Source organism: Pongo pygmaeus, chromosome 15 (genome assembly GCF_028885625.2).
Source record: "Pongo pygmaeus isolate AG05252 chromosome 15, NHGRI_mPonPyg2-v2.0_pri, whole genome shotgun sequence".
NCBI classification, from domain to species: Eukaryota; Metazoa; Chordata; class Mammalia; order Primates; family Hominidae; genus Pongo; species Pongo pygmaeus.
The window spans coordinates 98763075-98833426 of NC_072388.2; the positions used below are offsets into that span (position 1 = coordinate 98763075).

The window sequence follows — 70352 nt, forward strand, 5'->3', positions numbered from 1 at the left end:
AGTGGGTTTCAAGCTTGAGAAGAATCAAGTTCTACAGGGCTGCTTAAAACACAGGTTGCTGGGTCCTGTCTCTCAGAGTTTTTGACTCAGTCTTGGTTGAGAATTTTCAGTTCTAGAAGCTCCTGGGTAATGCTAATGCTCCTGTTCTAGGGGCCATAGTCATTGTCCATACTGGTGCTATCCAATAGAAACATAACGTGAGCCAAATAGGTAATTTAAAATCTGCTTGTAGCCATGTTAAAAGTAAAACAGGTAAAATTAATTTTAATATTTTATTTAACCCAACATATTCAAAATATTCTCATTTTAACAGGTGCCTATATATAAATATCAATGATTTTTTTTTTTTGGAGACAGGGTCTGGCTGTCACCCAGGCTGGAGTGCAATGGTCCCATCACTGTTCACTGCAGCCTCAAACTCCCAGGCTTAAGTGATCCCTCCACCTCAGCCTCCTGAGTAGCTGAGACCACAGGCATATGCCACCATGCCTGGCCAGTTTGTTTTTGTTTTTGTTTTTTTCATTTTTTGTAGACAAGCGGTCTGCCTATGTTGCCCAGGCTGGTCTTGAACTACTGTTCTCAAAAGATCTATTGCCTCCACCTCCCAAAGTGCTGGGATTACAATTGTGAGCCACTGTGCCTGGTGAGCTTTTTTTCCATTCTTTTTTTTTGGTATTAATCTATGAAATCTGGTATGTATCTTACACATAGCACATCTCAATTGGACTAGCCACATGTCAAGTATCGGAAAGCCACATGTGGCCAATGGCTGCCACATTGGATAGCTTACTCCAGACCCTCCAGTGAAGGAGCAGGTGGTTGGCCACGTGCTTCCAGGTAGCGCCTTCTGCTGGTGGCTGGCAGGGCTGCCCACCCAGGAAAAGGGCCTTCAGCCCTGGGACCTGGAGCCTTGGTGTGCAGCCTGTGTTCCCTTACCTGATCACAGGATAGCTGGGAGCATCAAATGAGGTGGTGACGGGACAGCTGTGGGCTTGTTGCCTAGGGAGAGGGGAGACTGTTGGCTCACAGATGGGAACGGTAACTGCTCTGGAAGTGCTGCTCCTGGGGTAAGCCATGGTCATGTTGAGCCAGAGATCACTGGTGCTGCCCGATGTGTCAGAGAACACGTATGCCCACTCTTCTCCTTAGCCGTATTTGGAGAGGTTCACCCAGACCACTGCTCCCTGATGCTGCTCTACACCTGCTTTCTGTGGGGCTCCAGGCTGTGCCTGGAGCTCTTCAGGACCTGGCTCTTCCCTCAAGGAACTGTGACAATAGGTAGTCAGGCAGACATGAGCAGGGCAGGAGAGGGCTCTCCCCCAACGAGGAATGTTAAGTAGCCACAGGTGATGGTCAGGCAGTTGAAAAACTGCTTCTCTCAAATAATAATTGGTCGCAGCCAGTGCCAGGGAGAGGCAGTCTCCCAACAGAAACACCTGAAGCTGGTGATCAGCTTCCCGATAAGATCTCAGGAGCTGGGTGAGTGGGCTCAAGCATGCACACTAAAAGGCAAAATGGCAGCGATTAACTGGTAGATGACCTTCCTCTAGGAACACCGGTAAGGGAAAAACACCTCAAATGAGTGCGCACATAACTTCAGTAAACACAGTTGTGCATTCAGCCCCTCCCAGGTGCTGACAGGCCACCGCGCACGCAGACAGCCCGCCCCAAAGGAAGAATCGGGGGAGAAGAGAGATGCAACCCCCCGGGAGCATGCCAACCTACAAAACCCCGAGTCAAAGGTCAAGCCACACACTTGCCTCTCTCAAGTCACCTGCTTGGCCCTCTTCTAAGTATACTTTACTTCCTTTCATTCCTACTCTAAAACTTTTAAATACATTTTCACTCCTGCTCTAAAACTTGCCTCTCACTCTGCCTTATGCCCCTCAGTCGAATTCTTTCTTCTGAGGAGGCAAGAACTGAGGCTGCTGCAGACCCATATGGATTCGCTGTTGCTAACAGTACCATTGTTCCAGGGGTCTGGAGAGACAAGGCAAGAGAAAGTCCCCTCCAGACAGTGCGATGCACTGTGTAATCTCAGGGAGCCGTTCTACAAACTGGATACTAAATGTGATGCGGTCACATTACTTTTCTAGCTAACCACCCTAACCCACCTTCCAGCGCGCAGGAATCCACACCGTCCTTCTTGCAGCCTCATCCTCCCTCCAAATTGCCCCCAAGCCCCGGAGATTTCACAGCCCATAGGGGACCTGGTGGCCCCGTTCCACAACTCACCCCAGCAGGGCCAGCCTGAGTTACCCTGTGCGCCTGCGGCTGCCCGTCGCCGCCGCCACACGGGGGCGCCGTGGCAAGCCAACGTCCCCGAGTCCAACTGGGAGGCCGGGCCAGGCGCCCGGGGGACGGACGCCCTGCTGCCCATCTGTCCAGGCTGCGGTGGCCCCGAGGGCAGAAATCCCGCCTCCTCCGTGCTGGGCACGGCTCTTAAGGCTTGGCCCTCTCCGTCGCCCCTCAGCCCACACCCCTAACAGCCATGTCCCATGTCCCTGGCTATACCTGGGAAGGCGGTACCAAGGTCCCCTTCGTTTTCCAACCCCCAACCTCTCCAGGACTGGCTTAAGCGTGGGGCAGGGGCATTGCCTCTTCTCAGAAACCCAGCAGCATCTACACTCCCTGGGCCCCTCCCTCCAGCCCGGGGGACCTTTACCTGGGCTAGGAGTGGGCACACCTGGCCGTCCCCTGCCACGGCTTTCACGCTGGGTGGTCCCTTGGTATAGGAATTGGGAACTTAAACGCCCAGAGTTGGCCTCATCTTCATACGGGATGGGCAAGGAGACGCGGGTTACGACAGAGGGGGAAGCCCTGGTCATTATTTCGAAAATACCTTCTCCTCCGCTACCCCCGCCTCCCCGGCACATTTCTCGCTTTCCCTGGAGGGCGGACCCAGATTTTCATCCCTCCAACTCCAACTCCTTCGGGCCTGAGCCAGCGCCTCAGATGGGGCTTCGCCTGGTCTGGGAGGGTCCGCAGGCGCCCGAGTCTCTGGGAGAGCAGCCTCCGGCCACGCCGTGCGCTCTCGGTCGCAGACACAGGCGTCCCTGGGTCCCCAGGATCCTGCCACCAGCCCGTGGGCCCCGCTGGCGGACCACGGGTGCTAGACGTGGACTGTCCGGGCGGAGGAGGCGCCCAGGGACAACTGGAGAACAACTTTGGGGGGCTGGGGTTCCAAGGAGAAGTTTGGGAACAGTCGGCGTCATGAGGACTTTTGCAGGCTGGGATGGGGCTTCCGGGCAGGTTTTGGGGAAAAAGGAAGGGGCCTAAGACCGCGCGCGGAAAGATGCCGTTATTTGGAGGCGCCGAAGCGGGCGGAGCCAGCCAGCAGGACTTCGCGCCGCCGCCGGGCCAGAGCGCTGTAGATCGGCGTTGCCAGGGACAACGCGTTCTGGGCGGAGCTGCTGCTGGGGCGGACCTGGGTCTGAGGAGGTGGGGGCGGAGCCTGGGGGGCTGAGCCAGAAGCTGAGTTGTGATTGGTGAAGACTACATGCTCGGGGCGGGGCCTGGGCTGGGACGGTGTGGAGGTTGGGGAGGAGCTTTGGGGGGCGGGGCAGGGCGGGGGAGGGCCCCGAGCGCCGGAGCCGGAGGCGGAGACGTGGTTGGCGGGGACTGTGCGCCTTGGGAGGGGTCGGAGTCGGCGGGGGCGGAGCCGAGCGGGCGGGGAGGGTGCTGGGTCGCGCCGGGCCTGGGGCCGAGGCGGCGCGCGGCGCTGACAGCTGAGTCGGCTCGCGGCCTCCCGGCCCCCTCGGCGCCCGGCCCGACCCTGGCCTGGCCTGCCCCGGAGCCATGAGCCCCGGGCTGCTGCTGCTCGGCAGCGCCGTCCTGCTCGCCTTCGGCCTCTGCTGCACCTTCGTGCACCGCGCTCGCAGCCGCTACGAGCACATCCCCGGGCCGCCGCGGCCCAGGTGAGCGGGGCTGGGGGCGGGGCCTGGCCGGGGCTCTGGAACTGGGGGCCGGGGGACAGCGTCTAAGCCGGCGCCCAGGCCGGGGGTCCGGCCTCGCCTAGTGCGCGCGGCCGCTGGGAGTCGGCGGCCCGGAGAGGGGCGCTAACTATTCTTAGTAACAAATTACAGCCGCAGCAGCTGCTGGGCGCCCACCGCGCACAGCTGGGCCCCACAAACGTGATGGCAGCGACAGCCCTTTCAGGTAGGCGCTATTGTTACCCCATCGTTCAGACGAGGAGACTGAGGCGCGCAAAGGCGAAGTCACCTGCCCAAGGTCACACGGTTGGTAAGCCTAGATTTAAGCCCAGGTCAGCCTGCCTCCAAAGTGGGCGCTGTTAACTTTGGGACTTGGACAGGGTCAGCCTGGATTGGAGCACGCTGAACTTCAGTCATGTTTCCTTTTGCTTGTATTTCTGTTCTGGGACACCCCATTTGTCTTCTCCTTAGTACTTACAATTGCATTCTTGGTCCCCACCCCCACGCAACTTACACCCCCCGCAACTTGCCACCCCCCTCCCCTCAAGCTTAGCTTTGTGAAGCTTAAATTAAATGTGTCATTTCGCTTCCCATCAAGGGCTTCCCATCACTTGACAACTAAATGCAGTTCTAAATTAAGTCGGCTGCATGGCCCGCGAGGCCCCTGCCGAGCACTCAGAACCCACTCTGCACCTTGCTCTTCCCTCTTGCTTTTTCACTGCTGCCCCCAGCCTTTCTTCTCCCAACCTCCCCCATGCCCCCCCGCCCCGCAGCTTCCCTCCCCCAGGGTCCTTTTCTCAAGCCTGGGCCTGGCGGGCTTCTTCCTCTGCTCGTCTCAAACAGGCCTTGCCCAGCACCTTGTGTAAAGACCACCCAGCCCCAGACTTCTCGGGGGCCATCACCTCTGAAGTTACCTTCTTTCCACCTGTTGACTGTCTGTTCACCTGTTGACTGTCTGTCTCCCCCTCTAGAATGTGAGCCCCGGGAGGACAGGGACACTCTGTGTTCGCTTGTGTATCCCCAGTGCCTGGCATGTTGCAGATGCTCAATAAATATTTGTTGAATGAATGAATAAACAATGGTATTAGACACACTTTTTAAAATCTCAGGACATGAACATTCTGGAAGGCACCCATCTCCAGCACAAGCCAGATGTACTGGCGTTAGAAGCCTGAATCTCTGCTTGATGGGTTCAGGAAAGATCTGTGTGGCTGGTGACATAGGGAGGCACCTGTTCTCCCTACTGGCTCTCTGCCCTTCTGGTGCTCTCTCTTTCCTTGCTTAGCTCCTCTGCCTTCTACTTTACCTGGATGCTTCTTCCCCCAGCCTTCCAGGTTTGGCTTCAATGCTAACTCCTCAGGGAGGTTCCTCCTGCTCCCCCCAAAATATTATGTTCATTTTATAAACCCTGAAATCACTGTAATTTTCCTTTACAGCGTAATGTTAATTGGGTAATTATTTGTGCAAGTTTTTGTTAAGTGTCTGTCTTTTCCATGGGCCCCCTGTCTGTCTCAGTCACTGCTGCGTCCCCGACATGTAGCAGCACATGGTACATGCATAGTAGACACTCTTATCAATAGCGATTCAAGGTTGAATGGTGGAAATCTCCCGTAAGTTCTGTGATGGACACTATCACCCTCTCAAGTTTTCAGAGAAGCTATCAGCACTTAGAATTGAATGAGTTTGGTGCTTGTTCTGATAAGTTTCATCGTTACTTGATCTTCTCATAAACTCAAATGACCTGTTCTGGTCTCTGTGTCTTGAGAAAGCAGAATTTAAATCATCTTAAAAAAATTGAAATGTAACTTGCATTCCATCAAATTTATTCTTAAGTGTATGATTCAGTGGTTTTTAGTATATTTACAGCACTGTGCAGCCGTCGCCACCAATTTCAGAACTGTTTTGTCACCCCAGAAAGAAACCCCGTACCCATTAGCCATCACTCCCCATTTTCTCCCACCCCTCACAGCCCTGGCAACCATGAATCTGCTTTCTGTCTCTGTGAATTTGCGTATTCTGGACATTTCATATAAATGGAGTCATACAATATGTGGCCTTTTGTGTCTGGCTTCTTTCACTTAGTATAATGTTTCAAAAGTTCATTCATGTAGTAGCATGTATCCTTATTGCTTTCCTTTTTATGGCTAAATTCTTCCCAAATCTTATACCACAGAGTCTACATGTGACCTGAGTGTGTGGGGTGCGGAGGGAGGAGCGGGAGGAAGATGAATATAATTATGATTGGGCTATTTATTCTAAGGAGGTGAACTGAACAATGCATATATAAAAAGATTTTGGAATAGAAATTGGTTAGTGGTCAAATATAAAACTGCACTAAATGAAAGTTCTGGAACCTCTTCTAGCAGAAACCCGATGCCTTGGCATTAAAAGCCTGGATCTTTAGACTATGATTGGCGACACTGTGGTTGATGAGAGATCTGTGTGTTGAGTCTCCAGTAGTGGCATTTGCCCCCGGACCCCAGGGCTTTGCCAGCTGGTGGGCAAGGAACCCTCTCACTGCAAAAGGCAACTCTTCATCTTCCTCATTCTGCAGGAGGCCCTCCCTGAGTGCCCCTCCTCTGTGCTTTTCTTACCACATCCTACTGCACCGATCCGTGTAACAGCTGAAAACTCAGACCCCCCCCACTCAGATCCCACACAAACACCTGTAGCTTCTTTATTTCTCTGTCACTGTTCTAACTTTCCTCATTAGCCCCTACTCTCCTGGTAATGTGGGAGTGGATGTAAATTTGACAATGAAAGGTCTCTCTCTCCCAATTTTTATTTATTTGGGGATAAATTGACTCCTCCTGGACAGTGCTGGTTCCACTCCAACTTGCCCAGTTGCTGGGGTGGGGCTGTTCAACAAGGAGCAGGGTGGCCAGCCATGGGGGAGCCCCACAGCTGGCTCTGGCGGGTGGTGCATCTGATGAGCTTTGGGTGCCCAGCTGAGCACTCACCACCCTGCCCCTCTGGCATGAGCCACAATCATGGCCCCTCACCCTCACGCTTACCCCTAGTGGGTAGCCCGCTCCTCCACTACTGGAGCGTTCCCTTCATCCCTCTGGGTGATTTCACCATGGGCTGTCCAGATGGCCTCTGCTCTGTTCACTGGCCAAGGTTTTCTCTGCCCACAGGAGAGCTTGGGTCCCCAATCAGCCAGTCGTGATGTTGCAGGAAACTGGATGTGCTGGAGAGGTGTGGGGGGGCGGGCGGTGGGGGGTTGCCTCTCTTCTCTCCCAGGGCTGCTCTGCCATGTCCAGTCTATCACCAGGGACATGCCAAGTGGGCTTCTGCCTGCCGGGGCGCTGAGCAACAAGTCCCCATGTCTGGCCAAGGTGTCAGCCTTACCTGCTTGTTTCTAACACCTGGGTCTTCCTGCTCTGTTGTCGCCTCCCCAGCGCCCCCTGCAGGTGCCAGAAGGAATGGGTTTTTGTCCCCTTTCTTGCTGGGCTGTGGGGACCCCACCCCCTCTCTGTGCCCTCTGTCTTCCTGAGATGGCACTCACATTCCTTCCCATGTGGCAGGGAACCCCAGGGGTTAGGGTGGAAGCTCTGGGCTCAGACTCTGTCCTCACTTAAGTGACTCAAAACTGAGAACATTCCCCCAAAATGTGAGCTTTGGGAAGCGACAGTGAGGACATTAGATTACTCTGGAAATACATCCAGGCATGTGTGATGATCATAGCCCATCTTTCTGCAAGTTCAAGGCCACTCACCTGGCGTGGGCCTCCACTGCAGGCAGGCGGCCACCCTGTACTTCCTTCCCCAGGGCGTTTATTCGCCTACTCTCCCTTCCTCCTTCAGTCCCCATCACCTCCCCCTCCATCCGCACTCTCCGCTTTTATTCTTGCCTCCTACTTCCCTGAGCAAAGGGAGCAGCCGGTGAGAGTTTCCTTCCTGGGCTCCACTGAGCAGCTGCCCACCTCCCGCCCCAGGCCCACGCACACCTTCCAGCTGTTCCGGGAGGGCAGCCCAGGCCAACCTGCCCCCTCTACTCAGCAACCCTGTCCTAGGAGCACCCCCCTCCGAATCAGCACTTCTCCTCCTCTTCTGCATCATCCCCATTTTTATATAATATGCAATAATTCAAAGCTTGGAACAAAACCCTTCCCTTCACCCTCTCGTTCCCTGCAGCTGCCGCTCCCTGTGGTAACCCACCTGGCTGACTGCCTGTCTTTGGGCCGTCCTTTTCTCCCCTCTGGTTCTCTCTGCCCCATACCTCTCCACCAAACTTGCTGGGGGCTAGGTTCCCGGTGATCTCCATGTTGTCGAACCCAGCCGTCGGCCCTGGATCCTCGTCTGACCTGGCCCCCAGCCGCCTGGGCAGAGCCGATGCCCCCTCTGCCTTGTCCCGCATCCTCCTCTGGCTTCTCACCCACTCTTCTGGCTCTCCTCCCTCCTCCCCAGTGCTCCCGCTCAGTCCACTTGGCTGGCTGTCCCTATGCTCCCAACTTCTCAGTGATGGCTTAGTTCTTGGTCCTCTTCCCTGTCTGTATCCATTCCCTTGTGGCCTCATCCAATCACTGGGCTGGAAATACCACTTCTCTGCTGTGGGCTCTCAAATTTATGTCTCTAGCCTACAGCCCTTCCCTGGGCTCCAGATCTGAGTGTCTAACTTCCTGCTCAATAGTCCACCACAAACCTTACCGGTCCCAAGCCAAGCTCCTAATTTCATCTGCTTGTCTGAGATTGGTCCCCCAAAGCTGATCCTGAGAAAAGAAATGAAGTGTAAGTAGTTTAGGAGGTGGGGGATGATCCCAGGTTGAGCAGTAGGAGGAGGGGAGTGGATAAAGAAGGTAAGCAAACCAATAAAACCAGTTACCTCTTGGGGAAACAGGTGCAATTCCCTGGGAACCCTGGGGACTTGTGTAGAGCACATGCCCAGAGCTACCCCAGAAGTGGAGGGGCTGAGGTCATTGGTGGAGGGCTGCTCAAAGTAGGTTCATCTCCTGTGGGCAGAGCCAGAGACGGCCCTGGCAAATTGCAGGGGGTGGGCACAGTGGCTCTGCTGCCCCAACCAGCTCCTTCTCATCTTGGTAGATGGTCGCTCCATCCATTCTTCCAGCAGCCCAGGCCAAAAACAGAGTCATCCTCACACCCCCAAAGCCAAACGGCACGTTCCAGTACTCCGCCTCACAGTGCATTCAGAATCTGACCCCTTCTTATCATTGCCTCCACTGCCCTGCTCTGTTCTGAGCCCTCGTCACCTCTCCTAGTCCCTCCCTGTCACTAGTGTCCCTGCTTCCTCCCCTACCCTGGTTACTCTCTGCACTGCTGCAAAACAATCCATTCCAACCCAAGTCAGATCCCATCTCTGCTCTGCTCAAAACCTTCTAGTGGACCCCAGCTCACCAAAGTCAAGCAAAAATCTGGACCACAGCCCACAAGGCTCTACATGACCCACCCCCAGTCTTGGTGACCCCACCTTGTACTCTGTTTCCTTCAAGCACTCTGCCCAAGCCACACTGGTTTCCTCACTGTCCAAGCACACTCTGACCTCAGGACTTTGGCACCTGCTGTTCCCGTTGCCTGGAAGGCTCTTCCCCCGCTTCTTGCAGGTCTCACCTCACAAGCCACCCTCTTAGCGGGACACTCCTTGCCCTGCCTGTATTAACCCATTTATGCCTGAGGTTGCAATTTTTTGAATTTGAAAAAGCAGACCTTGGTGATGACCTTGAGCAGTAGGACATAAATAACTTCCACAAGCTTAGCGTTCCAATAATGGAACACTAGGCATAAATGGGTTTTACACGGACACCCACACACTCATCCCCAGCCCTTCCTCTTCCCCGTACTCTGTTCTTTTTTTCTCCTGTCACCCTCTGACATTGTCTTTACTTGTTTACTTGTTTATTTACTCGCCGCCTCTCCCTGGGAGAATGTGATTTTGTTGTCACCCATTGGGGATGCTGCATTGAACTTGGTAGGAATAAAGTCATACAGGAGACAGGAAGTCATGGGCCCCTTCGAATGAGCTTCAGGATGACACTGCACTGGCTTCTTTACAATTTGGTGAACACAGCAGATTTATGTGACCAAACCATCCCTTGCTGAGATGGGCTTTGGGGAGCCCTGGTACCAGCTGTACAATTGTGGGCAAATGACTTCACCCTTCCATCTTGGCTGTCCTATATAATATGGTTAATAACAGACTTATCAGCCATGTGGGGAGGTTGGAGGGGTGAAGCCTAGCATGGCGCCCCGTGTGGTCAGTATTGGGGAATATCTGAGGGTGATTCCACACAATGTTACTGAGTCCTTTCTATCTGCTGAGGGTGATTCCACACAATATTATTGAGTCCTTTCTATCTGCTGAGGGTGATTCCACACAATATTACTGAGTCCTTTCTATCTGCCAGCCCCCAACTTCTGTGCAGGCAGACAGTTATAAAAACTGTTTCTTCTCCAAGGGGGTCTTTGGAGCTGGTCAGACCTGGATTTGCATCCTGTCTTCATTCTTACTGCCTGGTGTCCCTGAGCCAGTGCTGTAACCTCCCCATGCCTCGGTCCTCCTGTCTGTGAAGTGGGCCTAGTAATAAGATCTGTGGGGAAGGGAGCGTTCTTTCCTGTTGACTGCTGGTAAGCCTAATGTTTCCTATTTCTTCTAGTTTCCTTCTAGGACACCTCCCCTGCTTTTGGAAAAAGGATGAGGTTGGTGGCCGTGTGCTCCAAGATGTGTTTTTGGATTGGTGGGTTCTCATTTGTCATTTGTTGCCCTTACTCCAGGTTCCCTTGGGGCAGCTCCCCCAACCCAATCCAGCACACAGACTCCCAGCCTCACCTTCCCCTAGCCCAGGTTACTCTCAGCCCCAGCAGTTCCTCCCCTGAGTGGAGGCAGGTGAGGCTGGCTTGGAAGCCATGCTCTGCCATTCACCCACTGCAGGACCTTAGACCAGCCATCAGAAGCTCTCTGAGCCTCAGTTTCCTTATCTGTAAACTGGGTGGGGGAGTGTGACTAGGTAACAGTCATTGTTTGGTGTGACACTTTTTTACATTTTTCAAAGCACTTTCAAAGATGCGAATCATTTGATTCCCAGGACAACATTTTGGGACAATCAAAGAAGGGGTGTTTCCAACCCTATTCCATGGCTGTGGAAACTGAGGCCTGGTGGCGGACATGACTCGGCAAGTGGGCAACAGGGCAGAGCCTTGCCCCCAGGGCTCCTGGGCCCCAGCACAGCACTCTTTTGGTAGCATGCATTGAGCATCTTCTGGGACGGGACACATAAGTTTCTCTGCTGGGCAGGGTTGGTGATCGTCATACCTCAGGTGGTTGACAGTTTCCTTCGGGTCACTTTGGTTTCCAGGGCTAAGAAGTATGGACCTGTTGTGCGGGTCAACGTCTTCCACAAAACCTCAGTCATCGTCACGAGTCCCGAGTCGGTTAAGGTAGGAGGAAGAGTGGTTTCCATGAGGGAGTTCCCTGCCTTTCCTTGGGTTGGGGGAGTGAAGCCTGGTCCCAGAGACTTTGGATGAATGTTCCAGAGCCAGGCGCATTTCGGCTGGTTTCCCAAAGATCCAGAAAGGAATGGCATCTTTCCCTCTAAGCACCCACTGCTTGGGGACTCTTGCAAGCATTGCTGTTTGATGTGGGGAGTAGATGGGGACCTTGCTGTCCCCATTTGGTTTGGAAGTTTTGCCCAACTGGTGCACACACATTTAGTTTGCCTCTCTTTGCCTCAGTTCCTTCATCTGTGAGATGGGAATTATAACCCTATCTCCAGGGCTATGATGAGAATTAAAAATTGATCAGTTTATTTAACATAATATGTCAAAACATCCTTAAATAGTGCTTACTATGTACTTTTCTATGCACTTCACAATTAGTGATGCATTTAATCCTCATAGGAGTAGGGACTCTTATTAGTCCCTTGGCCGATATGGTGAAACCTCATCTCTACTAAAAATACAAAAATTAGCTGGGCATGGTGGCAGGCACCTGTAATCCCAGCTACTCGGGAGGCTGAGGCAGGAGAATCACTTGAACCTGGGAGGTGGAGGTTGCAGTGAGCAGAGATCATGTCATGGCACTCCAGCCTGTGTGACAAGAGTGAAACTCCATCTCAAAAAAAGGGCCAGTCACAGTGGCTCATGCCTGTAATCCCATCACTTTGGGAGGCTGAGGCTGGTGGATCACCTGAGGTCAGGAGTTCGAGACCAGCCTGGCCAACATGGTGAAACCCCATCTCTACTAAAAATACAAAAATTAGCTGGGTGTGGTGGTGGGTGCCTATAATCCCAGCTACTTGGGGGGCTGAGGCAGGAGAATAGCTTGAACCCGGGAGGCAGAAGTTGCAGTGAGCTGAGATCATGCCACGGCACTCCAGCCTGGGTGACAGAGTGAGACTCCACTCCAAAAAAAAAAAAAAAAGAAGTGAGGAAACCAAGGCAGGTGGCATTGTCTGTCATGTCTGCCATGAAGGTTCTAAGAATGGATGTCTGCTATGGAGCTGGCAGAACTGGGCTCAACTCTGGGCTCTTCCACCAACTGGCTGTGGGACCTTGGACAAGTTGCTTCATCATTCTGGGCCTCCATTTCCTCATCTGAAATAGAGGTGGTGTCTCTGTTACAAGATGGTTGTAAGAATAGAACTAAAATAATATCAATGAGCCATCTAGCCCCTGCCTGGCACACAGCAATTGCTCAATAAACAATGTTGCATTTTTTTTCTTACCTTGGGTGCGCAGCAGATGTGTGGGGCAATTTTCTGCAATGGAGGGTGGCTGTGGTGACTCTGAGAGGGATAAAATACAACTTAGGGTCAAGATAAGGAGACAGGTTGAATGAATAACCAGGAATCTCTAGCAGAATGTTAAAAATAATTTTTCATTAAAAGTTTAATTTCAAACATAGACACAATTTAAGACTTGTAAAAGCATGCTACCAAAAACCATGCACAAAGACTTTCATGATGCTTAATGAGAAAAGAAGTTTAAAGATATATATTGATATAGTGAATTATACTGATTGATATTCAAATGTTAAACCAACCTTGCATTCCTGGTCATGATATATTATCTTTTAATTATTGTTAGATTCAATTTGCTAATATTTTGTTAAGAGTTTTTGTTTCTATATTTATTTGATTCTTGTAATGTCTTTGACTGGTTTTGACATCAGGTTAATACTGACCTCATAGAATAAGTTGGGAAGTGGTAACTTCCTCCTCTATTTTCTGTAAAAGTTTGTATGGGAGTGATGTTATTTCTTCTTTTAATATTTGATATAATTCACCAGTGAAGTCATGTGGGCCTGGAGTTTTATTTGAGGGAAATTTTTATTTTTTTTTAAGTTACAAATTTAATTTTTTTACATTGTATGTTTTAAATTTTAAATTGTGATAAAATGAACATAACATAAAATTTACCATTTTAACCATTTTTAGGTGTAGAGTTCAGCAGCATTAAAGACATTCACATTGTTGTACATCCATCACCACCATCCGTCTCCAGAACTTCTTCATCTTCCCTAACTGAAACTGTGTATCCATTAAGCAATAACTCCCCATTCCCCTCCCCTCAGACCCTGGAAACCACTATTCTACCTTCTGTCTCTGTGAATTGGACTACTCTATGTGCTTCATACAGGTGTAATCATATGGCATTTGTCCTTTTGCATCTGACTTATTTCACTTAGCATAATGTGTTCAAAGTGAATTAATCTTGTAGCATGTTTCAGCATTTTCTTCTCTAGTTGACATATGGTATTCAGATTTTCTGTTTTCTTGAGTTTGATAATTCACATATTTCAAGAGATCTGTTCACTTCACATAATTTGCTTAAATTATTGCCATAAAGTTGTTCATGAGATTTTCTTTTTTTCTTTTTTTTTAATGTCTGTAGGATCTGTGATATGTTCCTTCTCTCATTCCTGAGAGTAGTGATTTGGGTTTTCTTTTTTTTTCTTGATCAGTTCACCAAAAGGTTTATCAATTTTATTCATCTTTCCAAAGAAGTAGCTTTTAGTTTTATTGGTTTTCTTCATTGTTTGTCTTCTATTTCATTAATTTCTCCTCTTTTTTTTTTTTTTTTTTTTTTTTTTGAAATGGAGTCTTGCTCTGTCACCCAGGCTGGAGTGCAGTGGCGTGATCTCAGCTTACTGCAACCTCTGCCTCCCAGATTCAAGTGATTCTCCTGCCTCAGCCTCCCGACTAGCTGGGATTACAGGCGCCCACCACTGCACCCGGCTAATTTTTATTTTTTTAGTAGAGACAGGGTTTCACCATGTTGGCCAGGCTGATCTTGAACTCCTGACCTCAAGTGATTTGCCTGCCTCAGCCTCCCAAAATGCTGGGATTACAGGCGTGAGCCACCATCCCCAGCCAATTTCTCCTCTTTCTTATTTCCTTTTTATATTCACTTTGGGTTTAATTTTTTCTTGTTCTGATTTTTAGGATGGAGTTTAAACATTGATTTTAGACATTTTTTCTGTTCTAATGTAAGCATTTAGAGCTATACATTTCCTTCTAAGCACTGCTTTAGGACAAATTTACCACAAATTTTGATATGTTTTATTTTCATTTGGTTCAAAATATTTTCTAACTTCCCTTGTGATTTATTCTTTGAACCATGGATTATTTGGATGTATGTTATTCAATTTTTAAATATTAGGGGATATTCTAGATATCTTTCTGTTATTGATTTCTAATTTAATTCTGTAAAGTCAGAGAGAATACTCATCATCATGATTTCAGTCCTTTTAAATTAATTGAAATTTGTTTTATGGCCCAGCATATGGTTCATCAAAGTAAATGTTAATGAACCCTTAAAAAGAGTGTATATTGTGTTATTGTTGAATAAAGTGTTTTAGAAATGTCGATTAGGTCAATTTGGTCAATAGTGTTATTCAAATCTTTTAAATCCTTTCTAATTTTCTGTCTACTTGTTCTAGTGGTTGCAGGGCAAGGAATGTTGAACCCTTCATAATCATAGATTTATCTATTTCTACTTTCAGTTCCATTAGTTTTGCTTTCTGTATTTTGAAGTTCTGTTATCAGGTGTGTACACATTTAGGATGGATTTGTCTTTATGATGAATTGACTCTTTTATCCTTAGAAATGTTCATCTTTATTCTTAATAACATTCTTTACTCCAAGTATATTTTGTCTACTTTAAGCCATTCCAGCTTTATTATTATTATTATTATTATTTTGAGAAGCAGTTTCGCTCTTGTTGCCCAAGCTGGAGTGCAGTGGCGCTATCTCGGCTCACTGCAACCTCCACCTCCAGGGTTCAAGCGATTATCCTGCCTCAGCCTCCCAAGTAGCTGGGACTACAGGTGCCTGCCACCATACCCAGCTAATTTTTGTGTTTTTAGTAGAGATGGGGTTTCACCATGTTGGCCAGTCTGGTCTTGAGCTCCTGACCTCAAGTGATCTGCCCACCTCAGCCTTTCAAAGTGCTGGGATTACAGGCGTGAGCCACCATGCCCAGCCTCCATTCCAGCTTTCTTATGCTTAGTGTTGCATGTTATATCTTTTTCTATGATATTACTTTTAACCTATCTGCATTTTTATTTTTAAAGTGGGTTTCTTATAGATAGCACACAGTTGATTCTTGCTGTTTTATACAGTCTGACAATCTCTGCCTTTAATTAGAGTGCTTAGGTCGTTTACATTTACTGTAATTATTGATATGGCTGTGTTTAAATCTACCATGTTACTGTTTGTTTTCTATTTGTCCCATCTGTTGTTTGTTCCCTTTTCCTCCTTTCCTGCCTTCTTTTGGATTAGGTATGTTTTAGTATTCTGTTTCATCTCTACTATTGTCTGATTGATTGATTGATTGATCGATTGAGACAGGATCTCACTCTGTTCCCCAGGTTTCATAGCTCACCACAGCCTCAAACTCCTGGGCTCAAGCAATCCTCCCACCTCAGCCTCCTGAGTAGCTGAGACTACCACCATGCCCAGCTAACCACTATTATCTTATTGGTTCCTTTTCTCTCTTTCTTAGTGATTTTCTTAGGGTTTATAATTTCATCTTTAACTTATATAAATATGTCTTCAAATAATATTATACCACTTCATCTCTGTCTACTGTTAAGATTTTTCTCTTTATCACTGATGTCAGCAATTGATTATGATCTGCCTTGGTATACTTTATTTGCTGTACTTTTCTTTGTTAATTCTATTTGGGATCCTTTGAATTTCTTAGATATGTGGGTTCCATGATCATATTAGTAATAGATGTTTTATAGTTCTCGTCTGCTAGTTCTATTATTCCATTATCTGGGCCTAGGTATAGGTCATAATATCCTGCTTTGTGGCATGTCTAATGATTTTTTATTGGATACTGGACATTGTGAATTTTACATTTTTGGGCACTAGATTTTGTTATATTCCTTTAGAGATTCTTTGACTTCATTCTGAGATGATAAAGTTACCTGCAGATCAGTTTGATCCTTTCCAGGCTTGCTTTAAGGCTTTTATAAGTGGGGGTCTAGAGTAGACTTTTACTTGAGAGCTAGTTTAGCCCTACTGCTAAGGAGTGACCATTCTGGGGCCTCTACTGAAGGTCTTGTGTCTGAGGTTTGTCTATTCTGGGTAGTGGAAACTTGAATAATTATTGGCCCAGTGTAAGCTCTGAGAATTCTTCAGTCTGTAGTCACCCAGTGATTCTTCTTTCCCCAGAAGTTGTTTTGGCCAGTCTTCTGAAGTTCCACCCTACATTTGCATAGATTGGTATACATCCGAAGACCTAAGGGACCCCATGCAGATGCTGTGTAGGAGTTCTTTCCATGCATAGCTTCTCCCTGGTACTTTGTCCTGCTCTTTCTATGCATAGCTTCTCCCTGGCACTTTGTCCTGCTCTTTCTATGCATAGCTTCTCCCTGGTACTTTGTTCTGCTCTTTCTATGCATAGCTTCTCCTTGGTACTTTGTCCTGCTCTTTCCATGCATAGCTTCTCCCTGGTACTTTGTCCTACTAATTCTGGCCTCCTTTGGTCTGCCTAGCCTCTGATCTGTCTATTCAACTTGGCATGTCTGCTGGACTGCATTTAGGTCTTTTCTCTTTGTGCTGCTGTCCTGGAATTGCCTCTGGGTAGAAAGCTCGGTAATCCTAGGTCATAGGTCTCACATTTTTCCCCTCCTTCTCTTGAGGTTCACAATCCTGCACTGCCTGTTGTCCAGTGTCTGAAAGTAGACATTTCATACATTTCCCAGGTTTTCTGGTTGTTTATGGCACAAGGGCAAGTCCTTAGCAGTTTCTCCTTCCCAGGTGGAAGTGTGCCTTCAGTATATGTGTGACCAGAGGAAGCAGCAAGGCACTGCCTGACTGAGGCTACTCTGCCTTAATGGTAGGGATCTTCAGTTCAATCTAAGAATGGCTCACTTAGACCTCAGGTGACTCTACGGTATTTGAGAGGGGCCTGTAGAGTGGGCATTTACTGTCACAGTCTTCCTCTTGGTGGGACAGAACTTGGGTTACAAATGACAGTGTTTGGGTTACATTTGAGGTCCCTGGAATGTGGTTCCTGACACAAAGTGAGCCACTTCTGGGGCTTCTTTTCAGCTGAAAAATCGATATTAAATCCCCAGGAGCTAATCTCAGAGAAGCTAGCAGCACCCGGGTTAACTGATAGTTGAATCATCCTCTTACTGCTTCCCAGCACCCACAGGATAAAGCAGTAGCCCAGAGGGCAGGCCTCTGGGCTCTGGGCCCTGCAGCCCATTCCCACTCATGCACCTCTGCCTGAATGTACCAGGGGACCTGTGGTCCCTTGGTCTGGATCATAGCCGTCTCTCCCCTCTCTCCGCAGCAAATTGCCTGGATTCAAATCCTGTGTCTACCATTTACTATGTGTGTAACCTTGGGTCAGTTTTCAACCTCAGTTTCTCCATCTGTATGTAAGATGAGCATAAAAACAGCACCTGCAGCCAGGTGTGGTGGCTCACACCTGTAATCTCAGCAACTTGGGTTGACTGGGTATTGAGTGAACTGCAGGGCGCAGCTGTGCCCCTGGCATTTATTGAGCACCTGCTATGTGCCGGGCACCATTCTTAGCACTTCTTATGTAGAATTGACACTCTTCACAACAAACTTGCCAGGCAGGAACTCTTCTTATATCCAACTAAGATGAGGAAACTCAGGGGCAGAGGAGGTGAGTAACTCATCCAGGGTCCCAGAGTTAGCACGTGGTGCAGCAGGGATGCTGAGCCCAGATCCAAATTGAAGCTGGCTGTCTACACAGCCCACGCTGTTAACCACTGGGCAATCCTGCCTCAAGAGCCATTGGCTATTGTTACTATTGTTACCACCTAGCTCTTGGTGAGGTAAGTTGAGCTTTCCTCCGGGGAGTTTCACAATCCTGCACTGCCTGTTGTCCAGTGTCTGAAAGCAGACATTTCATACATTTCCCAGGTTTCCTGGTTGTTTATGGCACAAGGGCAAGTCCTTAGCAGTTTCTCCTTCCCCGGTGGAAGTGTGCCTTCACACTTCCTTGACTGCCTGGCTTGAGTGCATGCTAGCAATATTAAATGTGTGCCGAGTGCCCTTCCTGTGACCCAGAAGCCCTTCCTCTCCCAGAAGGGCTTCTCCCCTTCTCACTCTGGTTTCAGAGCAGCATTTGCCTTTTCCTGTTTTGCTGCTTTGGAAGGTGGCATGGTATGGGGTTCCGAGTGTGACACTGGAGTGAGCAAGCCCTCCCCACACTCTCTGACTGTACATCCACAGGAAAATCACTTCGCCCCTCTGTGCTGCAATTTCCCCATCCCCACACAGCTGATGTTACTTGAAGATAGGGATGATTGTGTGGGATCATGCATGGGAAGTGGGCACACTGCGGCTGAGACTCAGCCAATGGTGATTATTTGGGGCATGTCTCAGAAGAGCATTTGCAGCTACTCATGGGTGCATGAGCCTATGTTGGTTTTTTGGGGATATTTAGAAGTTCCTGATGTCAACCAAGTACAACAAGGACTCCAAGATGTACCGTGCGCTCCAGACTGTGTTTGGTGAGAGGTAAGGAGGTATGGTGGAAGGCCTGGGTGGGAGGCCAGGAGAGCCCTGCTGTGAGCGAGGGCCAGTGCGGTCCAGAATGTGGGGTGTAGAATTGAGGCCTGAGGCCCTGGCTGCCAGGCATGTGATGAGTGCCCCGTAAACAGTGGCCCCACTCTTGTCACGAGCAGTTTCCTCCTTCTCCCCCAACCTCCAGATGGCAGGGAATATAGAGGCCACTGAGGTTGGGTAACACGATCATCCTGTTCCTTTTTAAGTTATTTTTAAAATTCCGGTAAAACTGACATAACGTTCACCATTTTCCCCACCTTAGAGGGTACAGTCTAGTGGAATTCAGTACATTCACAATGTGGCGCAACCATCGCCACCGCCTAGCTCCAATACCCATTTCATCATCATCCCAAAATGTGACCCCAAGCCCATCAAGTAGTCACTCCCCACCCCCCACCCTCTTTCCTGCATCACGTGTGTGTCTCCTACAGACTCTTCGGCCAAGGCTTGGTGTCCGAATGCAACTATGAGCGTTGGCACAAGCAGCGGAGAGTCATAGACCTGGCCTTCAGCCGGAGGTGAGTGCGGCCGGAGGCTCCGTGGCTCCTGCCTGGCCAGAGGCAGTGGGGGCTGCCGAAGTGTAGGTGGGCCCTGGGGAGGGAAGTGTCCACCCAAGGGGGCCTCCCTCAGCTGAAGGGAGAGAGGAAAAAGGGGAAAGACAGGGTGTTAATAGTCAAAAGGGAGAGAGAGAGAGACAGGCTGGGCAAGTGGGGATGAGTGAGGCCCCCACGCAGTTTGGGAACATCAAACGCTGAGTGCCCACGATGGCCAGAAGCATGGGGGTTCCTGTCCTCCAAGAGCTCCCCACATCAGACCTCATCACTCCTTGTCAGGGCTTCTTCTTTTATTCATTTGAGTTTTTATGTTTTGGTGGTATAGTTGTGCTTTGTATAACGATGTTTCGGTCAACGACGGAATGCATATGTGACAGTGGTCCCGTAAGATTATAATGGAGCTGAAAATTGCTATTGCCTAGTGATGCTGTAACCATGGTAATGGCGAGTACAATATGTTACTCACATGTTTGTGGTGGTGCTGGTGTAAACAAACCTACTGCACTGCCAGTCATGCCAAAGTCTAGCAGATGCAATTATGGGCAGTACGTAATATTGATGATGATAATAACTATGTTACTGATTTATGTATTTACTATACTTTTAAACATTCTTTTAGAGTGGGTTCCTTCTACTTATAGATTTTTTAAAAGTTTACTGTACAACAGCCTCAGGCAGATCCTTTAGGAGGCATCCAGAAGAAGGCATTATTATCATAGGAGATGACAGCTCCATGCCTTTTATTGCCCCTGAAGACTTTCCAGTGAGATGGAGGTGGAAGGCAGTGATATTGATGATCCTGACCCTGTGTAGGCCTAGCTAATGTGTGTGTTTGTGTCTTAGTTTTTCACAAAAAAGTTTTAAAAGTAAAAAAGAATTAATAAAAAAGCTTATAGAATAAGGATACAAAGAAGATAATATTTTTGTACAATTGAACAGTGTTTGTGTTTTAAGCTAAGTGTTATTACAAGAGTCAAAAATATTTTAAAAAATGAGAAGTTTATAAAGTAAAAAGTTCTAGTAAGCGAAGGCTAATTTATTATTGAAGAAAAAAAATTTTTAACTCAGTGTAGCCTGTGTCTAGTTTTTATAAGTCTATAGTAGCGTGCAGTAATGTCCCAGGCCTTCACACTCACCACTCACTCATTGACTCACCCAGAGCAACTTCCAGTCCTGCAAGCTCCATTCACAGTAAGTGCCCTATCCAGGTGGACCATTTAAAAAAATCTTTTACACTGTATTTTTACTGTACCTTTTCTATGTTTAGATATACAAATACCATTGTGTTGCAGTAACCTGTTGCACAGGTGTATAGCCTAGGAGCAATAGTCTAGACCATATGGCCTAGGTGTGTAGTAGGCTATACTGTCTAGGTTTGTGTAAGTATACTCTATGCCATTCACACAATGAAGACATTCCCTAACGACACATTTCTCAGAATGTATCCTTGTCGTTAAGTAACACATGACTGTATTTTACTTTTTAAATAACTTTTATGGAGGTATAATTCACATGCCATACAGCTCACCCATTTAAAGTGTACGATTCAATGGCGTTAGTATATTCATAGGATTCTATAACCATCAACACAGTACATTTTAGAACATTTTCATCACCCTCAAAAGCAGTCATTCAGCCAGGCATGGTGGTTTGTGCCTGTAATCCCAGCACTTTGGGAGGCCGAGGCAGGCGGATGACCTGAGGTCAGGAGTTCATGACCAGCCTAGCCAACACAGAGAAACCATATCTTAACTAAAGATACAAAAATTAGCTGGGTGTGGTGGCACATACCTGTAATCCCAGCTACTCGGGAGGCTAAGGTAGGATAATCGCTTGAACCCGGGAGGTGGAGGTTGCAGTAAGCTGAGATCATGCCACTGCACTCCAGCCTGGGTGACGAGTGAGACTCCATCTCAAAAAAAAAAAAAAGCAGTCACTCCCCATTTCTTCCCAATTCCCCTATCTGCTGGCAACCACTAATTACTTTCTGTATCTATGGATTTTTGCATTCTAGACATTTTATATAAATAGAATCATGCAATACATGGTCCTTTATGCCTGGCTTCTTTCATTAGCATCTTGTTTCTAAGGCTTATCCATGGTGTCATCTATATTAATGCCTCATTCCTTTTTATTGTCAAATAATATTTCATTGTATGGATATACCATATATTGTTTATCCATTCATCAGTTAATGGACTTCTGGGTTGTTTCCCCTTTTGGGCTATTATGAAAAATGCTGCTATGAGCATTTTTGTACAAGTGTTTGTATGGATGTATGTTTTCATTTCTCTTGGGTATTTACCTAGTGGAATTTCTGAGCCATATGGTAACTCTATTTTAACATTGGAAAGAAGGTAATCTTTGATATAATTTTGAATTTATAGAAAAATTGCCAGAATAGTGTAAGGGACTCTTATATATCTTTTACCCAGATTCACTTATTGTTTATTATTTAAATCACCGTTTGCTTTATCATTTCTTCTCTTTATGAGTGTATATGTAAATATATTTATCATTGTGCGTATATACATATATTTATATTTTTTATACAGTACATATTTTAAAAAACCATTTAAGAGTAAGTTAGAGACATTGTGCTCCCCACCTTTAAATACTTCCATGAACAATGACTACAAACTATAGTTTATCAAAATGAGAAAATTAATAATATTAATCTAATACTGTTATCTAATTCACAATTCATATTCAAAATTTGTCATTTGTGCAGTTGTAGCTGTTTTCTTTGTCTAAAATCTAATCCATGTTCATGTGTTTCATTTAATTCCCCTGTCACTTTAGCCCCCTTTATTCTAGAACAGTTCTCAGCCTTTCTTTGGCTCTCTTTACCTTAACATTTTTGAAGATGACAGGACAGTTTTGTAGATGGTTCTTCAGTTTGAAGTTGTCAGCTGTCTCTCTGCACTGTTAGACTTAGGCTATCCCTCTTTGGTAGTAATGCTACAGAGTGATGCTGTGTCCTCCTTGGGGCATTGTATCAGGAGGCACATGCTACTGATGTGTCCCATTGCTGGCCACGTTAAGTTTGCACAGTGGTTGAGGTGGTGCCTACCAGGTTTCTCCACTGTGAAGCTATTCTTGACTATGTAATCTGTGGAGGACTGTATAAACATCCTTGCCGGAACTCTTGCTACAGCCTCCTCATTGGCCTACCCTCCTCCTGTCTCCCTCCTCCAATGTATCCACTCACCATCCTGAAGATATCTTGCTAAAACTCAGATCTGACCATGCCACTCCCCTGTTCTTGATAGCTTTCAATGGCTTCCTATCATCTGAGAGATGAAGATCAGACCCCGTTCACCCTCAGTCTGCCCCTAAACCCCTCCAACCTTTGCATCCCCTCTTCCCAGCCTTTCTGGAAACCACTGTGCTTTTTCTGGCATCTCTGCTGTTCCCACTGCCTCAATGTGAACCTGTGGGGAATTCCTGTTCCTCCTTTGATACCCAGCTAAGATGTCACCTACTGAGGCTGAGTTCATGCCTCCATCAAGGCACCTGTCACACCCAATGCAGTGCTTCCATTCATGTCCACCTCCCTCACTAGACCACGGATCCCCGAAGGCAGAAGACGCACCCTGTCCCTGACTCCTGCGCCCAGCACCAGGCACCCCACAAGCCCTCCAGGAATGCCCATAGAGTGAATGAATGCGTAAGTCAATCAATGAATTGGAATAGTCTCAGTCTTACTGGAAAGTTGTCAGAAGTGAAAATGGGAAGGAATAGACCGGAAAGAGACATTTGTTTAAGAAATACTTATTGTGCCAACAGCCAGGGTTACAAAGGCCAGCCAAGCAAACTTCAGGAAGCTTTGAGATTATGGGAAACATCAATTCTAACCGGATGATGGCCCACATGATCATGACATAACCATGTCATTGTCTTGAGGAAGCATCTCCAGCATATAGAACCTCATGTTTGAACAGTGCTTTATAGTTTATAAAGTGCTTTCACAGACATTTTTATTTTTTTAACTTTTTATACACACAGCATAAAGTTTGCCATCTTAACCATTTTTAGGTGTGCAGTTCAGTGGTATTAAATTCATTCTCATTATTACACAACCATCACCAGATATTTTTATTTTTTAATCTCACAATAAGGTATTGTCTTAGAGATGACTGTTCTATAGTAAATGCCAAATTTATAAGGCTTTATCAAAGAAACTTTAGAAAATGCCTATAAGTGTTTATGAAAGTATTATTGAGCCTTGGTGAATCCTAATTCACTAATGAAGAAAAAATAGGAACCACTGATGAGTTTCATCTCCAACCATTACCCACACAGAATATAATTTTGTACTGTTAATAAAACTGTGAGAGTAAATTGCTAGTTTCTACTTTTCTAGATTTTGGTTTTATGGGAAGACCTTGGTCTGAGTCCACCAAGGGAGTCAGGATTTTATTGTTCACCTAACACTGTAACCCAGTTTTGTTTCTACAATAGCTGCAAGAGATTCAGTGTTTGTACAATAACCGGCCACATACTATCTGGATAATCAACTTAAATGTGATTTTTTAAAAAAGGCAACTACAAATCATCTTGCAAATAAATATATACTTGCCAACCATGTAAGCATTATGAGAAAAAGTCAAGGGTGCTGTGGGAGCATATATTGCACCTACCTGGGGCTCAAGAGTTATTGCCTGAGGAAGTGGCCTTTGAGTGTCCATCTGGAGAAGGGAGACATTCAGGTAGTGATGATTGTGGGGGATAGAGGGTGAGTGCTCCAGGAGAGGGGATGTGTGTGCACCAGCCCCAAGGTGGAAAGGAGCATTGTATTTGGAGGAGCTAAAAGGCCCTTGGAACAGTAAGGCAACATTACAGGTGGAGGTCAGCGAGAAGCAGATTCCAGCTCTTAAGCTCAGGTGAAGATTTTCATCCCCCTCCTAAGAGCAACAGCATGCTTCAAAGTGTTTTATGTTGCAAAGGGACCAGATGAGAGTGGAGAGCCCCAGGCTCGCCTGCTGCCAGGCATGTGCATGGGCTAGATGGGCAATGAAAAGCTGGTTACTATTTTAGTTTTTCTTCTCCTATTCTCTCTCTCTTTTTTAGAGACAGGGTCTCACTCTTTCACCCAGACTGGAGTGCAGTGGTGTGACCATAGCTTACTCTAACCTTGACCTCCTGGGCTCAAGTGATCCTCCTGCCTCAGCCTTTCGAGTAGCTGGGGCTACAGGAGTGTGCCACCATGCCCAGCTAGTCTTTATTTTTATTTTTTGCAGAGATGGAGTCTTGCTGTGTTGTCCAGGCTGGTCTGGAACTCATGGCCACAAGCAATCCTCCTGCTCTCGCCTTCCAAAGTGTTGAGATTATAGGCATGAGCCCTGGCCCTGGCCCCATTTCTCTTTTTAAAAACTTTCTATTTGGAAATAATTTCAAATTTTCAGATGCATTTCAAGAATAAGAATCGGACAAAGAATACCCATGTACTCTTTACTCAGATTAATATTAAAAGATTAACATTTCTAGGGCCGGGTGCAGTGGCTCATGCCTGTAATCTCAGCACTTTGGGAGGCCAAGGTGGGTGGATCACGAGGTCAGGAGTTTGAGACCAGCCTGGCCAACATGGTGAAACCCTGTCTCTACCAAAGATACAAAAATTAGCCAGCCATGTTGACACGTGCCTGTAATCCCAGCTACTCGGGAGCCCGAGACAGGAGAATTGCTTGAACCCAGGAGGCAGAGGTTGCAGTGAGCCAAGATTGCACCACTGCACTCCAACCTGTGTGACAGAGCAAGACTCCGTCTAGGAAAAATAAATAAATAAAAATAACATTTCTTTTAATTATAAAAGCAGCATTTTCTGTTAGCAAAATTTCAGAAACATGTGATGTACAAAGTGGCAGTCCCCTCCTTCCAGCTCCCTTGGGGTTGCCATTTTTGTGAGTTTGGAGTGCATTCTTCCATATCTCTTTCTAAGCTCTGTGCCTGGGAGGGAGCCCTGTGGGTTGGGAGCTCTGGGGTGCAAATGGTATCTGAGGACTCATTTCCACATAGAGTTGGACACCATGATTGCTCAAGGACAGGCAGTGAAGTGGGAAAACAAAATGCTGCAGCTGGTGCCCAGGGCAGGGCAGGTAAGGAGAGCAGGCAATGGGAGTAGAGGGGCAGGAGGGGAACCGGGGTTGCCCTCTCAGGGACTCTAGGAGGCCCAAAGTTTCTACACTGTCACATCCCTTTGAGGTCAGGGCTGAGGGGCCACAGTGACCAACAGAGGACCTGTGGAACTGTCAGGACAAGAGCAACGGAACAGCATCCATCCCGAGTGGAGGAGAATGGTGAAACCCCAGGGTGTAGTTCAGTTAGTACAATTCCAACCTGCAATCTGGGTCTCAAGGGGAGGCCAGAAAGACTGGGAGGGACCACCCACCTTCACTCTGCACAGTGTCCTCTCTGTGGAGAGGGAGGGCACATGGCAGTCCACCATATTGGGCTGGCCAGTGGCCGTTGATGCCTGTGCTGTTTCTCCAGCTCCTTGGTTAGCTTAATGGAAACATTCAACGAGAAGGCTGAGCAGCTGGTGGAGATTCTAGAAGCCAAGGCAGATGGGCAGACCCCAGTGTCCATGCAGGACATGCTGACCTACACCGCCATGGACATCCTGGCCAAGGTGATGGGTGACAGTCGGGCATGGGGGCCAGGAGGGCCACATGGGGTAGAGGGGTCTCTTCTCTCCCTCTTCCCTTTCCTTCTCTCTTCCCCTCCCTCCTGCTCCTCTAACATACCAGCAATTCCTCTGTGCTTCATATATTCTGCATACATTCTGTCTCCTTGAATATTCAAAGCAACCTAGTGTGAGACTGGGGCTAGTAATTCATTCTTGAGCAAGGCACAGGTGCAGGGCCTGGCCTGTAGCTGGTCAATGGCAGAAGCAAGATTTGATCTCAGGTCTGCCCGACTCTCAGCCCAATGGCTGCCTTCCCTCTGCACTCCCTATAGGGTATGACTTGGCCCTTCACCCCAGTAGACTCAGCAGTGGCCCAGTAACCCCAAACCCCACTTTATGTGGGGGTGGGGGAGGTCAGGGAACTGCAGTGTGGGGACAGTGACTGGATTCCTCTTTAACACATCGCTATTCGTTTATCATCTTTGCTATTCATTCACTTCACTGTGAAGCTAGTATAGAATGAACACTTAAGGAAGGTTGCATTTCGGGGGAAATGCATCTTGTCAAGGAAGAAATCCAAGTTTATGGAGTAGCTACTATGAGCTACTTCGTCCTTATAGCATTCCATGGGGATCAAATTATCATGGGTCATCGTAAGCAGCTGATGATATGATGCATATAAACCCTTAGCCCAGAGTCCAGGTGTCTAGCAGAATGATGCCAGGCTTTGCCCTGGATCTGCTGCCCTTCTGTGCCCCAGGGATGACCTTGCCCTTCTCTCTCCCGCAGGCAGCTTTTGGGATGGAGACCAGTATGCTGCTGGGTGCCCAGAAGCCTCTGTCCCAGGCAGTGAAACTTATGTTGGAGGGAATCACTGCGTCCCGCAACACTCTGGCAAAGGTACTTGCCTCAGCAACCCCCCTGGTGACCAGCCACCAGAGCTGTTGTCTTCATTTGCTGAAGAACTTCCTTCAGTGATTTTTTTTTTTCAGAATGGGTTTTGAGTTCTGGTATGTCTGAAGTGACCTCTGAATCAGGATTTGCATGCATTGCCTAAAGTAAAGGCTTAAAATCAAATTGGCTTAAAGTAAATTAGGAGTTAATCTTTCTCTCATGTGAAATGATCCCCAAAGCAGGCAATGTAGGATGACTATGATGGCTCCACGGTGTCAGATTTTCCGGATCCTTCTCTCATCCTGTTCCACTGTCTCAGCACATCATCTCATTGTCATAAGATGGCTGCTGCCAAGGTGCACCCTGCCTGCCACTGCCCGTGCCCACATGGGGCCTGGGAACCAATCTGCCCCACCCGCTGCAGCCACCACCACCTGCATGCACTGTCCAGGGACCAGACATGCCCCATCCACTGCCAGCACCCATGTGCGTCATCTAGGGGCCTGAGGAATGGTCCACCACGACTGCGGCCACCAGCACCTGCCATTGAGAGGGCCTGAGGAGAGGCCTGCCCCACTTGCCCACACTGGCCCCCACATGTATCATCCAGAGGCCTGAGGACAAGCCTGCCCAGCCCACCACCCACTGTTGCCTGCACCCAAGCATGCCATCTGGAGGCCTGGGGATTGGCTTGCCCTGCCTAATTTAGGTAGTGCCTGTGTGCAATATTGGAGGACACCTGAGGATAGACCCATCCCTCCTGCTACTGCTGGCGCCCACATATGCCATCCAAGGGCCTGAGCACAGGCCCATCCTACCCACTGTTGCCACCAGTGATGCTCAAGGACTGGCCTGCCTGGCATCTCCATCTTCAGCAAAGCCTCAGGATGGCCTCCACCAACAATGACAGTCTAAGCCACTGAGAAACTCAGAGATACCACTGACACTGACTACAGCTGAAGAAATTAAACAGAAACTATGCTATTGTGCCAATCCATAATCAAGCCAAAGCACCCTACCCACCCAACACTATAGATGCACCTATAGAAAAGTCTTTCCCTATGAAAGCCAATCCATAAAATTGGAAGAAGTAACTACTACACCAGATGCACAAAAGGGCAAAAGAAATATGGAAAAAGCAAGGAAATACTATACCTTCAAAGAAACAATAACTCTCCAGCAACAGATTCCAAATAAAATAAAATTTATTATATGTCTGAAAAAGAATTCAAAATAATGATATTAAACTCTGTGAGATACAAGAGAACATAGATAAAAATGCAAAGAAATCAGGAAAACAATTCATGACCTGAATGAGAAATTCAACAGAGAGATAGATATCATAAAAGAAAAACAAACAGAAATCTTAAAACTGAGGAATTCAGTGAATAGAATAAAAATATAATTGAAAGCTTCAACAATAGACTAGATTAAGCAGAAGAAAGAATTTCTGAACTTCAAGACAGGTCTTTTTTGAAGTAACCCAATCAGACCAAAAAAAGAAAAGAAAAGATTGAAGAAAGCCCTTGTGACACATGAGACAGTAGTAAGTGACCAAATATTCCAGTTCCAGGAATTTCAGGAGAAGAGATGGGCAAAGGCATATGAAACCTATTTAATGAAATAATAGCTGAAAACTTCTCAAGTCTTGCAAAAGATATAGACATTCAGGTACAGGAGATATAGAGATCCAGGTATAGTCATGCTTTGTATAATGTTGGGAGCTCAAAAATCTCCAAGTAGATTTAACCCAAAAAGGTCTGCCTTCTCCAAGGCACATTATAGTCAAACTGTCGAAAGTCAAAGACACAGAGAGAATTTTAAAAACAGCAAGAGAGAAGCATGAATTCACATATAAAAGAATCAGACTAACAGTAGATTGCTCAGTGAAAATCTTACAAGCCAGGGGTGACTGGGATAATATATTCAAAGTGCTGGAAATTAAAAACTGTCAGTCAAGATTATAGTACCCAGTAATGCTATACTTCCAAACTGAAAGAGAAAGTCTGTCCCAGACAAGCAAAAACCCAGGTAAATCATCACTACTAGACTGGCCCTACAAGAAATGTTTAAGGGAGTTCTGTATCTGGAAGTGAAAGGACAATCTCTATCATCATGAAAACACATGAAAGTATAAAGCCCACTGATAGAGCAGATCAGCAAACGAGAAAGAGAAAGGAGTTGAACATTACTATTACAGAATGTTTACCAAACTGCAATGATAAACAGAGAGGAAGACAGGCACAAAATATATACAGAACAACCAGAAAACAATTAAATGACTAGAGTAAGTCCTTACCTATCAGTAATAACCTTGAATGTAACTAGATTAAATTCCCCCACTTAAAAGATATAGATTGACTGAATGGATAAAAAAAAAATACCCAACTATATGCTGCCTACAAGAAACTCACCTCACCTGTAAAGACACATATAGACTGAAAGTAAAGGAATGGAAAAAGATATTCCACACAAACACAAGCCAAAGCTGTCAGGAGTAGCTATAATTATATCAAATAAAACAGACTTTAAGTCAAAAACTGCAAAAAGAGACAAGGTCATTATATAATGATAAAGGGATCAATTCTGCAAGAAGATAAAATACTTCTAAATATATTTGCACCCAATACCAGAGCACCCAGAGATAGAAAGCAAATATCTAAAGGAAAAGATAGACTCTAATACAATAATAGCTGGGGACTTCAACACCACACTCTTAGCATTGGACAGATCATCTAGACAGAAAATCATCACAGAAACATTGGATTTAACTACACTTTAGACTGTATAGACCTAATAGACATTTACAGAACTTTTCATCTAATAGCTGCAGAATATACATTCTTCTCATCAGCACATGAAAGATTCTCCAGGATAGATCATATCTTAGGCCACAAAACAAATTTTAAGAAATGGAAATCATATTAAGTATCTTCTCAGACCACAATGGAATAAAACTAGAAATCAATAACAAGTGAAACTTTGGAAATTGTACAAATACATGGGAATTAAACAATATACTCCTGAATGACCATTGGGTCAATGAAGAAATTAAGAAGGAAATAAATTATTGAAACAAATGAAAAGGGGAACACAACATACCAAAACCTGTGGGATACAGCAAAAGCAGTGCTAAGAGGGATGTTTATAATAGTAAACACATCAGAAAAGTAGGAAGATTTCAAATAAACCGCCAAATGATATATCTCAAGGAATTAGAAAAGCAAGAACAAATCAAAGCCAAAATTAGTAGAAGGAAATAAATAAATATCAGGGCAGAATTAAAGGAAGTAAAGACTAAAAAAGTACAAAGATCAATGAAGTGAAAGGTTGATTTTTGGAAAAGATAAACAAAATCAATAAACAAATAGACTCGCCAAGAAAAAAAAGAAGACCCATATAAATAAAAGCAGAAACTAAAAAGGAGACATTACAGCTGATACCACAGAAATACAAAGGATCATTACAGATTTTTATGAACAACTATACACTAACGATTGGAAAACTTAGAAGAAATGGAATTCCTGGACACATACACCCTGCCAAGATGATTGAACAAGAAAGAAATAGAAAACCTGAACAGACCAATGGTGAGTAATGAGATTGAAATACTAATAAAAAGTCTTCCAACAAAGAAAAGCCGATGACCAGATGTCTTTACTGCTGAATTCTCCCAAACCTATGAAGAAGAACACCAATTCTTCTCAAACTATTCCAAAAAATTGAAGAAGAGGGAACTCTTCCTAACTTATTCTATGAGGCCAGCACTACCCTACCCTGATACCACAAACAGACAAGGATGCAATAAAAAAGAAAACTACATGCCAACATCCCTGATGAACATAGATGCAAAAATCTTCAACAAAATACTAGCAAACAAACCTAATCCAACAACACATCAAAAAGGTAATTCACCATGATTAACTGGGATTTATCCCAGGGATGCAATGGTGCTTCAACATATGCAAGTCAATAAATGTTATACATCATATTAACAGGATGAAGGACAAAAACCACATGATCATCTCAATAGATGCAGAAAAAGCACTTGATAAAATTTAACACCCCTTCATGATTAAAAACTCTCAATGAATTATGAATAGAAGGAACGTAGCTCAACTCAATGAAGGTCGCGTATAATATACCCACAGCTAACATCATACTTAGTGGGGAAAAACTAAAAGTCTTTCCTTTAAGAACTGGAACAAGATAACGATGCCCATTTCATCACTCTTATTCAACATAGTACTATTAATAGAAGTGCTAGCCAGAGCAGTCAGGCAAGAGAAAGAAATAAAAGACATCCAAATTGGAAAAGAAGAAGTCAAACTGTCCCTCTTTGCAGAAGACATGATCTTATATTTAGAAATTCCTAAAGACTCCACCAAAAAACTCTTAGAACTGATGAATGACTTCAGTAAAGTTGTGGGGTAAAAAAATCAGCATACAAAAATCAGTAGCAATTCTATACACCAATAATGAACTCATGGAAGAAGAAACCAATAAAGCAATCCCATTTACAATTGCTATGTAGAAAATAAAATACCCAGGAATAAATTTAACCAAGGAGGTGAAAGACTTATACAAGGAAAACTACAAAACACTGATGAAAGAAATTGAAGAAGACACAAACTAATGAAAAAACATCCCATGCTCATGGATTGAAAGAATTAATATTGTTAAAATGACCATACTACCCAAAGCAATCTATGGATTCAATGCAATCTCTATCAAAATACTAATGACATTCTTCACAGAAATAGAAAAAACAATCCTAAAATTTGCATGAAACCACAAAAGAGCCCAAATAGCCAAAGCAACTCTGAGCAAAAAGAACAAAGCTGGAGGCACCACAGTACCTGATTTCAAAATATACTATAAAGCTACAATAACCAAAACAACATGGTATTGGTTTAAAAAATAACAGACATAGACCAATGTAACAGAATAGAGAGCCTAGAAATATATTCATGTGTTTACAGGAAACAGACTTTCAACAAAGGCACCAAGAACATACACTGGGGAAAGGGCAGTGCTGGGAAAACTGGATATCTAAATGCAGAAGAATTAAAGCATACCCCTATCTCTCACCATATACAAAAATCACCTTAAAATGAATAGACTTGGCCAGGCATGGTGGCTCATGCCTGTAATACCAGCTCTTTGGGAGGCCAAGGTGGGCAGATCACAAGGTCAGGAGATGGAGACCATCCTGGCTAATACGGTGAAACCCTGTCTCTACTAAAAATACAAAAAATTAGCTGGGTGTGGTGGCACACACCTATAGTCCCAGCTACTTGGGAGGCTGAGGCAGGAGAATCACTTGAACCTGGGAGGCAGAAGTTGCAATGAGCTGATATCGTGCCACTGCACTCCAGCCTGGGCGACAGAGCGAGACTACAAGACTATGTCTCAAACAAAAGAAAAATTAGTAGACTTAAACATAAGACCTGCAACTATAAAAACACTAGAAGAAAACATAGGGGAAATGCTCCAGGACATTGGTGTAGGCAAACATTTTATAGCTAAGACTTCAAAAATACAGGCAACAACAACAAAAATAGACAAATGTGGCCAGGCATGGTGGCTCATGCCTGTAATCCCAGCATTTTGGGAGGCCAAGGCAGGCAGATCACATGAGGGCAGGAGTTTCAGGCCAGCCTGGTCAACATGGTGAAACCCTGTCTCTACTAAAAATACAAAAATTAGCCGGTCATGGTGGTTGGCACTTGTAGTCCCAGCTACTCGGGAGGCAGAGGCAGGAGAATCACTTGATCCCGGGAGGTGGAGGTTGCAGTGAGCCGAGATCACACCCCTGCACTCCAGCATGGCTGACAGAGTGAGACTCCATCTCAAAAAAAAAAAAAGGGACGTGTGACTATATTAAATGTGACTATATTAAACTAAAAAGGTTCTGCACAGCAAAGGAAACTGCACAGCAAAGGAAACAATCAACAGAATGAAGAGACAACTTGTTAAATGGGAGAAAGAATTTGCAAACCACTCATCTGACAAGGAACACAAACAACAGCAAAAAAAAAAAAAAAAAGCAAATAATTCCATTAAAAAGTTGGCAAAGGATCTTAATAGACATTTCTCAAAAGACAAATGGCCAAGAGGTATATGAAAAAATGTTCAATGTCACTAATCATCAGATAAATGCAAATCTGTGAGATATCATTTTACCCCAGTTAGAATGGCTATTATCAAAAAGACAAAAAATAACAGATGCTGGTGAGGATAGAGAGAAATGGAACTCTTATGCATTGTTGGCAGGAATGTAAATTTGTATAGCCATTATGGAAAACGGTATGGAGGTTTCTCAAACTAAAAAGAGAACAAACATATGATTCCGCAATCCCACTACTGGGTATTTATCCAAAGAAAAAGAAATCAGTATATCAAAGGGACACCTGCACAATAGCCAAGATATAGAATCAACCTAAGTGTCAATCAACAGATAAACGGATAAAGAAAATTTGGTGTAGCTGGCGCGGCAGTTCACGCCTGTAATCACAGCACTTTGGAAGGCCAAGGCAGGTGGATCACCTGAGGTCAGGACTTCAAGACTAGCCTTTCACATGGTGAAACCCCATCTCTACTAAAATTACAAAAAATTAGCTGGGCTTGGTGACGGGCACCTGTAATCCCAGCTACTCAGGAGGCTGAAGCAGGAGAATCGCCTGAACCCAGAAAACGGAGGTTGCAGTGAGCCAAGATCGTGCCATTGCACTCCAGCCTGGGCAACAAGAGTGAAACCCCATCTCAAAAAAAAAAAAAGGAAAAGAAAATTTGGTGTATATACACATGGAATGCTGTTTGCCCATAAGAAAGAATGAAATCCTGACATTTGGAGCAGCCTGGATGGAACTGGAGATCATTATGTTAAGTGAAACAAGGCAAGACCAGAAAGACAAATATCGCCTGTTCTCCCACATATGTGGGAGCTAAACAAGTTGATCTCATGGAGGTAAAGAGTAGAATGGTAGTTACTAGAGGCTGGGAAGGGTGAGTGAAGAGAAGTTGGTTAATGGGTACAAACATACAGTTATATAGAAGGAATAAGTTTTAGTGTCAGTAGCACAGTGGGTGACTATAGCTAACAGCAAGGTATTGTATATTTCAAAAATAGGGAGAAGATTTGAAATGTTTCCAACACAAATGATAAATGTTTGAGGTGATGAATATCGTAAATATGCTGATTTGACCATTGCACATTGTATTCGTGTATCAAAATATCACATGTACCCCATACGTGTGTATAATTATTATGTATCAAGTAAAATATATAGATTTTTAAAAAGATGGCTGCTGCTGCTCCACATATCACCTCCTTATTCCAGGCATGAAGAAGGAAGAAAGGGGAAAGGTGATACTGAGTTCATCTCAGGGCCCCCTCCCGTTCCCTGGGACTTCGGCCCCTGAGCTTGCAGCCCCCAATGCCGTCCCGTCTTTTTGGCAGTTGATCGCACTCTACTTCCCACTGCTTGGGATTTCTTCCTTCGATGCAAGCCTAGCTGCCTCCACCCATCAGGGGTCCCTTTTTACCTTGCAGGGCTACATGGATGTTTTAAGCCATCCCGTCCACCACTGCTAAGGATTTGGTGCAGGAAAGGGAGGCTGAGGCCTGGGCTCAGTCTGCTATCTTGATCCAGTCTCCCTGGCTGCTTCATCTTTTCTAGAATTTCTCACATTCTACTGACCTCCCAGCTTGCCAGTGCCACTAACGTCATTTCGGGGTGGTGGGGGAGAGGGGAGAGGGAACGTGCGTGTTCACTTGGCCATCTGGAGCTGAAACTCTTGTTTAGTTCCTGCCAGGGAAGAGGAAGCAGCTCCGGGAGGTCCGGGAGAGCATTCGCTTCCTGCGCCAGGTGGGCAGGGACTGGGTCCAGCGCCGCCGGGAGGCCCTGAAGAGGGGCGAGGAGGTTCCTGCCGACATCCTCACACAGATTCTCAAAGGTGCGAGGGCCCCCTCTGCGGACTGGGGAGGGCAGGGTGGGCCGGGACGTCCCCCAGGTGATTCATCGCCACTGACTCTGTTTGGCTTAAGAGGAGAAACACAGTTAGTTATTTTATGAGCCATGGGGAAAGGGAGCAAAGATTTGCTGGGAACTGAGACTCTCCTTGTCTTTCAGCTGAAGAGGGAGCCCAGGACGATGAGGGTCTGCTGGACAACTTCGTCACCTTCTTCATTGCTGGTTTGTAGCTTTAGTGGTGACCAAGGGCCCGGAGCTCTGCAGAAATGCTGTGGACCATGGATCCCTCAAACCCAACTCTTTGGGATTTTTTGGGCTATCTGAGCAGAGCTCACCGCAGGGCTAGGGGGCTGGGCTGAAGGGAGCAGAAGCCCCCTCTCCTAGCTGTCTTGGGGGCCTCTGACCTGGTAATGCAGCTGGCAATTGTGGGGATGTGTGAAGCTGGCCATTCAGCTCCAGAGAGCTTGGCTGTGTGAATGCAGGCATCCCCTCACTCAGAATTTGTGGGGAGGCCTGCATTAGACTGGCACAAAAAGATGCTAAGCAGCTTCATTCGTTTGCTCATCAGATATTTCCTGAACACGGCTCTTCACCTAGAAAACTCCTCTTCACCCGTCAGTGAGCCCTCACATGCCTCCTCCCCAGGCAAGCGCAGGCTGCCTCAGGCACTCAGCTAGAAGCTGGCCACAGGCCTGGAGCTCCTCCCCACCACCCATCTCATAGTGTTAAGCTGTTTATTTATTTGTGGTAATTGAGTGAGGTCTGTTCCCCACCAGACTTGACGAGCGAAGGGTCAGGTTGTTTTGCTCACCTCTGTTCTCCCAGGGCCCAGTGCGGTAGGTTCCCATGAACATTGAATGAAATACACGAACAAATGGTTGACACTAGGCACTGGGAAGATGGAGGTGAACAAGATGAGGGACAGTTTCTAGTCTATTGGCGGAGGTGGACAGACAGAGAGACAAATACTGATGGACGAAGAGGTCTGCAGGTGAACGGCATGGAGGAAGGCCCTTTAGGTGCGAGAAGCACTTGCAGATGCCCCAGGAGATTAGAAGTGGCCAGTGCTAAAGCAAGGCTGCAGGGCGCCATTCCCTGCAATGGATAGAAAGGACTTGTGGAACCAATGGCTGGTCCTCATTCCTGCAGCTGGGAACCCAGGTCCTGGATGAGGCTTCTGGACAGACCTAGCCTCAGGCTCCTCATCTGTAAAATGGGGGCCTTGAGGAGCTCTCCAGGCTTCTATCCAGCCTTCCAAAGAGGGTTTATTAGTCCCGTCTCGTCCCTCCAGTCTATCCCTGAGCCCTGCGTCCCGATGCTATTATGGGGGACTGGCCGAGGGCAGGGTGGGTTGTGTCTGTCTTTCCCTTTGCCTGTGAGGAAACTGAGGCCGAGGAGGGAAGTGGCCTCCTATAGTCACAGCCCGAGATGCAGAGCTGGGGCCAGGGCTGCTGTGTTCTCCCACCCTGCTCCCTGGCTGAGGGCTCTGCTGGCTGTGTGACTGGCCCACCTCCACACCCTAGGAGCTGGGCCCTGCTTCCCAGCTCTGACTTGCTGTAAGTTATAGGCCCTTCTCCTGCATTCAAGCGGGCCCCTCAAGCGCCTTGGCTCCTTTAGAGTAAACTCATGTCTGTTCCCTCCCAGGCCAGCTTGGAGGGGTTGACTCTATCACCTTGGCCAGACCCTGCCAGAACTCAAAATCAGCCTCCCGAAACGTCTGCCACCCCCTCATAGAACCTCAGGGTCATGGGGGGCTTTTGTATGCACCCTGCAGCCTGGGAAGGAGAGGCCTTGGGCTCACGGACTTTGAATTGTGTCCCTCCCCACTCTCCCTGCTGTGTGACCAAAGAGACCCATTCCTCTCCACCTCCACTTTTTCTTCTCCAAAATGGAGGTGAGCACCTCCCCGGGCCAAGTGAGACCCAGACGATGGTTCAAGGAAGGGGCTTTTAGAGCCAGATGCCTGGGGGCACATGCCATTTACATGCCGGCACTGGCTGGCGTAGAGGCAGACAAACTGTCTCCTTCATCCTGTGGCCCCACGTGGAGCAACCACCGTCCTCCCTTCCCACAGGTCACGAGACCTCTGCCAACCACTTGGCATTCACAGTGATGGAGCTGTCTCGCCAGCCGGAGATCGTGGCAAGGTATGGGAGCTGCTCTTGGGGCTGGCAAAGAGGTCTGTCTGATGTCTTGTTCCTGAGGGCCACCTGCCCCCACCTCCCACGGTTGAGTCCCCTCAACATGCCCTGCTTCCCCCGGGCCTTGGCACGTGCTGTTCCCTCTCTTGGAAACGCTCTCCCTGCTTTTCCCCTGGAGAACACACCTCCTCCTCCCACTCCTCTTCTAGAAAGGGCTTCTCAGATGCCTAAAGGAGCCACCCCATGTTTCCCCTCCGAGCCTCCTCCCAACTCATGAATGTGTTTCCCCTGAGACTGTTTCATCATGTCTATTTCAGCCATGAGACCGGAAGCTCCAGGAGGGCAGGGACCGTGGTTTTTTCCCTCCCCACAGCGTACCCAGTGCCTGGCCAGGGCCTGGCAGTGAGGATGGAGCAGAATCCCTGCTAAATTGCCAAGAGTGTGCTTGTCTTCTGATGGCAAGACAAAGGAGGGCGTCCCTGGGGAGGTGGTATTTGAGTCGGGCCATTGGTTTCCTTAAATACAAACAGGCTCCCTCCAGGACAGTTGCATGGAGTGGCTGAAGCAAGTGTCAAAGCTCTCTAAACACACCAACAGGCTGGATGGGAGCTCTGGGGAGGTGGGGTCAGGCCTTCAATTACAATTATTAGTCATCAGCAGCATATAAGGGCGGAAGTGAAAGATTGTGTGAAAATATACAATTTTTCTAGGGTTTAAAAATAAGTATGATTGTAATAAGCATTTCATATAAAAATTTTGGGAAAAGCGGAAAAGTTATAATAATAATAATAAACCCACCCATGGCACCCAACCCACCCAGAGGCACTTCACTGTTAACTGCTGAGTATCTGTTCAGCACCTTCTCACCTACGCATGAGCAGCTTTGCCGTGTTTTTTTGTCACCTGGTTGTACAGCTGGCTTTTATTCCCCATAAGCCTTATCACAGCATTGCCTACCTCATTGTAACCTCCTCCCAAATCCACTCTTTAAAAAATTGTGGTAAAATATACATAACATAAAATTTTACATTTTCCTTGTTTTTAAGCCCACAGTTTAGTGGCATTAAGGGCATTCACATTGTGAATGTCATCCCCCTCCACTATTATTTTTACTTTTTTGAGACAGAGTCTTGCTGTGTTGCCCAGGCTGGAGTGCGATCTCAGCTCACTGCAACCTCCACCTCCCCAGTTCAAACAATTCTCCTGCCTCAGCCTCCAGAGTAGCTGGGATTACAGGTGTGCACCACCACACCTGGCTAATTTTTTTGTGTGTGTGTATTTTTAGTAGAGATGGGGTTTTGCCATGTTGGCCAGGCTGGTCTCAAACTCCTGGCCTGAAGTGATCCACCTGTCTTGGCATCACAAAGTGCTGGGATTACAGGTGTGAGCCACTGCTCCTGGCCTCCGTCTCCAGACCTTTTTCATCTTCCCAAACTGAAAATCTGTCCATTCTCCCCTCCTCCATCCTTGGTAACTACCATTCTACTTTGTCTCTATGTGTTTGTCTATTCTAGGTGACTTATGTAAGTAGACTCATACAGTATTTGTCTTTTTTGTGACTGGGTCATTTCACTCAGATAATGTCCTCCAAGTTCATCCATGTTGCAGTATGTGTCAGAACTCCCTTCGTTTTTGTTCTTTTCTTTTTTTTTTTTTTTTTTTTTTTTTTTTTTTTAAGACAGAGTCTCGCTCTGTTGCCCAGGCTGCAGTGCAGTGGCACAATCTCAGCTCACTGCAAGCTCCACCTCCTGGGTTCATGCCATTCTCCTGCCTCAGGCTCCTGAGTAGCTGGGACTACAGGTGCACGCCACCATGCCTGGCTAATTTTTTTTGTATTTTTAGTAGAGACGGGGCTTCACGGGTTAGCCAGGATGGTCTTGATCTCCTGACCTCGTGATCCGCCCGCCTTGGCCTCCCAAAGTGCTGGGATTACAGGCATGAGCCACCGCGCCCGGCAGAACTCCCTTCCTTTTTAAGACTTACTAATGTTCCTTTGTAATCATCTATCCCATTTTGCATATTCATACATCTGTCCATGGATACCTGGGTTGCTTCTACCGTTTGTCTATTTTGAATAATGCTGCTATGAGGATGGGTATACAAATATCTTTTTAAGTCCCTGCTTTCAGTTGTTTTGGGTTTATACTCAGAGGTGGGATTGCTGGATCATATGGTGATTCTATTTTTAATTTTTTGAGGAATCACCATACCGTTTTCCATAACGGCTGAACCATTTTACATTCCCACCAGCAGTGTGCAAGTGTTCTTTCTGATTTGTCCACATCCTCTACGATACTTTTGTGTTTATTGAGATGAGAACCATCCTAATGAGTATGAAGTGGTCCAGATCCACTCTTTTTTTTTTTTTTTTTTTTTTTTGAGACGGAGTCTTGCTCTGTTGCTGGGCTGGAGTGCAGTAGCCCTACCTCTGCTCACTGCAAACTCCACCTCCCAGATTCAAGTGATTCTCATGCCTCAGCCTCCCAAGTAGCTGGGATTACAGGCACCCGCCACCACTCCTGGCTAATTTTTGTATTTTTAGTAGAAACGGAGTTTCACCATGTTGGCCAGGCTGGTTTCCTACAGCCAATCCCAAACATCAGACACAAAGGGTGGATGTTTTAGGGCCCCTGGAACATGGTTCCCAATGGTCTGGGCACTGTTTTGGATGTAGCCATCGCTGGATCTCTTTAACAGTCTTTGGGCTGGGCACAGTGGCTCACGCCTGTAATCCCAGTACTTTGGGAAGCTGAGGCGGGCAGATCACCTGGGGGTCAGGAGTTCAAGACCAGCCTGGCCAACATGGTGAAACCCTGTCTCTACTAAAAACACAAAAATTAGCTGAGCGTGGTGGTGGGCGCCTGTAATCCCAGCTACTTGGGAGGCTGAGGAGGGAGAATTGCTTGAATCCTGGGGGGAGGGCGGAGGTTGCAGTGAGCCAAGACTGCACCACTGCACTCCAGCCTGGGCGAAAGAGCAAGACTTTGTCTCAAAAAATAAAGATACAAGTAACAGTGTTTGTGAGTGGGGAGCCCCATGCGTCTCTCTTCACGCTTCCTTCCAATGCCCACTTCTTAAAGCTAAGTAAGTCGGGGAAAGCTCCCTTTGGAGACGAACTTGTCTTTGTCTTACCCCACAGGCTGCAGGCCGAGGTGGATGAGGTCATTGGTTCTAAGAGGTACCTGGATTTCGAGGATCTGGGGAGACTGCAATACCTGTCCCAGGTGTGGGAAGTAGGAGGGAAGTTTCTGGGTGGATGTGGGTGATCATGTCATCATGCCTGCTTCCTCCCTGGACCTTTTAGGACAGTGGTTCTCAAACTTTGCTGTATAGGATACTCCCCCAGAAGATTTAAAGTATCCTGAGGCCCAGGCTGCCCCAGACTAATGACATCAGAGTCAAAGAGCTCCCCAGGTCACCCCAGTATTCAACTTAGGTTGGAAACTGGCCCTTTAGTAAATGGTGCCGTATTTGTGCTTCCCAGCTAGGCTGGGGTTCCAGATCCTTAAGCTTCCCCTGGTGGAGTCAGGCTCAGCAGCGCCTCCCCATGCTGCCGCCGCACAGCAGGAGGCCTTGCAGGTTCTGCTGTGGCTCTCTGGAATGGTGGGACCCCTGATTCCTGGTCCCAGCTCTGCCATTGTGGCCTTGCACAACTCCCTTCTCCTTCTGGACCTCAGTTTCTCCATCTGTCACGTGACGGTGAGGCTGATGTCCCAGGGGCCTGGGACCCAGGTCAGGGTGAGGGTATGCATTCAGCCTGTGGGTGGGAAAGACAGGGGTCCCAGGCATGCCGCCGGCCGGCATGATCCGTGGCCTCTCCTGACACTGTTGTTATCTCTCCTTGTGGCTTCTCTAGGTCCTCAAAGAGTCGCTGAGGCTGTACCCACCAGCATGGGGCACCTTTCGCCTGCTGGAAGAGGAGACCTTGATTGATGGGGTCAGAGTCCCCGGAAACACCCCACTCTTGGTGGGTGGAGGCCCTGGGGGCCCTGGGGTGGGCTGGGCTGCTTGCCCCAATGGTGGTGAATTTGGGACTCACCAGGGGAGCCTGTGGCCCTGTTCCCATCATTGCAGCGGGCCTCACTGGCTGCCCTGTTCTTTCTCACAGAGTCTCACCGTAGCCCTGTGAGGGCTTTTTCCCCTCCTCACACTGTCCAGCAGAAGATTACAGCAGGTCATTCTGGAAGGGAGGTGCCCCATTTACAGCTGAGGACACTGAGGTTCAGAGAGGTTAGGTCACTTTCCTGGGGTCACACAGCTGGGGAACAGCAGATCTGGAAAGTGCCCAGTTTCACAGTTGACCCAAACTTGTCCTGGTTCCTTCTTTCCTCACATTTTATAGCCCTTTCTCTCTCAGCTTTCTCCCCAGACCTCCTTTACCTTGTGTCTCTTTGTTTGCTTACTTGTTCATTTATCCATTCATCTAGGCATTTATTCATGTATGATAGCCCCTAAACCCACCCCCAAACCAGGAAACTAGGATGTAGTCACTCCCTGCTCCCCTGACAAGAAATCACTAATCTGAATTGTGTGTTTCCCGTTCCCGTGTGTGTGTGTGTGTGTGTGTGTGTGTGTGTGTGCCTGTGTGCACTCACGCAGGAATATATTGTAGGACTTGCTTTTTGACTCAGTATAAAGTTGGTAAGATTTGTGTAGGTTTCTCCATGAGGCCATAGCACAACCACCATTGCTGATCAATTCTCAGGTGACAGGCATTTGAGAGGTGTCCAGTTTGTCCCTATCTTGAGCACCACAGCAACGATGCCATTTCTGTCCGCATGTCCAGGAACAGTGTGCAAGCAAGCTCCTTGGGCATTTACCCAGAAGTGAGAGGGCTGGGTTGTAGGACCTGTGACTGTTCAGCTTTACAAACTAATGCCACATTGTTTTCCAAAGTGGCTGCACCAACTTGGACGCCCAGTAGTGGTGAGGGAGAGCACCTGCTGTTCTTCATTGTCTCCAACACTTAGCATGGTCCAATTTTGTATCTGCTGCCATCCAAATATGTGTTTTTAAAAAAGTATTTCACCATGGTCTTGATTTGTGCTTTCTTGATTACTAACTAGTAAGAGTGAGCATCTGACCCTGCTTTCTCTGTCTCTGAGATGTGGCCTCGGTTTCCCTTTTTGGGTAGTGTTTTTTCATATTGCTACGTAGAGCATTATTTTATTTTATTATTTTTTACAGCATACATTTATTTACTATTATTTTCATTATTTTGTTTTTAGATAGAGTCTTGCTCTGTCCCTCAGGCTGGAGTGCAGCAGCACCATCTTGGCTCACTGCAACCTCTGCCTCCCAGGTTCAAGCAATTCTCGTGCCTTGGCCTCCCGAGTAGCTGGGACTACAGGCGCACAGCCCCACGCCTGGCTAATTTTTGTATTTTTAGTAGAGATGGGATTTCACCAGGTTGGCCACGCTGTTCTCAAACTCCTGACCTCAAGTGATCCACCTGCCTCGGCCTCCCAAAGTGCTGGGATTGCAGGTGTGAGCCAGCGCGCCCAGCCCTAGAGCTTTATTTTAAAAACTCATGTGTTAATCTTTTGTCTGGTATGTTTGTCATCTTTGTGGCTTGTCTTCTTTAATGTGTTTTTGATGATCTGTATGTCTTAATATTTTTAACAATTACTTCTTTTGCTTTGCCTTGTTTAAGAAATCCTTCTCTATCCTGAGTTCAGGACATTCACTTACATTGTCCTCAGTTTTACATTTTTCTTTTCAAAGTTGAGCTTGTAACTACCTGGAATTGATTTTGTGTGTGGTTTCAAGGTAGGGACCTTTCTGTATTGACTCGCCAGGGCTATTGTAATGAAGTGCCACAGACTTTGGCTGAAACAACAGAAATTTATTTTCTCCCAGTCCTGGAGGCTGGAAGTCTGAGATCAAGGCGTTGGAGGCTGGTTTCTTCTGAGGGCTCACTCCTTGGTGTGCAGACAGCCACCTTCTCCCTGTGTCTCCACATGGTCTTCCTTCTGTGTGTCTGTGTCCTAATCTCCTCTTATAAGGACACCAGTCAGGTTGGATTAGGGCCCATCCTAAGTACCTCATTTTAAGTTAATTACCTCATTAAAGACCTTGTCTCCAAACACAGCCGCATTCTGAGGTACTAAGGGTTAGGACTCCAACATATGAATTTGTGGGGGGCAAATTTCAGCCCATGACAGGATCCTTTTTATTTTTACCTATAAGGAAGGAGGAGCCCCAGCCCCTGCTCACAGCCCCTCTCCTCCCAGGGCTCTGCCCCGCCTCCTCCAGCGTCCATCCAAGCCTCATCTGTGGCCACTCTGTCACCTGTTTTGCCGAGCTTTCTTTTTAATACTCCTGTACCAATACCATTGTGCCTTAATGGCCATCTCCTTAGATCCCCTTACAGCCGGCAGGGGAAGCCCTGTGGCTCACTCTCAGCTTGGGGGTGCCACCCTATGGGCTTTGAGTGGGCAGACTGGGCTCCAACCCCAGCTGTGCTCCTGGCTGGCTGGGTCATCTCCATCAGGCCTTCGGCTTCCTCTTTGTTAGGTGGGGGGAGTGGTGAGCATCAGTAGGATGACGTATATCATGTGTCTGGCAACAATCCCCGGCACATCGCAGGTGCCCTAAACCCAGCCCCCACGCCTGATGCTCCCACACACTTGCTGGAGCTCAGCTCCAGGGCTCCCTGCACCCTCTGCTGCCCTGACCCCCAGCACAGAAAGCCAGGGGTGGAGCAGGCTCAGGAGGAGATTTTGTCCCAGTGTTTGGAGGCCAAGGACACGGAGTGAGCGTCAGCCCCACTCAGGAGGCACCACGTGTGCATGTGGAAGGCTGGTGGGGTCTGCAGCTCCTCCACTCCCTCCCCTGCTGAAGTAGGCCTTGAGTTGAAGAGAAACTGAATATAACAGTTCTCAGGATCTAGAGGAAGTTGGCCTCACAGAGTCAGATCTGAGTTTGAATCCCGATTTGGCCATTTATTTGCCTGATGACTTCAGGTGAGTCACTGAGCCTCTCTCTGGGTCTCAGTTTCCTGATCTGTAAAATGGGGATAATGACGGCTCCCCCACAGGGCTGAGCCCAGCACAGGATGACGCAGTACGCCCAACTGGCACAGTCGACTGTCCCCACTCTTCCTCTTAAGGGATTTTCTAGGGGGCCAGTGCAATTGACACCAACCTAGATGTGGGGTGAAGACATGGGGGGAGGAGAGTGGGACCCACTCTGCTCTGAGTAGCCCTGTTGTGTGGCCTCAGCGGCTTAAGAGGTGCCAGGGGAACAACCTGGGAACCAGAGACGAGTGGACCCTTTGCCCGCAGTTCAGCACCTATGTCATGGGGCGGATGGACACATACTTTGAGGACCCGCTGACTTTCAACCCCGATCGCTTCGGCCCCGGAGCACCCAAGTAAGTCCCTCCTCGAGCTGCCCATGAGTGGGGCTGGCGGGAGAAGGACAGACACAGCGGCCTCTGGTCTGAGCCAGAGGCACCCACTCAGCCCACATAGCCTTCCAGATCCCTGTGAGGTGGTTGTGGAGGAAATCATAGCTCAGAGAGGTTAAGTAACTTGCCTAAGTGGCAGAGCAGGGGTCTGGCCCCAGCTCAGTCTGGTTCTAAAGCCCATGCTCATAAGCAGCACCAAATACTGGGAAGCTGGGTGACTTCACCTCCCCAAGCCTTGAGGTTCCTGTCTGAGAAATGGGACCATCCGTGGCTGCATCTGGAAGTTGCTGTGGGGGTCAACGTGTTAAGGTACCAAAGCCATGGTGGGAAGAGCTGGACTCCACAGCCTGCCTCCGTGTTCAGATCCAGGCTCTGCCCAGAGCTGGATGTAAATGTATGACCTGGAGTGAGTTGTTTTGCCCCTCTGAGCCTCAGTTTCTCCATCTGTGAAATGGGAACAACAGCAGTTCCTTCCAGGAGGGCGAAAGGAGGAGAAAAAGAGAGAATGCAGATCCAGCCCTCGGCAGAGTCAGCGGTTCATGCTTTGCATGCAGAGTGCCCAGCCCCTGGCTCTAAGTCTGTGTTCATCCAGACCTGGGTTAACTACTGTCTTCTTGTGTTGTCCCTGTGGGGGTGCCCGGGGCTGCTGGCCTCGTGATTCCTCTCTTTCCCCGCAGGCCACGGTTCACCTACTTCCCCTTTTCCCTGGGCCACCGCTCCTGCATCGGGCAGCAGTTCGCTCAGGTAGGAGGGGCAGGGCTGTGGTTCTGCCCAGGAGTAGCTGCAGGGGTGGTGGCTCACCCTGAGCCAGGAAGCATCTCAGAACCCCTGCTCTGGGGCTGCTGGGCTGTGGGCTCGGGACCCAGCGGAGCCAGACCCAGAGGACTGGCTGTGTTTTGCACGGAGAGCGTGAAACAGGAGGCTCCCCAGGCTCTCACAGGCTCTCCAGGAGGAGAGCCGGCTGTGACATTTGCTGCTCATTCACTCACTCATTCTGTCTTTGCTTCTTCATTCCTTCCTCGTCTTGTCCGCTGGGCCCAGATGGAGGTGAAGGTGGTCATGGCAAAGCTGCTGCAGAGGCTGGAGTTCCGGCTGGTGCCCGGGCAGCGCTTCGGGCTGCAGGAGCAGGCCACGCTCAAGCCACTGGACCCCGTGCTGTGCACCCTGCGTCCCCGCGGCTGGCAGCCCGCACCCCCACCGCCCCCCTGCTGAGGGGGCCTCCAGGCAGGACGAGACTCCTCGGGCAAGGGCCGTGCCCGCCCACCTCTGCTGCCCACGGACACCCACCCTTCTCCCCTGCCCCGTCCCCTGGGCCACCCTTCACGCTGGCTTCCAGCGGGCCCTCTGCTGACCGCCTGCTTCACACCCCTCAGCGCTCCCTGTCGCCTGCGGACTCCATGGCCCTTCCTGGACTGGCCCTTGCCCAACTCCCAGCCACCACCATTGTCCCTACCACTGAGCCCTTGCACAGGCCACTTCCTCAGACGAGACACCCTAACTCTTGCTCACTCCCTAAAGCCCTCTTCAGGGGTCACCTCCTCCAAGAAGCCCTCCTTGCCACCCCCAGCCGGCAGGGGCCCCTCCTCTGTGCTCCCTCGGTCACCTGTGCTACCTCTAACACCACACTGACCACACTGTATCGTGAGTGTCCGTTGACGTGACCAATTGCCCTGCCAGGCTGTCAGCGCCTCAAGGGTAGGGTCTGCGTGTGATTTGTCTCTGAGCCCCCTGTGCCCACTCAGGGCCCGGCACAGAGTCGATGCTCAATAAATGTGTGTTGACTGCATGAATGACCTGGAACCAGGCCATGTGCTCTCGCCTTGGCTTGCTCGTCTGTGAAAAGGGGAAGATGCGGAGGCTGGCACAGCTTTGGAAGCTGCCAACCCACAGATGTCCCGGAGATGCCCTGACAACGCTGCCTTGGGAGAGACTGCCCCAGGTTACCAGCCTGTTCCCTGTGCTGTATTCACGGCCATGCCCCTGGGTGTTGTGTGAGGTTGGGCCTGGGTGGGTGACTGGCTCTGAGAGCTGGATTTGAGAGGTCAGGGAGGCCCCTGGGCCTTTCTTGGGAGCAGCTTGGTGGAGCTGAGCCCCGTGCCTGTGGGTACCTGCTGCCCTCCTGACCTGGCAGGGGGCAAGGCGGGTGAGACTGCATCCCTCGTGGTGGTGATGGGAGAAGCCGTCCCTTCCTCCCCAGGGCCATGTCCTCTGAGCTCATCCAAGGAAGAGGTCCTGCCCTGAGTTTTTCCTTCAGCCATTGGGAGCTTGTCTTTGTGCAGAGAGAAAAAGCGCCCTGGTAGCCCGGTGCGGTGGCTCACGCCTGTAATCCCAGCACTTTGGGAGGCCAAGGTGGGAGGATCACCCGAGGTCAGGAGTTCAAGACCAGCCTGGCCAACATGGTGAAACCCTGTCCCTACTTAAAAATACAAAAATTAGCCGGGCATGATGGTTGGGTGCCTGTAATTCCAATTACTTGGAGTCTGAAGCAGGAGAATCGCTTGAACCCGGGAGGCAGAGGTTGCAGTGAGCCCAGATCGCACCACTGCACTCCAGCCTGGGCGACAGTGAGACTCCATTTAAAAAAAAAAAGAAAAGAAAAAGCTGCCCTCTCCCCTGCCTGGGCCATGTGCCCCCTGGGAAGTCCCCCTCCCCAAACAGGGAAGGCACAGATGTGTGCCGGCCCGTGATGTGCATTGTTGGTCTCCTTCGGTCCTTGCCGCAGTCTTGAATGAAAGCTCCAAGGGATGGTCCCATCAAGCAGATGAGGAAACTGAGACTCGGGGGTGGAAGTGACATGCTCAGTACAGGTGGGGCCTGGGGTGGCTCTGAGAATGGAGGAGACAAGTGTCTGGGTTCCCAGCCTGCCCCTCTCCCCAGCCCAGGTGGGCCCTGAGAATGCACACCCCGGCCTCTGGGCAGAGGGTCGGGCCCCCTGGACGCCTTGAGAACTGCAGCGTTCTTGCAGAGCAAGGGTCTTCCTGCTCCCCTAGCACCTCGCCTGACCACGTGGGTACCTGGCCAGCCCCTCATCAAGCTGCACCCTCCACCCCCTCCATTTCCAGCTCCCTGTCTGAGGGGCCCCCAAACTCACCACTCACTTTGAGAATGGTATGCCTGAGCTCAGCCTCCAGCCACCTGGTCAAACTCATCCCTGGCCAGAAGCAGCCCCTTCCCACAGCCACCCCAAATGCCGCTGTCTCCCAGCGACCTGTTCCCAAGCTCCCAGCCGGGCACTGTTCCCCAACCTGCACTGCTGTGCACCCCCCGCCCCCTTCTGCAGCCCTTCTCTGAGTCTCTGAGGTTCACCAGTACCCACACACCTGCCCACGCTTCCCACAGTCCATGCCCTCTGCCTCCTGCTGTGGCTGGGCCTAGTCCCCACAGTACAGCACCTCCTTCACAGTCCATCTAAAAGGGCCACAGGCCACCAGGCCTCAGTACTGCAGCGACGCAACCCAGCATTGTCTGGAGGGGCCTGGAGGGATCGGCTCCCTCCAGAGACTTCAAGTTCCCAGCTTAACCATCCCCTGATTTGGCAAATATCTGTCTGTTGCTGAGCCTGAGACTTCACATCACGATTTCTTCAAATCCTGCCAGGAAACAGGAGCCAACTATGCCCCATTTCACAGATGGGGAAGTCAAGGCCAGAGCCACAGCTGGGCCACAGTGGAGTCAGCACTTGAACCCATGGCCCTTTGCATCCAGTGGCCTGCCACAGGCTCAGCATGCCCTATCCCTGCAGGCCTGGGCTTGTCTTCTGCACGCCCCAGGAATCCCAGATGGCTGGGAAGTGCAGAGCCAGAACCCCCCAGCCCCACTGTCACTGCCAGTGGGGCCATCCTGCCCTTCCTTTCTGAGCCACTTCCTCTTCATAGACTGGGTTTTCTGTGAGGGGCAGGTGGCTGTCAGTCCATGCTGCATGGGGGAGCCACCTGGGCCAGGTGAATCAGCCTCTGGGGTGGGGCCCAGAAACTTTTCTTTTTCTTTTTTTTTTTGAGATGTAGTTTTACTCTTGTTGCCCAGGCTGGAGTGCAGTGGCACAATCTCTGCTCACTGCAACCTCCGCCTCCTGGGTTCCTCAGCCTCCGGAGTAGCTGGGATTACAGGCATGTGCCACGACGCCCGGCTAATTTTTTATTTAATATATATTTTTAGTAGAGATGGGGTTTTACCATGTTGGCCAGGCTGGTCTCGAACTCCTGACATCAGATGATCCACCCGCCTAGGCCGCCCAAAGTGTTGGGATTACAGGTGTGAGCCACCGCGCCCGGCCCAACTGTTTTCTTTTTAAGTCTCCTAGGAGATCCCAGTGTGCATGGGCCGGTGCCGCCAGTCCAGGTGAAGCTGACCCCCTGGACCCAGGCAAGATGGATAGGATTAAACCCAAGGCTATGCAGCTAGGCTACCTGGGCTCAAATCCTGCCCCCACCTGCCTGGGCCTCAGTTTCCCCATCTGTAAGGGAGGACAAATAATAGGACCCTCTTCCTAGGGTTGGTGGGGAATTAGTGTCCACACGTGGGTCGCGCTCTGGCACTGTGAGTCTGGTCATTGTCGCCTGCAGGGAAGGGAGGGCTTTTCTGCAGGCAAGGCGGCGCAGTCCCCGGAAGAGCCGCACGGTGGCGCGCTGGCGCAGAGCTCGGGCTCGCCCTCCCGCCCAGGCCGAGCGGGCGGCGCCGGCCCCAGGCGCGGAGGGTCCCGAGGCACGGAGTGGATGGGCCGAGGGGACGCCCGCCCCGCTCCCGGAAGCAGGGTCAGGCGGGGGGCCGGGGGTCGGCAGTGGCAAGCTCTGGCCACGGCGTGGGGGTGGGATAGCCACCCCCATTTCACAGTTGGGGCTCCCGAGGCGCGGTGAGGTCTGGCAGCTGCTGGGGGCGCAGGCACGGCCCCCCGGGCGGGTGCAGCGGTCGCTCGGCGGGTGGGTCCGCAGGCCTCGCCGGGAGCCGGGCCTGGGTCTGGGGCGCTGGCAGGCCGACCGGGGGGCGCGCCGAGCGGGAGCGCGCAGCTCTGGCGGGAAGTGCGCGGGGTCGGGGGGCTCGGGCGGGGTGCAGGCTGCTGCCGCCGCCGGGGAGGCCGGGGGATGCCCTCACTAGGCGGCTCCAGAGGCTGCGGGCCCCGCCCTGCCCTGCCACTCCCTCTCTTGTGACCTCGGCCAGTGGCGGCCTTTTCTGAGCCTGTCCCCTTCTCTGTAAACCTGGACGTGCTTGATCTACGCTCGCGTCCCCGCAGGAGGCTTCCAGCCTGCACATTCCTGGGGGCCCGCCTGCCCCAGGCACCAGCTTCCCCAGGGCTGAGCTGCTGAACTCTGAAAACCTTTGGATACCTCCCTGCCCTCTGCCCTAGCGACCTGCGGCTGGAGACCCTGAGCTGGCCCAGCCCTCTGGGGTGCCTAGGAGCCTAGGCTGGGTTGGGGGTGGCTCTAGGAACCTTGGGCTGCCGGGTGTGGGGTGAGAGCCTTGGCCCAGCTATGGCCAGGTGGGAGGTTTTCTTCCTCTGTGCTCTGGGTGCTGGGGCTGGAGGCGGTGGCTCTGCTGGGCTTCAGTGACAGCCAATGTGGGTAGACAGAGGACCATGCCCTGTGTCCCAGCAATTAGCTTCTCATCTGGGAAGGTTCTGGATGGGACTTAGCAGAAGCCTGAGCCGGCCCCTCCTGGCAGTCCTGGCCGAGCGGGCACTGAGCGCTTTATGCTGGTCCAGAGTCAGTTGGAGTGACTAAATTCACATCTGCCCAGACCTCACCCCGGGCTCCAGCCTCACCCCGGGCTCCGGACCTCACCCCGGGCTCCAGCCTCACCCCGAGCTCCGGACCTCACCCCGGGCTCCAGCCTCAGGCATCTCTGGATGTCCAGAAATAACCCCCCACCCCCCACCCGCACTGTCCCCGGCAGTCACTGGGGGTATTTCTGGCAGACGGAAGGGGACTCACAGTAGGAGGGAGGGTCATTTCTCTGAATCCAGGGCCGGCGTGGGGAGGGATAGGGTCAAGGCCCTGCCTTGGCCTGGAGCTTTAAAAACACTCATTTCTTCTGGAACGCAGCCTCTCCCCAGTAAATCCTTCTCACCAGAGAAAACCATAGTCACCCACCTGGTGCTCACTTCCTGGGCAGCCCCTGCAGGGACCAGATCCTGGGTGGCCAGGCAGAGGGGTCCACCCCACCCTGCGGGAGGCAGCCTGCTAATTCTGGGTGCCAAGGGCAAGGCTGCAGGTCCCTGTGCAGGACACCTGCCAGCTGCATCCCATTTGGAGCCTGCCCTGGATGGGGCTCCGTGGGCCCAGGGCGAGGCCAGGCAGGGACTGGCATGAGCAGCAGCCGGCACAGGAGCGCCCTGGGCCCAGGGCAAGAGCCCATCAGCCAGTGGCAGACACTGGGTGAGGAGCCCCAATGATTCGAGTCACGCTGTGCTGGCCATGAGCCTCACCTGTTGGGCGCGCTGTGTGGCCAACCCTGAGCCAGCTTTACTGTACCTCCAGGCCCCTGTGCTACAGACGAGGCTCCAAGAGGTGGCAGCCTGCCCCATCTCAGGGCCGGAGGGCAGAGGGTGCGGTGGGCTGTCCCTGGGGCACTTGCCCCTGCTGTTGAGCCCAGGAGCCTGAACCTGGGAGGCCTCCCCATCACCTCCCTGCCCCCTCCCAAATGACAGTGGCTCCTTGGCCACCACCCCAGAGGTGAGGGGATAGTCCAAGGAAGCCAGCAGCTGTCCACGCTCTCAGCCCAGGGACACCCGGTGCAGCTGCATGGGCCTCTCGGGCTTCTTTCCTAGCTGGGAGCCTGGACGCTGGGAGGGTTGCCCAAGGCCACCCAGGCAGCGGTCATTCAGGGGTGCCTGGGCTGGACAAGGGGCCCTGGGTGTTTGGAACCAGCTCGCAGAGCTTTGCTGGAGCAGGTGCACATGTGTGCGTGCATGTGAGCCCCACGTTCACGTGTATGTCTCTGCGTGTCTCTCCGTACCTCTTCATGTTCCTGTTCCCTAGTCTCCGGGTATCTGTCTGGCCCCCCATGTGTGAGGCTGTGTGGATGAGTATCCACATCCGTGTCTGTCTCATGCTCTGTGTGGAGCTGGTGTGTCAGGCCTGACCTGGACTATAAGGAGGTGTCTCTTTGAACCCAAGGCAGTAGACAAACATCAGACGCGTCGTCATGGGCTGGGCCCCTGCCGTGTGGCATGCGTTCTGTCCTCACCCCACGTCCAGCGAGATGGGCTAACCTGCCCAAGGCCACACAGCCAGGAGCTTCGGGCCATCCAATGTGGACATTCATCGTCCTTCAAGTCGTGGCCACCAAGGCCCCACGTGAGGTTCCCTGCTCCCCACCTGTCCTGACTCTGTGTATAGAGGGAACCCAAGTCTGAGGGGTCTCCAGCAGGGAGAGGCTGCACTCCTGAGGCCCAGCCAGGGCCGGGTGAGTGCAGGGCAGCAGGTATCAGCGGTGGGGGAGGCACGGGTGGGAAGCGAGGCCCCTTCCCTGACCCCCGCCACGCTTGGCTGCCCCTCCACCTTTGATCACTGACCCTCCTCTGTCCCTCCAGGGACACTTTCCCGCCAGTGCTGGTGCTGGCTGGCCAAACAGTTTGGGAACCCAGGGGCCGGCGTTCCTCCAGGCGGTGGCAGGCGGGGAGGGGCCTTGGCACACCGTGGGCGAGCAGTCACTGCAGAGCCTCCCCTGGGAAGCGGCATGATGCTGTGGTGTCTCAGGGAACCCAGGAAGGGCACTGGCTCTGGGCTGGGCCCCACAGGCATCAGTATATGTGTGCCCCTACCTTTGCCCCGTGCCCTTCCAATGACCCCAACTCCTGCCCGACCAGATTTCACACCACTGTCCAGTCATCTCGAACCATTCCTGGGTGCCCGAGCTCTTTCCCACCGCCAGGCCCATCTTATCCTATCCATCCCCACCCCGATTCCTCACTTTCCAGGTCTCTGCATGGATGACTCTCAGAGGTCCTCCCTGACCACCTGCCCTTCCTTCCTGATGTCGGTTCCTTCACCAGCGCCCCTCCACCCACAAGCCTGTGGGCCCTGAGAGGCTGCCCCCAGGGCTTGTTCAGGCCCCGGCAGCGTCTGCCCCATCATGGTGACCATGGAGTAGCTACTAAGACCAGCTAAATCACACGTAGGTGAGCCCTCGGGGGCCAGCAGGCACACAAACGGTTGCAGCTTCAGGGTGAGCTGCAGGAGGCACATCATGCACACACACACACCCGACACGCAGACACACTCCTGCACGTGGACATCACAAGCTCCAGTGGGCACACACACCCACACATTCTCACATGCACACGCACCCCCCCACACACGTGCCCACTGCCATGCACCCGTGCACACACGCTTGCATCTCACGCATTCACTTACACGCACATTCTTGCATGCACACACTCCCACACGTGTCCACTGCCATGCACCCGTGCACACACGCTTGCATCTCACGCATTCACTTACACGCACATTCTTGCATGCACACACTCCCACACGTGTCCACTGCCATGCACCCGTGCACACACATGTGCATCATCACACACGTTCACTTACACATTCTTGCATGCACACGCTCTACCACATGTGTCCACTGCACCTGTGCACGTGTCCCAGTGAACACACAGGCATCACCACACACATCCACTTACACACATTCTTGCACGTGTGCAGTGGCCTCGGGAGCAGGGGGCTCTAGCTGTTTATCCCGAACACACGTTCCCATGATAAAGAAAACAGGAAAGGACTTGGAGCCAGACACAGGAAGGGGAAGTGGCCTGCCGCAGGGAACCAGCTCCAGCCAGTGGACACTGGGCAGTCTGCTTGGGTGAGACACAGGGGCAGCCAGACAGACGGCTGCAGGGTGGGGAGGTGAAATGCCCCTCCGTGGCATCTTGCCCTGATTTAATCTTCACCACAGGCCCAATGGGCATCACCCCTTCTAGGCAAGAAACCAAGGCTGGGCCCAGGCTTGTCCCCATCACCCAGGAGGGCTGCTGGATCTGGGATTTGACCTGGGTTCACCTGACACCAGGCTCCTCCCAGCCCTGGTCCCGCAGCCCACTTGGGTGAAGGTGAGGCCTGTGTCAGGGAGGCGGGTGGTGTGGCGGGGCTCTTTTCTGCACCCCACTGTTTGTCCAGCACTAGGATGCATCCCACACCTGTAGAACCCCAGGTTGGACTCTGGCAGTCTCCTGGGGGTTCGTGGGGGGTCAGCACTGGCCCCCTCTGTCCCACGGCGTGCCCCTCCATCAGCCCAGCCCAGCCCATCCCAGGGAGCCCAGAGCAAGGGTGACAGGAGTTGAGACCCAAGATGTGGCCACAGGCCCTGCCTGACATTGACCCATGGGCCTGGGTGTGCCGGACAGCAGGTACCGAGAGGGGCCACGATGTGTGAAGCCCATACGGCGGGGTGGGACCTAGGAGACAGGTCAGCCCCCAGTCCATGCCTCCCACTCCCTCCAGTGCCTGACACCAGCTGTCGCGCCAAGGCAAAGCAGAGGTGCCCAGCGAGGGACTCACGCCAGTCCTTCCCTGGCCACACCCCCTCCCCGGTGATACAGATGCCACCTGTGCATACCCGAAGTCTGCCAAGTGCCGCAGAGCTATCTTATTTCAGCCCACAGCCGGGCAGGTGGGGCTCCTCCCACTTTGCAGGGGAAGACACTGGGCTTCTCTCTTTGCTGACCTGCACCCGATTTTCTCCCTGCCGCCCCCTCACCCCAGCCAAAGGCACAGAGCGCCGTGGTTCCACCTCCGCCCCGCCCCCAGAGTTGTCCTGGAAGCACACCTAGGGGTTGCAGAGGGACGAGGGGAATTTTCGGGGTGGAGGAGACAGTTCCAGGGCAGGTCTGGCTTTGTCTTTCTCTTTTTTCTCTTAAAATCAAAATTGCAATTAGGAGGAAAGAAAACTTCACTTAGGAGGGACCCAGGATGGCCACCAGTCCTGGTTTGTCTGAAGCTGGCGGGGGGTCAGTTTCCAGGATCCATGGAGGACATTCAGGGCTAAAACCGGGGAAGTCCCAGGGAAATGGGACAAGTTGGTCACCTGGGAGGGACCCCACAGCCATTTAACCCTACATGATGCCTGAGCTCCCTCCGCTGTGTCCCCACCCAGCAGCTGCCCAGCTCTGCTTGAATACCATCAGTGATGGTGAGTTCATTATCTGACAGGGCAGCAAGAGCCAACCAAGAGGTGGGCACAGCCAGGACTAGGCACTGACCACAGCGAGGTCAGAGTTGGCAGAGTGGAGCGTGGGGCAACGGAAAATGGAGCAGGGCCCCTGAGCTGCCTTTCGGGGCAGCCATGGCTTCCCACGGAAAGAGGAGGACCGAGAATTCCTAGGCCAAGGGAACAGCACAGGCAAATGCCTATACCATAGAGATTGAGTTCTTTCTCTCCGATGGCCAGTGCAGGGGTGAAGAGTGGAGGCTGTGACTTCACAGCCTTTGGAAACATGGAGGCCTCGTCCTCCTGCCTTCACTCCCCAGGTCCCTGAGCCAGGAAAGACCTCAGTGCAGATGGAAAAGCTGCCAGGATGCCTCAGCACGCTGCTCCACCGGCCTCTAATTTTCCTGAGGCTCATTTATCCTCCGCACCAGCATCTGCCCCCTCCTCCAGGAAGCCTCCTCTGACTTCCCCAGCCCTGAGGCCTCCCCTGCCATAAGCATCATCCTTCTTCTCAGGCTTGCTGCCATCTCCAGCCCTGCCAGAGACCCCTGCCACTCTTCAGCCAGGCTTTCGCTCCTCCACACCTGCTGGCTTCTCTTCCTAGAACACCCTCTCTTCCCTTCGAAAAACTTTCTGGGCTGGGTGCGGTGGCTCATGCCTGTAATCCCAGCACTTTGGGAGACCGAGGCACTTTGGGATCACTTGAGGTCAGGAGTTTGAGATCAGTTTGGCCAAAGGTGGTGAAACCTTGTCTCTACTAAAAATACAAAAATTAGCCAGGCATGGTGGCAGGTGCCTGTAATCCCAGCTACTCAGGAGGCTGAGGCAGGAGAATTGCTTGAACCTGGGAGGCAGAGGTTGCAGTGAGCCGAGATGGTGCCACTGTACTCCAGCCTGGGCAACAGCAAGACTCCATCTAAAAAAAAAAAAAAACTTTCTGGGCTGAGCACAGTGGCTCATGCCTGTAATCCCAGCACTCTGGGAGGCCAAAGCACAAGGATTGCTTGAGCTCGGAGTTCGAGACCACCCAGAGCAACATGATGAGACCCACCCCCCCACCCCACCACAAAAAATAGTTAGCTAAGTATGGTGGCACAGACCTGTGGTCTCAGCTAGGGAGACTGAGGCAGGAGAATCACCTGAGCCCAGGAGGTTGAGGCTGCCGTGAGCTGTGATCGTACCACTGCACCCCAGAGTGACCCTGTGGCAAAAAAAAAAAAAAAAAGAACTAACTTTATTTTCACTTAAAGATAACTCAAATGCCTGTTCTTCCAGGAAGCCCTCCTGGATCTCTCGGATTGAGTTTCTCTCCCTTCTCTTTAAGCCATTTCATTCCCTCTGGTCTCTGCATACAGAACTAGGTAGACCTAGAGCCTGGGGGGCCCAGCAAAGCCCAACCCTGGGGTGATGCCTCTGGGATCTCCAGCCCTTGGCTGGTCCTGCCCTGCACTTTGTGGGGACCAGGGGAGGGGCTGGATTGGCTCTAAGCCAGGTACACAACAAGAGCATACTAAGAGCTTGCTGGAGCTCATTCTTTCAACCAGTTTTTCCTGAGCACCCACACTGTGCCAGGACCACATGACTGCCCCCGGGGATCCCGTCTCCATCCCCTGTCGACCCCCAACACGTGGCACGCTCAGCACACAGTAGATGCCCCAAGGGCTGGCTGCTTTTGGCCAAACAATCAAAGGCAAGGGACAGCCTTCCTGCAGTCTTGGAGACAGACAGCCTGGCTCCAGATCCTGCTCACACCCCGTACTGACCCGGTGGCCTTGGGTGGGTCCCTTAACCTCTCTGTGACATGGACATGATGGTCGCAGCAGCTCTGGAGAGCAGTGAAATGACAGGGGTGGCCACACTTCACATAGCTCCTGGTCCCGGGCATGTACTCAGTGGTGGCATCACTTGTTATTCTCCTTCCCTAAATGTCCGTAAATGTCCCTTGCTGGCTGGGTGGAACCGTTCCCAAGGAAAGAGTGTACAGGCATTCCCAAGTCCCCGGGAGCTAGAGTCTTGGGGACTGACCAAGCACCTAGGGGTGCAGTGGCTTCTCAAGCAACCTCCTGGGGCTGCCCCAGAGAGGCCTTGGGCGGGGGAGGGCAGTGCCCAGATTTATCCACCAATCGCACAGGCTGCTGGCACTGAGCACGTTCTTATCTGCCCAGCCCAGCATGGGGGGGTGGCCAGGCCGGCCGGGGCGGGACACTGCCTGGGGCTGGACACGGAGGAGCCCCAAGCCCTGCTGGGTGGGTGACAGCCGCTGAGACTCTGAGTGACCCTGCAGGCTGGTGGCCAGCCGGCCGCCCATCTTCCACACCATGTCGGACGGCGAGGGCCCCTCAGCCGGTGAGTGGCAGCGCTATATTTACCCACCGTGGCTCCGGTTGCAGAGCCAAGGCCGCCAGTCGCCGAGGGCACTGGGGCCCCCGCAGGCTGCAGGCAGCTGTGAGCTGGACCCCCTTCCTCCTTGCCTGACGCCTGGGGGGCCTGTGCCGCTGGAAGTGGGGAGTTTGACTTTCAAAGCTAGGTTCCGCCGCACCCCTTGACTGCCCAGTGTAGCCAGTGCAGGAAGCTATGCCTGGTTCAAGCTCTCCCGGGGGCTGGCAGCCGGGGCCAGAGCTGACCCAGGACAGAGGGGCAGGGGCTGCAACGGGACCCATGGTTGGGCTCAGGATGCCGTGGGCCACTGGAACCGCATGCAGATGAGTGTGTGTGAACATTTAACGGCGGGGGAGAGCACACAGCTTCCGTCTGATTCCTCAAGTCTGAGACCTCTGGGCTTTCTGAGTCCCTGATCCGGCAGCACCAGGCAGGCCCTCTGTGTGCCCTCATATCCTCTAGGTTGAAAATGGCCAGTGACACAGGCAGGCAGAAGGGCGATCAGATTCTGGGGTCTGCCCACTGCCCTTTGCTCTGCCTGAGGCAAGAGGCTGTGGTGGGGACTGGCCACCTATGTGCCTGGCTGGCTGCCCCCGGCTCCTGCCAGTTACAGAGCCAGCCTTGGCGGAATGGGGGCTGAGGACGGCCAAGTCCAGGGGCACCCTGGAGTCAGGCTGTCCAGGTTCAAATTCCAGTTATTTCACCTCCAGGCTGGGTGGTCTTGGGCAGGTAGCTTAACTTCTCTGAGCCTCCGTGTCCCCAGGTAAAAATGGAGACTGTGGTCCTAACCCCCCGGTAGCTGTGAAAATTAAATTTATGATATTGTGTGAAAGCGCCTGCGGGTGCCTGGGGTGCACTGAGCACTCAGGGCCCTTGTGCTGGCAGCAGGTGGGCATCCCAGGCAGCCCAGGCAGCCAGGTCTGGCCTCCTCCAGCAGGGCCTCCTTCATAAGCCACCGATTGTCGCTGGCACGTGGATTCCTTCTCCGTAAAACCCCACCTCAGAGGCTCTCGGGACTCATCAGGGTCTCCTGGGAGGTGTGGGGCCGATCGTGGGTGACAGCACCCTGCAGATACCCTGTTACTGATGAATAGTCCCAGCGCCTTGGCCTGGCTGGGTAGGATTTGGAACAGAGCGAGTGAGAGTGTGAGAGTGTGTGTGTGAGAGACAGAGAATGTGTGTGTGTGTGTGTGTTGGGGAGGGGTACATTGACAGAAGGGGCCTGACCTCACCCTCTTCCACTGGGTGCCAGTTGTCCTGGCTGCCAGGAATTGCCCGCCGGGGCTGAGGGAGCCCCGGGAGCCAGCAGACAGCTCTTTCTGGCTGGCCCTGCCCTACACCTGACGCTAACCCGGAATAGCTCTCCCCCTCCACCAGGGACATGGCCCTGGTTTTAGCAGCTTGTAAAGCCACCCGCATGGAGAAGCGTATTTCAGGAAGGCCAAGACAGTATTTAGCCCGTCAGGGCAAAGGAATGGGCACTGAGCATGCATGTGTGTGCACAGCCTGGAGGCTGGGAGGTGACGTGGGCCTCACCGTCCCTTCCCCGTTTAGGAGAGGGTCAGCCCAGTTGGGCTGGGAGGTGGGGCCTGGATTCCAGGCTGGCTCTGTCTGCCCTGGTGGGCAGGTGGCCCTGGGCAGGCTCTGGGCTTGGTTTTCCCATCTATAGAATGCCATGTGACAGTCTTTTGTCTCTAATATGTGGGTTTGAGGTTGAACCTGGCTGGAAGGAGTAAAGGTGGCATCTTGTTGCAGGAGGGTATATTTACTTATGAGTAGAAGGGGGCCAAGGAAGGGGGCCTTCTGGAGCATACAGTGTGAAGTTCAGGCCTTTCTAGGATTCCTGCCTGGCAGCAACCAATGGTTGCTCCAAGGACACTGTTCTGAAATATTTTCACCTGTTTTCAGTAACCGATCCCCAAGCCTGTGTCGGCAGTGGGAACATTCTCAGCTCTCCACTCGTGACTGGTGTGACCTAGAGCAAACTATTCAAGGGCACTGTGCCTCAGTTTCCTCGTCCATTAAGTGGGGACAATACTATGACATTAACTCCTCAACGTGTACTAAGGATTAAATGGCTAACAGCATGTAACACACCTAAAATAACGCCAGGCTTATTGTTAGTGGTTATAGCTGTTATTATTTCACCAATAAATAAGCAACCTAGAGAGGGAGATGAGGGGAGCAGAGGACCTGCTGTGTCCTGGACACACTGTTCTGTTTATTACGTGGAGGTGGGGGCTATCAGCTCCACCGTGTAACTAAGAACACTGAAGCTCAGAGAGGCACATTCGAGGTCACCCAGCTGGTCAATGGCAGAGCAGGGATTCGAACCCAGTTCCTCAGACCCTATTAGCACAGAACCCAGGTTAGGCCCCTCTTCCTGGGAGTCCCACCTGCACACCCAAGGAGGGCGAGGCTGGCTATTTTGTGGGGCTTTTTGGCTCGCACCTGAAGAAGCAGCTCTCATTTCAGGGTTGGCTAGCTCAACATTGCCTCCAATAGCTTGCAACCTGTAGAGAAAAACGTAGTACCTTGTTAGGGTGTCAGGAAAATTCTGCAGAGCAGGAGCGCAGCAGGAGGTGGCCGGCCCCTGGATTTATGGCCCTGTGCCTGGGTGGGTGAGCCGGAGCTAAGGTTACCCGGGAGTCAGCACCGTATTTATAGCAGGAACTCGCCTGCATCAACTACTGGCCCACACACCCCGGCCAGCAAAGGCGCTTCCTTTACAGTTGCCTGCATTCTAGGCTTGGCTCTGTCTCTTAGGGGCAGGGCCGCATCACCTGACTAAGCCTCAGTTTCTTCATCTTTAAAATGGGGGATTCGTCAGTTCTCTCACTGGGTCTGGAAATAGGATCTGTAAGTGCTTGGCACCTGCCTGGCATAGATGGGGCCTCAGAAGATGCCGGCTCTGCACATCCTGGGTCTGTTGATTGTCTTTTCCTGCCTTTGACCTTGTGATTTACCCATCTCCCGTCCTGGCCAGAATCTGCAGGAAGAGAATCCAGGTCTCTGTGCTGTAAGCTGCCCCCATGCTTGGGAAAGTTTCCAGCAAAGCAACTTTACAATCCTAAGCACCGAAGAGCAGGCTGTTCTGTTTTCAGCAGAGCAATGAATGCGGATCCATCAGAGACCAGGGTTCAAATCCCAGCTCTACCACTCCCTAGCTCTGTGGCCTTGGGTGAGTCACTGAACTTCTGTGAGCCTCTGTGACAGATGGGCATTTGCCCTGCTGCAGAGGGTATGGTAAGGACAGACTTCTAACCTGCAGAAGTGCTCAGCCAGCAGAGTGACCGTGTCTCTCCTCCTGTGTAACCTTCTGCCAGTCCCACTGCCCTGCTCTGAGCCACAGGCACCCTGTTCGTGTGGTGAGACGTGGCTGCCCTTGCTGCTGCCTTTTGTATGTGCGTGTGCTGGGAAGTTGTTCCCCTGTCTTTATCACCTCCCTCAATGCCCTGCAGCTTCTGATTCTCATCAAGACATTCAGCTGGGTGAACTGACAGATCCCTGGCGTCCCCCAAAGGCCCCCAAGTACTTGGCTCTCCAAGTACCTCTCTCTGCCTGAAGTCAAGGATGGTTTTCAAAGGATAGGGCCTGCAAACATTATTGGGGCCACCCAACTGCTCACTCAATTCCCCCTGGCATCCCAGAACCCAGACAGTGCCCCAGCTTTTTGCCCCCCCAGACCTCACAGTCGGCCCCTCACCAGGAACCAGGGCAGCGTCCACCTTCTCTTCCTGTCCTGGCCACCCCCACCTCTCACCTCAGTGTCTCCTAGAAGGCCTCGCCCCCCCAATTTATGCCATCCCAGTCCCCAAGGAGGTTGCACTGCTCTCTGAGGAGGTGGGGGCGCCTGGCATGGTGTCCCTTCCCTGGATTTCAGGGCAGGCAAGTGCTGGAAAGGGCATGAGATGCCTGGAGTGGCCCTGGGATATGGGAACACCTCTGAGATGACCTGGTGAATGGTACCAACGTGGCCCCCTGCCCTGCTCGTAGGAGTCCCGAGCTGTTGGATGCTACAGGCCTGTCCAGGTGCAGTGGGAGCCTTTGGTGCTGAGTGACCCAGGGCAGGCCTCCTTTGTGTGTGACCTCAGAGAGGTTATGTATTAGCCATCCACAGGCCAGCACACGGCTCTGGACACATGTCCCAAGTTCTGACATCAAGTACCCCCCGCCTCAGCCCCTGTGAAGGGCTAGGCCTGCCTGGGTCTCTCTGAGGGTCCAAGCCGGACTCCATACCCTGTGCCTTCTGGGTGCCTGCACATAGGGTGGTGGCAGGGCATGAGTCCCTGAGGAGAGGAGCAAGAGGCGGTTTTATGTGACGTCAGTGGTTGCCAAGGCTGGAGGCAGCAAGTGGCCTGGGTTTTCACTGGGTTTATGGTTACTGGCCAGTTCATCCCTTGGGGATAGGGAGCCTGTGAAGGCTCTGGAGCCGGGGATGGAGGGTACATGGCTTGCTTCAGTGCGGTGGGTGGAGGAATTGGAAGGAGGATCTGGAGGCCCAGAGGCCAAGGAGGAGGCTGGTGAGATGGTCCTGGGGAGAGAGGGTGAGGTCCACACAGAAGAGGAGGGACCCGGAGGGGGACACAGGGAGATCTGGCAACTGCTGGGGCTGGGGTGCTGGGAAGGTGCAGGGGAGGCTGAGCTTGATACTGCCGCCCCTGTTAGGAGGGCCCAAAGGACATACTGTCACCTTCAGGGCTCCGTGGGGTGACCTGGCAGTGTTTCAGGGCTCAACTGTAAAACTTGTGGAGTGCATGGAGGGCTGGGTAAGATCCCAGCCCCGTGTGCCCTGGCCCTGGACACGGGCAGGCCCCTCTCCTCTCCGAGCCTTGGCGGTCTCATCTGTAAAGTAGAGGTGACACCATAACCTCAGGGGTGTCATGGGTATTGGACAGGATGACTCCTTTTAACTCCTTATGAACTGTGGGGCGCAAGGGAAGTGTGGGTGATCTCCAGGCATGAACCTTTGAACAGCACCGCAAGTGTGCCGGGCACCTGTGATACTGACACCAAGAAGGACTCAACCTCAGTAGCATCCAGCAACCTCTCACGAGAGGCTGGGCACGGGGTGGGGACACGCAGGAGGAATCCGCAGTTGGGGAGTCCCCCTTCAGTGCCCCTCATGGCACCCCTACATTGAGGTTCACACCACACTCCCAACCCATGGGATCTCTGAGGCCCAAGAGAAAGAGAGACTGGCTCAGTCACCCAGCGAGGGCGTGGTGAGCTGGGGCTCAGGCTGGATTCCCAGGCACAGGTCGAGCCCCTCCAGCACTTTTGCTGAGGTGTCTCCTACTTGTCCCATCGTCCAGGCTCAGTGGAGGCCTGCCTCCTCCAGGGACCCTTCCCTGAGTTCTGCAGCCCCTGGGGACCCTGAACCCTTGGAGCACCCATGCCCTGCTACCCTTCTTGGGTAGTAGCTTTGAGTGGCACCACCCCAGACCACTGCCCTTCTCACAGAAGTTACGAGCTGTGGGATGTTATAGGCATGTCCAAGTGCGGCTGGATCCTTCAGTACTGTGCGATCCAGGACAGGCCCCCTTCCGTGTGTGGCCTGAGAGATGCTGATTTGTTAGCAACCACCTGCTTATCTGTTACCCATCCATGGGCCAGCACATGGCTCTGCACACGCATCCCAAGTCCTGACATCAGGCAGGGCCCAGGTACCTTCTCAGCCCTGCACTCACTTGGCACATGAACCTCCAGGCAGCAAATGAATACATTCACGTGACTAGGGGCCCCACGCCAGTGTCGGATGTACCCTCGCAGGCTTTTTCATCCATGACAAGAGACGCAGGTTAGAAAGGCAACTTGGAAAGGAAAGCTATCCACTTCTGTCCTTTGAAAGTATTGGGTCAATTCTAAGGGAGCATTCTTGAGATAGCAAGATAGATTTTATTTTTTATTTATCACGTTTTTAAAACAAAATTTTAAAAATGAAAAACAGCTAATGGTTGCAAATGCTAACAGCTTTTGCATTTAGCATTTGCAACCATTTCACTGTTTTTTTCTTGAAATTCACACAGTCAAAATAAAATATAGAAACCGGTTGCTGAGGTAGGTAAAAGGTCGCCCGTAGACACCCATTTCAAATTTCCAATTTTTGCACTTTGATTTCAAAATTTTGCCTTCATCAAAACAGCCTCTTTGGTTTTTATTTTGTTGCTTACTCTTTTTTTACATAAGTCAGAATGGGATCGGGATGCTCCAGAATAAACAAATCTCAGTGGCTCAATGCCACAAAGGTACACTTCTACCTTATACAAAGGCCACTGCAGGTCTGATGACCCTCTCCCCACTCCCACGGCGGGTCCCTACACAGTGACCCAGCGTGATGCTTCCATAAAGACCCATGTTTTCCCGGTCAAAACTGCAGCCAGCCAAGAGAGAGATGGTGACACAGCACCAGTTAAATGCACCCACCGGGAAGTAACCCACCTTGCCACAGCCAAAGTTGCACTGGCTACAGGAAGCCACATGGCCACACCAAATGGCCAGAGGACAGGGTGTGTCCCTCCATTAGGAACAGCAGTAATGTCTGCACCCCTTTCATTGAGTTTTTTCCCCCCTAATTGACCGTCTGTTTCTTTGTTTGTTTTTCAAGCAATCCATTTTAATTATGAAATAGAGCACATTGTGTGAGCTGTGGTCAACAGGCATCCAAAATGTAAATCATGTGATTTCCAATATGCAAATCATAACGCAAGGGGCAAGATTTTTCAAAACATCGCTCCCTCCCACGGACTTGCATTTGCATTTTAAAGCACGAAAATAAATTTCTGAATGATTCGGTCATCACCTCCAGTGAGGAAAAGCATAACCAAGAAAAACCTTAGCCAGAAATATCTTTTGACTTTTTATTTGCTGAGGTACAAAAGAGGGTGTGGGAATGAGTAGGCTGTGGAATCCATTTATTCAGTGTAATCCACAGATCCAAAAACTGAGATAGGAGTTTAGCAGGAAATGATTTTTGAATAATATTGGGGGAAATGATGAGAAGAGCGTGTTTTCTTCACTCTAATACAGATATGCACTCTCTCTTTGATTCTATGACACCATCAAAGAGAAGCTGTGTCATCAGTTTAGTAACTGGTTCTCCCAGTTGACTTTTTTTTTTTTTTTTGAGACAGACTCTTGCTCTGTCTCCCAGGCTTGAGTGCAGTGACACATCTTGGCTCACTGCAACCTCTGCCTCCCGGGTTCAAGCGATTCTCCTGCCTCAGCCTCCCAAGTAGCTGGGACTACAGGCATGCACCACCACACCTGGCTAATTTTTGTATTTTTAGTAGAGACGAGGTTTCACCATGTTGCCCAGGCTGGTTTCAAACTTCTGACCTCAAATTATCCGCCTGCCTCGGCCTCCCAAAGTGCTGAGATTACAGGCATGAGCCATCATCCAGCCCCAAGTGACTTTTAATGGTGGGCGTGTACATACACATATAGCACACACACACGCACACACTATGAAACACATTTAAATAAAACTTTACCATATAACAGAGGGCTGTGGCCACACACATCACACATTGCTTTGTATGAGATAAGATCTGGTTTAAAAATAATGTTTGCAAAGACTAGATGTTGCCTACGAACCCTGTCATAAGAGTCAGTGAATCGACTTGGATTGCTAGAAATAAAACCAGAATTGGGCCTGAGACTGCTGAGCTCCGTTTGGGGGGTCAGACATTCCTGCAGTATTCAGCTCTGTGGTCCAACCTCGAGGCCAAACTGTTTAGAGAACGCTCTACCAAGTTTAAACACATCTTTTAGGAATCCTGCCTCATTTATTTTGGGTGGAAAAACATGTCAAGTGCTGGTGCTGGAGCAGAAAACATCCTTCCTGCCGCTTCTCGCTCATAGTCTGAGTTAACCTCTGACTCTGTGGACGCTTACTGAGCCCGTGCTGTGTGCACGGTGTACCGCCGGGCACTGTGGTGCGAGGCTAGAGCAGGGAATTCAGCCAGCCCTGGGTCTCCCCTTGTGGGATTTGCCTCTCCAGCCCACTCTGTTGTCCTTGTCCTTAGGGTTAATAGACTGAGGTTATCGGTGGACTAAACAAGAATGTATACAGTAGGCACTGAAAAATGGCGGCTCCCCTTCCCCTAGGCCCTTTCACACACTCAGTTCCACATGACGCCCCTTTTAACCTATGTAGTCAACGTTATCGTTCCATTTTACACATGAGCAAATGGAGATTTAGAGAAATTGATTGGCTTGCCCGAGGTCACACAGTGAGTAACTGAGACAGATGGGACTGAGACAGTGCGCTGTCCCCAACCTGGGGTCACCCACCTCAGGAGGGTCAGAAAAGTGGCACTCCTTCCCAAAGAAGGGAGCTGGGTGCGGGGATGGGCTTGGGGGAAGGACCTTTATCAGGACCCAAGCCCAGCAATCCCCTCTGAACTTTTCGGGAGGAGGGAGAGGTCTCAGGGAGCGCCTACGTTTGGAGCCTGGATGGAGGCTTGGCCCTGAGCCCAGCTATGTAGCGGAAACACTAGCTTCAGGCAAACCCTTTGCCTCTGGGGAGGTTTCCATAGGATGGGGTGGGGGCAGGTGTGCAGCATGAAGAGAAACAGGAGTCTTCCTTGTAGCAGAAGCCGAGGACTCAGGAGGTGCCGCCTAAGCCCCAGCATCTCTCTGGAGTGGTTTCCTGCTCACCCGGGGACAACAGCCAAAGCCTGGTGCCCCGGCTCTACCCCATGGCCAGAGCTGGCTCAGTCGCACCCTACGCCCTGGGCCCCCTCCACGCAGCCCAGGGCCTCACACCATCCCCGTTCTGCTGCTGGTGGATGCTTCTGTCAACTTCGTGCCCAAGAAGGCTGGCTGAGGCTGGCATAGAGCCTTGTCCTGTGTCCCCACCCCTCGAGCAGGGCTCCTCCCACCCAGGGCTCCCAGTTCTTCCTGGGGAGAGAAGCCCAAGTGGCCAGGTGCTCTGGTTTGTTGAGTGTCTGCCGCGCCCTGCCCTGGGCAGCTCCTCCGCACTCCTGTTTGCTATCCTGTGCTTGTCTCAGCTCTATCAGGCACTGTGCCCCATCCCACAAGGCCAGATACCCGGGATAAGCATGATTAAGGAGGTAGAAAAACAACCACCACCCAGGCGCCTGTAGTCCCAGCTACTCGGGAGGCTGAGGCAGGAGAATGGCATGAACCCGGGAGGCGGAGCTTGTAGTGAGCCGAGATCGCGCCACTGCACTCCAGCCTTGGTGACAGAGCTAGACCCCGTCTCAAAAATAAAAATAAAAAAAAGGAAGAAAAGAAAAACAGCCACCACCTCTGGAAAAAAAATCATGAGCTCCGAACTCCCCTGAAAATGTATAGAAATGGCGAAGAGGGCACTGCGCTTTCTTCCAGGCCTGGACCAAGGGACCAGCCTCTAGCCCAGGAGAAAGGCGGGCCCGGGGTGGCACAGATGGGCTCCAGATGTACGGGCACATTTGGGGAATGGCAGCTGTCTGGCCTGATGGGGGGCAGGGGTCTGAGGGGGCAGGAGAAACTCTATGCTAAAGTGGGTTTGGGGCCACCTCGGTTGCCCAGTTGGGTGGTGGCCTGTTGGGTAGACAGTGGAGAAGGGTGGATGTCCTATGGGTGAGGGGCTGTCAGAGACCCAAGGAATATTCTTTTTGGGTCTGTTCATGTCTCATTCACCAAACCCAGGTCTGCACCGCACCAGGGCTGGGCTGCGCCTTAGGAATTCACAGGGCGAGCAGGGTGAGCTTCAGGGTCAGGCTTGGGCCCGCTTCTTATCTACTCTCTGCAGGGGCTCGGAGTAAGGACACCTGCCAGTCACTGGGAGGCCTGAGTGGAAGCCACCAAGCCCACCCCTGGCCACACGGGGACTTGGTGCTGCCCCAGGGGTCCCGCTGCAGGGTCAGCAATGCACGGGAAGGGGCCTCATCTCGCCTTAGACACTTGGAAAGCCACCGCCTCCTGGACTTTCTTCCTTTTCTTTCCATCTTGAAACACTGAGCTTGTTGAGAGATGGTAAAGACTTGGCAATGACCGCAAAACCAGGGATGAGGTGCCCTAAAGAGGTTCCCTTAGGGCCGACAGCTGTGACATCCATGAGATCATGCATGCCTGGGTGCCTGGGAGGAGCCCCACTCACTGCCAAGGCGGAATTCACCCGGGATGCCCGGGCAGGAGGTGTGGCTGCAGCCAGGATTCCCGGGGCCCTGCAGGGTCTGTCGGGTGACCCTAGCTAAGAGCCTATCACAGGGATGGCTTTGCTGCTCCCGGACAGCCCCTGCCCGCAGCCCCAGGCCTGCCCTCTCAGAGCATGTGGGGCCTGGGATCCGGAGCTTGCCCCGAGGCTGCGGGAATCTGTGGGGTGAGTGGTGCTCATGTTCCTCCCCGGTTTCTGGGAGGAAAAGGGAAAGGCTAGCGACGCTCAAGGCTGCAGCTTTGTAGAAAGTGTCCTGGGTTCCAATCCTGGCTTTGTTATCATTTTTTTATTTTATTTTATTTTATTTTCTCTCAGTAACACCTTTGTTGAGATGTATGATATAATTCACACATTTAGGCCCAGCGCAGTGACTCACACCTGCAATCCCAGCACTTTGGGAGGCCAAGGCAGGAGGATCCCTTGAGTCCAGGAGTTCAAGACCAGCCTGTGCAACAAGTTCAAGGCTGTAGTGAGTCATGATTGCTCCACTGCACTCCAGCCTGGGCAACGGAGCGAGACCCTGTCTCAAAAAAAAAAAAAAAGGAAACTAAAAATAAAAATAAATAAATCACACATTTAAAAGTATACATCCAGTGGTTGTTAGTATATTCAGAGTTGTACAACCATCACCACAATCAAATTTAGAACACTTTCATCGTCCACGGAAAAATCCAATACCCATTAGTAGCAACTCCTTCTAGCTTCCTCCCCACAGCCCTTGGCAAACACTCATCCACTTTGTTTCTATAGATTTGCCTATTCTGCATTTTTCATATGAGTGGAATCCTGTAACACGTGGCCTTTTGTGCCTGGATTCTCTCGCTTAGGAAACATTTTCGGGTTCATTCATGCTGGAGCCTGTATCCATCTTCATTCCTTCCTATTGCTGATTAATACCCCATCATATGGATATGCCATGTTTCACTCGTCTGTTCACCAGTGGATGGGCATTTGGGTTATTTCCACATTTTGGCCATGATGAGTAACGCTGCTATGAACACTCATGTACCGGTTTCTGTGTGAACATCTGTTTTCATTTCCCCTGGGTGCACACCAGGAAGCGGGATTGCCAGATCATACGGTGACTCTATGTTGAGCATTTTGAGGAACCGCCAGGCTGTTTCCAGCGGTGGCTGCGCCATTTTCCCTTCCCACCTGCGGGGCATGCTGGCTCCGACTCCTCACATCTTCACCGGCACCTGTTACTGTCTTCTCACCCACAGCCATCCTAGTGGTGTGAAGTGGTATCTCACTGAGGTTTTGATTTGCATTTCCCTAGTGGCGAATGGTGCTGAGCATTTTTTCACGTGCTTATTGGGCATCACCTCTTGGCTTTGCCACCTTAAGTCTCAGTTTTCATATCTGTAAAATGGGGGCAATGACGGCACCTGCCTCACAGACTGTGATGAAGGCTCAGTGAGATAATGTCAGGGTCCTGGGACATTTGCTGCTTGAAGCTGCAGGCTGGGGTTAGGGTCCCTCCTCTGAAAGCTGGTATGAGGGAGGGACATGGAGAAAGCTGGAAGCCTGAAGGTTTCTGTGAGCCCCAAACCCATGTAGAAAGGGATAAACATCATTAGTGAGGGTGCTGACCTACCAACCCAGCCCTGGGTGATTTCTGCTCGAGCTCTGATGCTCTGCTGTTCTGCGGCAGGCCGAGTGACCCCGACATGTCTACACAACCCCAGCGAAATGCAGATGGCACGCGTTCAGTGCAGACAGGCTCAGCCCATCACATGGGCTTCTAATTTTTCTCGTGGGGAGTTATTGGGCCTCTGCCCCTTGGCTGCTCCCCGATGGGGTGACATCGTGCTCCTTGGACTTGCTGTGACCGGCTTTGCCAAGCTTGTGTCTGTCAGTGGAGAGCTCTGGAAGTCAGCCAGGAGTGTCCTCCCGCGAGGTTGGCTCTTTCTGCCCCTTAGCAGGGAGCTTCTGGCGGAAGCGCCGATGGTCAGGCCGATTGTGTGGCCGTCACCTGAGCCTGGAGCCAGGCGGCAGGTGAGGCAATACCACCGGCCTGTCACAGGTGGAAAACAAATCCACCTCTAACAGCAGGCTCACTAGGTTGCCCCGGAGGGAACAATTCACGTTCGATGCTGGAATTCGGTGGGAGAAGAGTGAAGGGGCTCCCCTGGTGGCCCCTGGATGTTCAGTTGAGTCTGCAGTCTGGGAAAAGCAGGTCAGATGTGATGAGGACTCCAGGCTCCAGGGAGAGGTGCTGGCAGCACACGGGGGCAGGTAGGGGTCCCAGGCTGTTTCTGGGCCCTGCTGCTATGTCCTCACCCAGCTGGGGCCACAGTAGAAAGTCAGGGAGGGGAGCATGACTGAGGAATCAGACAGATTGCTTTGGCATTCAAGCTCGCCACCAAGTGCTGTGTGATCTTTACAAGTCAGATGACCTCTCTGGGCCTTTGTATCCTTGTGTGCAAAATGAAGCTGATGACACCTTACAGAGTGCTTGCTAGACGTGAACTGTCACCCGCATTCAAGGGCACAGTGAGGAGATCAGGGAGGGCTTTCATTTTAGGTCGAGTCCCCTAAAAAGCAGAGCTTCTATTCCATGGATGTGGCTTCCTGAGACAGGCACTCAGGAGAAAGCTGTGAAGGAGAGAGGAAGGCAGGATGGGTTCCAGGTGGAGTCCAGCTTGATTTTGTTCATAGTCACCTCCACCACCCCAAGTCTAACCCAATCGCCCCTCAGTTCAGGGCTTCGACTTCTGCCTTTGAAGGAAGCATCCATGGAAGGCTGGGGTGGCCTGCAGGAGAGGTCACCCTGCTCAGAAGCCAGAGCCTGGCTCAGAGACAATGCTCTACAGGCGTTAGCTCCCTCGCCTTCCACCTCCAGGCCTCGGTTTCCCCATCTGTGAAATGAACTGGCTGGAGCAAATGTTTTTAAAGACCTTCCGGTGTAGTAATAGGCTCTTTTCTTAAAAAAGAAAATTAAAAGAAATGACCCAAGCAATCATTCCCTTAGCCACCAATCACATCCCAAGCACCTACTGCTAGCCAGGCCACTGCTGGGTCCTGGGGTACAGAGGACAGTCTGCCCCTCACCTGCCTCCAGGAGCTCACAGCAGATGGACAAGCAGACGGACAATGAGAGCCCCGTGTGCCATGTA

The 70352-nt window shown here is 50.8% G+C and overlaps 2 protein-coding genes across 4 annotated transcripts in view; both read left to right on the plus strand.

The window, feature by feature from the left end:
* Window positions 1-3645: 3645 nt before the first annotated feature.
* On the plus strand, window positions 3646-46332 carry LOC129012883 (cholesterol 24-hydroxylase). Of its 3 annotated transcripts, XM_054449047.2 has the most exons (15): window positions 3649-3917; window positions 10543-10623; window positions 11242-11323; window positions 18824-18897; window positions 19377-19463; window positions 25992-26130; window positions 26917-27027; window positions 34830-34980; window positions 35157-35219; window positions 37072-37144; window positions 40278-40362; window positions 40995-41105; window positions 44425-44513; window positions 45227-45293; window positions 45591-46332. In XM_054449047.2, exons 1-15 carry the CDS (start codon window positions 3799-3801, stop codon window positions 45759-45761), a joined length of 1503 nt encoding a protein of 500 aa, XP_054305022.1. In that variant the 5' UTR covers window positions 3649-3798; the 3' UTR covers window positions 45762-46332. The 3 variants fall into 3 exon arrangements, with proteins under 3 accessions (XP_063508137.1, XP_054305023.1, XP_054305022.1); XM_054449048.2 differs by lacking the exon at window positions 45227-45293 and having other exon boundaries at window positions 3647-3917; XM_063652067.1 differs by lacking the exons at window positions 44425-44513; window positions 45227-45293; window positions 45591-46332 and adding an exon at window positions 41247-42171 and having other exon boundaries at window positions 3646-3917; window positions 40995-41075.
* Window positions 46333-56919: 10587 nt separating this feature from the next.
* EML1 (EMAP like 1) overlaps window positions 56920-70352 on the plus strand; it is a 206038-nt gene continuing 192605 nt past the window's right edge. Inside the window, exon 1 of the mRNA XM_054448798.2 lies at window positions 56920-57035. Coding sequence (XP_054304773.1) covers window positions 57008-57035 — 28 coding nt within the window. The 5' untranslated portion in view covers window positions 56920-57007. The remainder of the gene's footprint in view (window positions 57036-70352) is intronic.

What these genes read in the sequence shown, in the direction of transcription:
- LOC129012883 (XM_054449047.2), top strand. Translation starts at nt 3,799, where the DNA reads ATGAGCCCCGGGCTGCTGCTGCTCGGCAGCGCCGTCCTGCTCGCCTTC. An exon ending in CGAGTCCCGAGTCGGTTAAG is followed by an intron (nt 11,324 to 18,823) that starts GTAGGAGGAAGA and finishes GGGGATATTTAG; the next exon opens with AAGTTCCTGATGTCAACCAA. An exon ending in CCATGGACATCCTGGCCAAG is followed by an intron (nt 26,131 to 26,916) that starts GTGATGGGTGAC and finishes TCTCTCCCGCAG; the next exon opens with GCAGCTTTTGGGATGGAGAC.